Source organism: Salvia splendens, chromosome 10 (genome assembly GCF_004379255.2).
Source record: "Salvia splendens isolate huo1 chromosome 10, SspV2, whole genome shotgun sequence".
In the NCBI taxonomy this organism is placed as follows: Eukaryota; Viridiplantae; Streptophyta; class Magnoliopsida; order Lamiales; family Lamiaceae; genus Salvia; species Salvia splendens.
Window position 1 is genome coordinate 24,223,793 of NC_056041.1, and position 72,089 is coordinate 24,295,881.

Here is a 72,089-nt window from a genome sequence, read left to right on the forward strand (position 1 = left end):
TTTTCATCCATAAATCTATAAAATTAACGGGTTATTCATGAATTTCGAATTGAATTGACGTCCTTAATTAAAACAAACAAATTTCTTTCTCCTAATACCAATTTCGAAATATCTAATTTTAGCATCTTACGTCAAACCCACCTAAAAAATTAACTCCACCCTACCCCTCACTTAAATTTAAGAAACGAAATTAATCTTCTTTCAGTGAAATACATAATTTTGATAAATAAACTACAAATATAACAATCCATATTTTGTCATATTTTTATTCTCAATTTTTCATAATGAAGTAAATAAAAAATTGTAAAAAAAAACTTTATTTTTATTCTCAAATTCTCGTAATAAAATAAACAAAAAAAGTTAACTTTTTGCATAACTAAGAAAAGTGAAATAAAAAATTTGCATAGTTTTAATCTTGGATTTTAACTTAGAAGAAAAATCGATTTATAAAGCACGTATTTTATTTCCTTAAACTAAGTTGAATCAATAAATATAATAAACTATAACAAAAAGTGGTTCACATTTCTAAAGTCTTTTAGAAATTTCTAAAATGCGGTGTCTTCTTCGTTCGATAAGCGCACCACCAGTGGGACCAGTTTCCCGTGTCAGTGTCCAAGACGGACCGCACTCTTCGGCACACGGTGGCCGAGAAACTCGCGACACACGCCAGGTACCCTGGGGGATCCCTTCGCCTCGCTGGTATCTTCCTGACACTTAGTCAATTTTTTGTTACTAACTTTGTTTGCAGAGCCGACCGTGCCACTTGACGTGTTCTTGCACGTAACGGAGTACGTACCGTACGGGCCACCCTACGAGTCATTGCACGTAGAGAAGCACGTTCCATCTAGCCACCCCTTCCAAGTCCGCACAATGGAAGGGCCTATTTTGGAATACATTGGCTCGACAAACCCCGCAACTACGCCGGCCCTTGGAGGCATATCGGGCGAGCAGTTCACGGCACGCAATCTCGAGCAATCCTCGAGCAATGTCAGTAACCATTCTCTCTCTAGTCAATATCCATTTCCCCCTAACTTAGATTCGACAAAAACCAAATGGTAGATGGTGCGGAACAAAAATTACGAAGCTGCTAAGACTAGAGAGATAGATAAGGCCGACACTCGGCAAAGACTCTTGGACTAGCTCCAATCGAATGACGGGAAAGGCCTCGACATCATGGCCTTATGCACGAAATATAGGGTCCCCGTTAGTCGATGGTGATCACGGAGATGTCTACGAGAAATCTGAGGAGGAACTGAGAAAATACCTTGAGGCACGACTTGAGCAGGAACGACAAAGCGCCTGGCTCGCAGCTAATCAAGCGGTCCGCACCCTCGCCGACCCTGTGGCACGAACTTTACTTAGTGCCGAAGGTATCTCCACAGCCTCTAAATCAATTGTACTTACTAACGCGGACCTCATGCCGATTCGAGAAGGCTGGGGCTCGTCCCTGTGTGGTATGTTCGCTGGGCGATTTCCAGGTAAAGAAGCAGTTCTCGACATGATACAACGTTGGAAAGTCCCGGTCAAGGCGGCCTTCCACAGAAAAGGCTGGATTATATTTAGCTTTGCCAATCAAAAAGATCTTGAAAAAGTTTGGGGAAAAGTGCCCCAATCAATTTTGGCATACTGCTCATCCTGGAACCGACCCTGGAGGACTTTGATTTCAAGATGAAACTAAAGGTAGACATTCCCATTTGGATCACGAACCCTGATCTCCCTCTGACCCTTTGGAATAAGTCGGCCATTAAAAAAATTGCCACCACGGTAGGCACACCGGTCATGGTGGACGAAGATACGATCCTCAAATACACGTTGGATGGGCCAAGGGTTCAGGTTATTGTCAATATCCTTGATGAGCCCCGAAATAGCATCAAAATCATTATGCTAGGGGTGAAAAATTTAATCAGGAGATTTCCTATGAGCTCCTCCCTAAATACTGCCACATATGCCATGTGTTTGGCCATCCTAGCGAGGGATATCCCGGACCCGAAGAAACCCGAACCGGCAAAAGACCCGAGATCCTACACGCTCCAAGAGTCGTGGCCCTGGGGGACAGATGGCTTGAGCATTGTTAATGAGATAGATCAATTGGAAGAGCAGCCGCCGGATAGCTCCAACATTACCCGTCGCAAAGACGTGTCGCTTCCGAGATCCAGACCATCCTAATGATAGTGACAACATGGAATTTCAGGGGCTACAACAACCCTGCAGACAACCTGTTGTAGCAGACTTTATAAGGTCCAACAAGGTCGACGTTATGGGTCTCTTGGAGACCAAGTTTAAAGAGATTGATAATATCATCATGTTCATTCCGAGATACTTCCCTGCTTGGAAGTTCGCCTACGTTATAGCTTCAGAACGTGAAAAGACATGTCAGATGTTTCTAATCTGGAACCCGCAGACGGTTGATTTGGACGTGGTCAGGATTGAGGAACAAGTCATCCACTCTAAAATCAGGTGCACGCGTTCTAGAAACGAGTTCAGTTTTTCTCTTGTTTATGACTTACATTCACCTGGAATCCACCAGCTCCTTTGGGACTCGCTGGTTGATTTTGGCTTGCAGGGTGGTCCCTACCTTGTCAGTGGAGACCTCAACGTTGTTATGCATGTGGATGAACCCCGAGACAGGAGGAAACCTGACAATAGAGAGATGGACGGACCCATTAGAGCCTGTACGAGACTAGGCTTACAAGACACCCCTTTAACGGGTTGCCAGTTCACTTGGTCCAATGGCAATGTATCCAGCAAAATTGATCAAACAACGATTAACCAAGATTGGATGGATGCTGGATTTATCGCGGACACGACGCTCATGCCTGCGGACTTCTAGACATATCACTCACCGGCAAAGACAAAAATCTTCGGTGATGTTAAGACTTACGATAAGTCTTTTCAAAATTTTCAATTATTGGATGACCCATGCAGGTTTCAAGCCCCGACTTGAGGAGAAGTGGCGCAAGCCAGTGATTGGATCGAAACAGTTCATTCTTTTCCAACGGTGCAAGGCGTTCAAGCAAGACTTTAGGGAATTCAACTTCAAGAAGTTCAGCATGATCTCAGAACGGGCAAAATAAGCTTCAAATGAGCTAAAGGAAACCCAACTGGAGGACGATCAGGACACGGAAAACATGGCCCTCCGTGAGCAGCTCAAAGTGCTCAAACAGAAGGCGAAGTTGCTAGTGATGTCGGAAAGGAAATTATTTAGCCAGAAAGCGGGGATTAAGCACCTTTTTCTTAGCGATAAGAACACTGTTTTCTTCCACTCTATGGTTAAGACTAACAACTCTCGGAATACTATCTCTTTCCTATGCAGGGAGGACAGCTCCATCATGGATGATCAGGACGAGATTATTGAGAGTTTTGTGAACTTCTACAAATGGCTCTTTTGGACGGCAAAAGACGCACAACCGGCAAGATCGGAGGTGCTTGAGAACGGTCTCAGATTGAATGAGGAGGACAGGGAAGGGCTCGTCCGGGATGTCACAATTCAGGAAATTAAGGATGCATTGTTCAACATCGATGAGGGGAAAGCTCTGGGGCTGGATGGATTCTCAACGGCATTCTTCAAGAAGAATTGGACAATCATCGGGGAGACTCCGTTGAAGCGGTCAAAGAATTTTTCCATACGGGTCAGCTTCTCAAGAGCCCCAATACGACCATCATTGCCCTCATCCCTAAGACGAACAACAATCCCAAAGTGGGGGACTTTCGACTAATTACGTGCTGCAATGTCGTCTATAAGGCCATCACAAAGATCATATCCAAGAGGATGGAGTCGTTGTTGCCTAAGCTTGTAAACCAAGCCCAGTTGGCTTTTGTCGCGGGAAGAAGCATCATGGATAATATCCACTTGCCTACGGAGCTCATGCGTGCCTATGATCGTGCAAGGGGTGTGCCTCGCTGCACGGTAAAAATTTATCTTCGCAAGGCCTATGACACCATTTGTTGGGATTTCCTTGAAGATGTCCTCCTTGGACTTAACTTCCACCCAATCTTTGTTGAGCGAGTCATGGATTGCGTTACGTCGCCATCCTTCTCTATCATTATGAATAAGAGTTCCCATGGGTTCTTCAAAGGTAAAAGGGAACTGCGGCAAGGAGACCCAATGTCCCCGGCTCTCTTTATCTTGTGCATGGAATATCTCTCCCGCTTACTCTCGCTTCGTACACAGGGTCCCCACTTTACATTCCACCCTTAATGTTCCTCGCTTTGTATTACTCACCTTGCTTTTGCAGATGACCTTATGTTGTTTAGTCATGGCGACGCATACTCGTTGTATGTCCTCGGTGAAGCCGTGAAGGAGTTCTCGGCTTGCTCAGGACTTGAAGTTAACCAAGGGAAATCTAATATCTTTCTTGCAGGAACGATGACAGACGAGCAAAGGGAACACCTCATTAACATCTTTGGGTTCACCGTCGCTCATCTGCCGGTCAAATACCTTGGCATCCCGTTGGCTTCACGCATGCTCAAGATGGCCGACTACTCTCAGCTTATTGAGAAATTCTCTACTACCGTGAAAAAATGGAACGGTAAGTCCTTGTTCTTTGCGGGTAGACTTGAACTTATTCGGGCTTGTTTGCAGGGTGTGGATGCGTATTGGCTGCAAGCTTTTCCTATTGTTGCCACGGTCACATCAAGACTAACGGCGATTGCGAGACAATTCCTGTGGGGATCCAAGTTTTCTAAAGTTGCGTGGAAGGATATCTGTCTCCCAACGATTGAAGGTGGCTTAGGACTGCGGGACCTGGACAATTGGAAAACGACCCTCTACGCTAAAATACTATGGAATATTTTTGGTAAGAAGGATACGTTGTGGATCCAATGGGTGCACACAGAAATCATCAGAGGCACCGATTTTTGGGAGTGGAAGCCAAGACCTAAGAACAACTCCCCCCTCATCAAGCATCTCATTTCCATCCGGGACGAAATGGGGGAAAAAGTCCCCAAACAGGAGGTGGAGAGATTGTTGACGCAATGGAGTTGGGGTAGAGGCACACAGGCGGCCTACGACTGGTTCCGAACACATGGTGAACGCCGGTTCTGGGCGAAGTTTGTATGGAAAGACCTCATCCCCCCGAAGCACTCGTTCATCTGCTGGCTTGCACTTCGGGAAAGACTCACGACACGGGACCGAGTTACCTGGACGGCTACCGAGAAGAGCTGTGCCTTTTGCACGACACAGGATGAGACGAATGAGCACCTCTTCTTTAAGTGCCCAGAAACGACCAAAGTGTGGGAAGAGATCTGAAGTTGGACTGGGATGCAACGAAGGTCCACGACCATCAAGAGTGCGATTAAATGGATCGCGAGGTACAAGATGAGCTCAGCCATTGTTCTGAAAGCAAGGACGATTGGCCTTATGGCCTCAGTCTACTTTATTTGGAAGGCCAGAAACGCCCATATCAAGGATGGGAAGAAGTTTGATGCGGTCAGGACAACTTTCCTCGTCATGTCAACCACTTATAGTCTACTCTACTCTCGATTTCCTGATGATCATGTCATTCAACATCTACCGGAGAAGCGAGGTCAGAATTAGAAGGAATGTCTGGGTCCCTTCCCCCAGTGTCCGGACTTTGGAGAGCCTTTTGGTGCTGCTCACGTGGGTATTCTTTTTCCTCTTGGGATTTTTTTTCCAACGGGTTTTTGGTCTCAAGAGGTTTTAATGAGGCTCGACTAGGGGTGAGCAAAAAAACCAAAAACCGAATATCCGAACCAAACCAAACTGAAATTTTGAAATTCGGTTCGGTTTTTGAAATTCAAAAATTTCGATTTTTCGATTCGATTCGGTTCGGACGAGAAACAAAATTGAAAAACCGAATTATATATAATATAAGTATATTAAAATATTATATATATATATAGGGGTGCATTATAATGATAACCCCAATTTCCGTAATAACCCTATAACTAAATCTGGACCACACATTTTTAAAATCACGTGGTCTAGATTCAAACTTAGTTTTCCTTCATAAAAAAGGCGCAGAGGGTATATATGTCATTTCGCTTATTTAATTTCTGAATTTCGCTCATGATAAAATTTAGTATCCAAATTTTGCTCATTTAAACACGTAAAATCTTATTTCCCATGATATACAGATGTATGAGGTTCAGTTACACGTATGTATGAGGTTCAGTTATACGTAAAATCTTATTTCCCATGATATACAAATTTCGCTCATTTAAATACGTAAAATCTTATTTAAGTATCATTTTATCATTTTATCATTCAAAAGTATCATTTTATCAACTCAGAGTATCATTCTATTCGGCAAAACTATCATTCTATGCAATAAACCTAACATATATCATTTTATCAGTCAGTCAAAAGTATCATTTTATCAACTCAGAGTATCATTCTATCCGGCAAAACTATCATTCTATGCAATAAACCTAACATATATAATTTTATCATTTTATCAGTCAGTCAAAAATATCATTTTATCAACTCAGAGTATCATTTTATCCGGCAAAACTATCATTCTATGCAATAAACCTAACATATATCATTTTATTATTTTACGTGATATTTGGCGAAATTCAGAAATTAAATTAGGGAAATGACATATTTACCCCCGCACTTTTTTTTATGAAGTAAATCTAAGTTTGAATCTCAACCACAAGATTAGAAAATATGTGTGGTTCAGATTTGGTTATAGGGTTATTACGTGATTTAGGGGTTATCATATGATCACGACTCTATATATATATATATATATATATATATATATATATATATATATATATATATAGGATTGTGATCAAGATAGAACCATTCTTAAACGTAGAACCATTCTTAAACGTAGAACAAATGCCAAACGGAGGTCGTTAGATCTTTTAATCCAATGGTGTTGATTTGCACAGCAACTTCCCATTACAACCAAAACTATTATTAATGGGTGAATGCAGAGAAATGAAAAAATAAACCATGCATGGACTCTTCTTCGTTTCATTCATTCTTCCATCAACATGTGAGTTTTTTCACATGTTGAGTCCGGAATGTCGTGAAAACATAGTCTAATATGTATGATTTTTAATCTTGACCGTCATTTTTTCCTCATCCAATGAATAAAATATGTAGAGTTCTAGGTTCTACACTTAAGAATGGTTCTATCTTGAACGCAACCCTATATATATATAGTCGTGATCATATGATAACCCCTAAATATCGTAATAACCCTATAACTAAATCTGGACCACACATTTTTAAAATCACGCGGTCTAGATTAAAACTTAGATTTACTTCATAAAAAAAAGGCGGCGGGGTAAATATGTCATTTCTCTCATTTAATTTCTGAATTTCGCCAAATATCACGTAAAATGATATATTTTAGGTTTATTGCATAAAATGATAGTTTTGCCGGATAGAATGATACTCTACTTCATAAAAAAAGGCGGAGGGGTAAATATGTCATTTCGCTCATTTAATTTCTGAGTTTCGCCAAATATCACGTAAAATGATAAAATGATATATGTTAGGTTTATTGCATAGAATGATAGTTTTGCCGGATAGAATGATACTCTGAGTTGATAAAATGATACTCTGAATGATAAAATGGTACTCTGAATTTCGCCAAATATCACGTAAAATGATAAAATGATATGTTTATTGCATAGAATGATAGTTTTGCCGAATAGAATGATACTCTGAGTTGATAAAATGATACTCTTGACTGATAAAATGATACTCTGAATTTCGCCAAATATCACGTAAAATGATAAAATGATAGTTTTGCCGGATAGAATGATACTTTCAGCCGATAGAATGATAGTTTTGCCGGGTAGAATGATACTTTCAGCCGATAGAAAGATAGGTATTTTTTGTGTATAAAATGACATTTTTGTTTAATAAAATGATACTTTTACCTTATAAAATGATAATCTAAGCGGATAAGATGACAATAACCTTATAAAAATGATAGTTTAACTGAAGAAATTGCATATAAGCTGATAAAATGATACTTTAACGTGACAAAATGACATAAAACTGATAAAATGATAGTTTTTCCGGATAGAATGATACTTTCAGCCGATAGAATGACAGTTTTGTCAGGTAGAATGATACTTTCAGCCGATAGAATGATGGGTATTTTTGGTGTATAAAATGACATTTTTGTTTAATAAAATGATACTTTTACCTGATAAAATGATAATCTAAGCGGATAAAATGACAGTAACTGTAACATCCCAAAAAAAAAAAAAAATTACTTTTATTTTAATATGTCGATTGGAAATTTCATTTATGAAATTTAATTGTTCCTACTTGATTGAGTTGACTATGTGGAATAAATTGTCATGAGTGATTTGGAATAAAGTGTTATTTATATTATTCAATGTGGGTGATTAATTAAGTAAATCATGCATTTTGTTCTAGCCAAATAAAGTGGCTATTTTCGGCCCCCTCCAATTATTGGAAACTATATTCTCTTTCTTGGATTTTATTAATTATTTTGGGATATTTATCCAAATTAAATCCAATTAAATCTTGCCACATTTTATTCCCTCACCCCAATTAAATTAAGAGTTGAATAATTTCCTTGTGGAAATTTATTTAATTGTTGCCTATTTTATCGGAGTATTTTCCTATAAAGAAATTACCAAATTTAAACCCTATTATTATTTAATTGAGGATTTAAATAATTTCCTTGTGCACCCTACTAATTTTCGCCCCCTCCTTTTATTTCCTACTTGGAGATTTAATTTATTTTGTTCCCTTGTTTATGGAATATACATCGTTTTATTTCCTAAATTGTGAATCTATTTATCTCCAAGTAAATACTAAATAATTTCCTTATTGAATTTCTATCCATAATTTTCGAAATACTTGTCTTCCTTTTAATTGTGGGATTTTATTTTATTGGCCTCTATTTTATTCCTCCACAATTAATTAATTAATGGGATTAAACCTAGGACTATATAATCACCTAAACTAAACCCTAGCCCCCACCTCCCTCATAAAATTTCGTGCCTCTCCTCCCCCTCTACACATCCTCTCCAAAAACTTCCTCCACCATTGTTCTTGCTTCAATTGGAGTGGATTTTTCAAAAATTTCCGGTGAATCGTGTCAACGTTTGTTTCTACCGTTTGTTTTCTTGATTCAAGAAGGTATAACTAAGTCTTTCTTCTCATCTTCTTCATTGAAACTTCATTCTTAAATCCTACATGCATATAGAGGGTGTAGGATTGATAGATCGAAAATTTAATCGGTGGGAAAGTGTGATTTCATAAGAACTTTGATAGTTATGTGTTTTTTTTATTGAATTCATGTGAAGTTGAATTTGAATTAATTGGTGAATAATATGAGTTGTATGCAAATTGTGTATGAGGAACGTGTAAGCATGATTTGGTGTTTTCGAGCATGGAAAATCGGTGGTTGTGTTGTGGAAGTTTTAAAAACCCTATTTTCGAATTTGAACCAGAAATCTGTGATGCACGACCAGTGACTTATGATCTGTATTCGACCCATCAAACGAACGAATTTTGCTACGAAACTTTTACTGAGTAAACCTTAAGGTGTTTTCTGTGTCTCGTGTGAATTTCAGGCCGTTTTATCGAAAAATGATTTTTTAATAAATTTTTGAAGTTGACTGCGCAAATCTGCCAGAAACGTGAGTTCTCGCCATGAATGTTTCGTTTTCTGTTTGACTGACCAAATGACCTCCGATCGATGTGATTCTTGAACTATATGAAAACTTGAAGTGTCTTCTGTATTGTGTTAAATTTTCAGCCTTTTTGGGCATCGTATGAATTTATGGTGAATTTTTCAAATGAACTGCGCAATACTGTCAGAAATTGTATGTTCCGACCAGAGAGTTCAATATATGATATGACTGACTAAATGACGTTATTTCAGTGTGAAAATTTTCATGGATGAACTTGAATGTGTCCTCTGTATTGTGACCAAAATTTAGCATCTTTTGAGGTCGGGTGAATTTATGGTGATTTTTACAAAACGGTCGCGCAGTTCTGCCAGTTTTCTGCCTTGATAAAATGACACTTATTTTCAAGTTTAAAAGTATTATATGATGTATGTATGTCCAAGGAACGTGCCTAATGATGTGATCACGGGTGATAAGTTGAAATATATTACGGTGTGTTTTTCCGTCTTTGTGACGAACTTTGGGTTGGGTTAATTGAGAAAAACAATGAGAGAGAAACGATAGGACATGCATAGTAGTATGATTTTTGTGGAAGGCTGACTTGTGTTGTCGTTGACAAGGGTGATTGTGTATTCATGAACTCGAGGAACGAGAGTTGCCATAAGTTGGATTGTGAATTGTTAAGCGAACGAGGTGGGCTTTCTTTTCAAATCTCTTTATTTTTCCGAAAATACTATGTGGCGTTATAAGGGTGGTTTAACTTGTTATGTCATACCATGGTTTGTTTTGATTGAGATTGTGTGTCTGATGCCTAGTTCGTCTGAGTTTACTCCGTTAGGCTATATGGCTGTGTTGTGAAACGAATTCGGGTCTGAGTAGGGCCGCAAACCCTATCAGGCTGTGTACACTGGTGGGATCGTGAGCCGTCCTTGCTAGTCGGCCGGTCTCGTGGGCGAATAGTGTGGCCACACTTTCGTCGCACATGGAATGATGATTGTGATTGATGGATTGTTGAGAAAGTGGGGAGATTATTTGACTGGCCAGTCTATGAAATGTTTTTGTGTTCCCGTGGTAATTTCTTAATCTCATATAAAAACTCGAGATCACCGGTATGGATGACATAACTATAAAAAATGTTTTCGGCATGAGCCCATTGAGTACAACAAGTACTCAGCCCTGCAATTTCTTTTAAAATTTTGCAGGTTGAGCAGGATGTTGCGAAGGATGTTGAGCTAGCCTTAGGACGCGTTGTGTCTTCATACATAGGCGTGATCCTTGACTCTCTTTAAACCTTATTTTCCGCTGCTATATTTTAAACTATGTCTCAAGACTTTAATCTTTTCGTACTGTGGTTGAACATGTATGGTTGTGTTTGGTTTTCACCAAGTAATTACGTTATCTTTTGAAAATGGTGTTCTCGTGAATTAAATTAAATGGTCTACTTTAGAAGTTAATTGGTTTTCTTTAAGTTATTTTCTCCGTTTTTTTCTTTTAAAAGTATTTATTATAAGCCTTTTCTAAGTGATAGTAAAATTTTAACCTTAAACTTCTTTAAACTAAAATGTTTTTCTTCCTTTAAGTTAATTAGGATTTTCTTTTAAAAACGTTATCCATGCATGTCGGTCACGATCGCCGCGTTTGTGGTACCCCTAGTATGGGCGGTCGTGACAGAGTGGTATCAGAGCCAGGTTCTTTTGCTCTGGTCCGAGAGTCTTCTTTCACTTTGAGTCTAAGTTAGTGAACCCTTTTTGACTAGATGTGTCACGAAGGCTCAACATCCAAAGCATCAAGCTCAACCAAGGAAAGTATGGTATGTTTTAAGTTGTTGATGAAATGTGTGAACGATGTATAAAATTGACGATATGATGAGGATGTTTTGGGCAAAAGAATGCATGAGCAAGTAATTACGTGATGATGTGATTTTCATGATTGAAATTCGTGAATAAATGATGTGATGACATAAAGAAGTTGAATGTGAGCATGATTGGCATGATGATCTAAACACGTGTATAATGTGAAAACAATATCGTGATAGTATGAATATGTGGAATATGACAATATAATTTAAGCACGTGTTGTATGTACGAACATGATATTGGTATGGTATGAGTATGTGAGATATGAGCAAGATTGGCATGATGACCTATGTATGTGTTATGTGTGTGTAAGTGATATGACAAAAGCATATGAGCATAGGATGATGGAGTGTTTTACATGAAGGATGAAGGTTGATGAGTTGTTTTGAGCATGTTGAAATTTTTGAGAAAAAAAAAACAATTTAAAAAAAAAATGTTGTTTCAAACGTATATGTGAAGTGCATGAGTGTTTTGTTTGGAATACAAATGTGTTATGAGTTTTGAAAGATTTGCATGGTTTGATATGTAAAAGAGAAAAATGGAAAAATGATTTTGTGGTTGATTTGTAATATTAATGACTAGTTGTTCTAGTGGAGTTTGATTGAGGAAAAATGTTTATGTTGTGAAAAGTTCTTTCTTTTGGGAAAAATAATTGATCAATGGAAAATGTTGTGTTTATGAATTGTTTAAAAAAAATTAAAATTACCTTTTCATTTGAAAAATTGAGCCATGGAAGTGTGATGTTATGTATGTTATGAGGTGCGAAGTATGATGCGTCATTCTATGGAGTGTTTTATAAGAGTGATGAAAGTTGATGCGAAAGTACGTTTCAGTTTGAGTCAAAACTTTTACCTTAAAATTGAGATGTGGAAAAAAAAAATTGGAAAGTGTGAAAGTGTAAAGAAATTTTGTTTCAAAAAATTTGAATATAATGTGAAGTTCGAAAGTGTTTTGCTATGGGATGTGAAAATGTGGTGTGTTTATCTTGAGGTATGAATGACGTAAACTGAAGTAGATGATGATCTATGAGATGATGATTTGTGTTGTGAACTTAGAGTACCTAAAATATAAGCCTAGTTGACCGCGCGAATCGTAGTTCTAAGTTGAAAACTTAACAATTGCTTTTCCGAGCAATGAAACGTACGAGAATATGAGAGTTTAGGCAAACGCTTAAGTCAAGGTGCGAGACAAGAAGAACCGATGCTAAGAGATATTTTCATGCAACGACGGGCGATCATACTCGCGATTTAAAATAGTATAGTTTAATCTTGCGTAAGTGGAAGCATGAGGGAGATGATCTTCATACCCTTGTAAGGAGCACGAGGATGATAACAATGTCCAACGAGGATAGTCATTATGACATGCAAATGATTTTATGAAGATATGGATTCCGACTATCATTATTAGCGGCAATGACATGAAGAATCTCAGCATGGAATCCACAGTTCTTAGAGCAACGTTACCAGTTTCGGCTTGCGAAAGATGAACAAGGAGGTGCGACTCTAATAGCTGGAACAAACTATTCTATTCAACAGTTCTTACTTGGATTATAAGAAGTTATCTTTCAGGACCTTTCAAATAGCCGTGAGCCATTGTCTATTTAACAGCTTGTTTCATTCACCCTTGCAAGTGATGCATATTATTTCTTTTCCTCCATTGAGTCATAACTCACTTTCAATTCTTGAAAAGTGCTGTTGCCTTCATAACTTTGGACAATTGGATTGATTGTAGTCTTCTTTGACTTATTATTTATACGAACAATATTTTGACTTTGTGAGCCTTTGCTATTGAACTTCATTCCTAAGACTGCTTGCAGTTATGTCCTTCAATACAATCACGTTTCGCAGACATGTTTTCTGTGGGATAATTCTCTTGGAACTTTTGTTCAACTTTTCATTTGGTCACCATGTCTGTGTCAAGTTCTTTCTTACAGAGTGAAATTCTTTTGGTTCAGTTCCACTATATGTACCCTTTCCATAATAGGACCTTTCTTTCTACAAAACAAAGTTAAGGCCTACATTCTGTTCCTTGCCTTAACAAACTTAATCCACTTGATTTTTGTTTTCAATAGCCCATTTGACTTTGATTGCCTTTCACAAACTTATGAACCCATTGATGTGATTTTGTCAGTCCATATTATGATTTTCCTTGAACCATGATCAGTACCTCATGCAACTGATCATTTCTTTTCCTCAACCCTTTAAGTCATTATCCATTGATGTGTGGACCTTTCAAATTTGGTCGAACAACAAAATTATCTTTTGGTAGCCTACTATGAGAATTGACATTTATTTGATTTCATCCCATATTGATGACCTATCTTATGTTCTTTCAAGCTCCGTGGGGATGATCATAACCAATTGTTATATTTCAAAATCGGTTCATATTCAAGTTAAGACTGTTTGACTAAAGTTTATGTTAGGAGAGTTAAGAGTAGTAGCTCGACTTTTACACGTCATGCCTTGGAGAGCGTTGATATAATTTTGGGAATGTATTGGCTTGCCGAGAACCACACGACTATTCACTGTAAAGGGAGACACATTTCTTTTCAAGCCCCGGGCAAAGAGCCGACCATCTTATATGGGATCTCCATGAACCGACGAACCTCTATAATCTCTGCATTGCAAGCAACCACGATGGTAAGAAAAGGGCGTCCAACGTATCTTGTGTACTTGAATGGAGAGGAAAAGAAGGATTTGAGAGTGGAAGACGTGACAGTAGAACAAGATTTTCCCGTTGTGTTTCCCGAAGCTTTATCTGGACTGCCATCCGACAGACAATTATAGTTCACTATTGTTTTGGAACCAGGGTCTACGCCAGTATCGAAGGCGCTATACCGAATGGCCCTAAGGAATTGGCCGAGTTGAAGATACAGTTGCAAGAAATGTTAGACTTGGGTTTCATTTGACCCAGTGTGTCACCGTGGGGAGCGCCAGTTTTGTTCGTTAAGAAGAAGGATGGGACGATGAGGATGTGCATCGACTATCGTGAGCTCAACAAGATGACCTTGAAGAATAAGTATCCACTGCCAATGATTGATGACTTATTTGACCAACTTCGAGGAGCGGGCGTATTCTCGAAAATGGATTTGAGATCAGGGTATCATCAACTAAAGGTCCGACGAGAGGATGTGCCTAAGACTGCTTTCCGCACTCGTTATGGCCATTATGAATTCGTCGTGATGCCATTTGGGCTGACCAACGCCCCGGCTGTCTTCATGGACTTGATGAACCGAGTTTTCCATGAGTATCTCGACAAGTTCATGTTAGTCTTCATCGACGATGTTTTAGTATACTCGAAGAACAAGGAGGAGCATGGATGGCATCTACAAACAGTGTTGGAAACGTTGCGAAATGAGAAGCTTTATGCCAAGTTTAGTAAGTGTGAGTTTTGGTTGACTCGAGTGAACTTTCTGGGTCATATTATGACGGCAAATAGAATTCAAGTAGACCCAGCAAAGGTCGAGGCCGTACAGAATTGGAAGTCGCCGAAAACGCCAAGTGAAATCCGCAGTTTCTGGGGATTGGCGGGATATTATCGACGCTTCATCGAAGGATTCTCTAAGATTGCGAGACCGATGACGCAACTACTAAAGAAGGGAATCAAGGTGGTTTGGACGCCAGAGTGTGAGGCGAGTTTCCAACTGTTGAAGGAGAAATTGACTACAGCCCCAGTCCTAGCGGTACCAGAACCCGACAAGGACTTCACCGTCTATACGGACGAGTCGAAAGTAGGACTAGGATGCGTGTTGATGCAAGATGGGAAGGTGATAGCATATGCTTCCCGACAGTTGAGACCGAATGAGTTGAATTTTCCGACGCATGATTTGGAGTTAGCAGCAGTGGTGCACGCACTGAAAATTTGGAGACATCATCTCTATGGAGTGAGATGTGAAATCTACACCGATCACAAGAGTCTCAAGTACTTCTTCGAGCAAAAAGAACTAAACGTGCGACAGCGACGTTGGTTAGAGACCGTGAAGGATTATGATTGTGGTATTAATTATCATCCGGGCAAGGCGAATGTGGTCGCCGACGCTTTGAGTAGGAAAAACCAACCACAATTGGCTTACTTCCTAACGCAAGAGGAAGCGTTGATTCACGAGTTTGACAAGATGAGATTGGAAATAGTGAAAGCTCCCGAGACGGTAGAAGCAAGATTAGCGACGCTAGTGATTGAGCCAGACTGAGAACCAAGCTCATAGAAGCCCAACGACGTGATGGAAAGTTGGAGGAGTTACGTGCAAAGGTGAGAGCCGAAAAGCTTAATCATTACCGTGAGGAGGCGGATAATGCTTTGACGTTCGATGGACGTTTGTGTGTGCCGAGCGATGAGGCGCTAAAGGAGGAGATTTTGAGTGAAGCGCACGACACACTTTACACCGCACACCCCGGAAGCACGAAGATGTATCGGGATTTGAAGCAACGGTTTTGGTGGAATGGAATGAAAGGGGACGTAGCGTCATATGTGGAACGATGTCTAGTATACCAACAGGTGAAGGCCTTACACCAACGGCCATATGGGAAGTTACAACCTCTTGAGATTCCCGAATGGAAGTGGGAGCATCTAGCTATGGATTTCGTGACGGGTTTGCCAAAGTCACAGAAGGGCAACACCGCGATTTGGGTAATCATTGATCGACTTACTAAAAGCGCGCACTTCTTACCGATGAAGATTACTTATGGCGCGGACAAGTTAGCTAAGCTCTACGTGAGCGAGATTGTACGTTTGCATGGAGTGCCAAAGACCAATGTGTCCGACCACGATACGAAGTTCACATCAAAGTTTTGGATGAGTTTGCAACGAGAATTGGGCACACAACTAAACTTCAGCACTGCTTATCACCCGCAATCGGACGGGCAGTCAGAGAGGACGATTCAAACGCTTGAGGATATGTTGCCAGCCGTTGTCTTAGATCGAGGGGAAAGTTGGGAAACTGTTCTACCGTTGGTTGATTTCGCCTACAATAATAGCTATCAAGCGACGATCGATATGGCTCCATATGAAGTCTTGTATGGCAGGAAGTGTCAATCCCCACTTTATTGGGATGAAGTTAGCGAGAGGAAGATGTTAGGACCCGACGCTATAAAGGAGATGACCGAAATTGTGCATCATATCCGCGCAAGGATCAAGGAAGCCCAAGATAGGCAGAAGTCGTATAATGACGTGCGTCGAACGGAAATCAAATTCGACGTTGGTGACAAAGTGTTCCTGAAAGTATCCTCGACGAGAGGAGTTGTGAGACTTGGAGTGAAGGGCAAGCTGAAACCGCATTTTGTAGAGCCGTACGAGATTCTCGATGAAGTATGTCCTGTAGCGTACCGTTTGGCGTTACCTCCCAGTTTTGGGAATGTGCACAACGTGTTCCATATGTCGCAGTTGCGCAAGTACGTGTTCAACCCCAACCATGTAATTCATCAAGAGGAGGTGATCCTTACCCCCGACATGAACTACGAGGAAAGGCCAGAGGCAATCTTAGATCGGAAGGTGCAATAGTTGCGAAACAAGTCAATAGCATCCGTGAAAGTATGGTGGAAACACTATGGTTCCGAGGAAGCCACGTGGGAGTTAGAAGAAAGTATGAAAGAAAAATACCCCGAGTTGTTTATGTGAGACGGTCAAAATTTCGGGACGAAATTTCTGTTAAGAGGGGAAGGATGTAACATCCCAAAAAAAAAAAAAAATTACTTTTATTTTAATATGTCGATTGGAAATTTCATTTATGAAATTTAATTGTTCCTACTTGATTGAGTTGACTATGTGGAATAAATTGTCATGAGTGATTTGGAATAAAGTGTTATTTATATTATTCAATGTGGGTGATTAATTAAGTAAATCATGCATTTTGTTCTAGCCAAATAAAGTGGCTATTTTCGGCCCCCTCCAATTATTGGAAACTATATTCTCTTTCTTGGATTTTATTAATTGTTTTGGGATATTTATCCAAATTAAATCCAATTAAATCTTGCCACATTTTATTCCCTCACCCCAATTAAATTAAGAGTTGAATAATTTCCTTGTGGAAATTTATTTAATTGTTGCCTATTTTATCGGAGTATTTTCCTATAAAGAAATTACCAAATTTAAACCCTATTATTATTTAATTGAGGATTTAAATAATTTCCTTGTGCACCCTACTAATTTTCGCCCCCTCCTTTTATTTCCTACTTGGAGATTTAATTTATTTTGTTCCCTTGTTTATGGAATATACATCGTTTTATTTCCTAAATTGTGAATCTATTTATCTCCAAGTAAATACTAAATAATTTCCTTATTGAATTTCTATCCATAATTTTCGAAATACTTGTCTTCCTTTTAATTGTGGGATTTTATTTTATTGGCCTCTATTTTATTCCTCCACAATTAATTAATTAATGGGATTAAACCTAGGACTATATAATCACCTAAACTAAACCCTAGCCCCCACCTCCCTCATAAAATTTCGTGCCTCTCCTCCCCCTCTACACATCCTCTCCAAAAACTTCCTCCACCATTGTTCTTGCTTCAATTGGAGTGGATTTTTCAAAAATTTCCGGTGAATCGTGTCAACGTTTGTTTCTACCGTTTGTTTTCTTGATTCAAGAAGGTATAACTAAGTCTTTCTTCTCATCTTCTTCATTGAAACTTCATTCTTAAATCCTACATGCATATAGAGGGTGTAGGATTGATAGATCGAAAATTTAATCGGTGGGAAAGTGTGATTTCATAAGAACTTTGATAGTTATGTGTTTTTTTTATTGAATTCATGTGAAGTTGAATTTGAATTAATTGGTGAATAATATGAGTTGTATGCAAATTGTGTATGAGGAACGTGTAAGCATGATTTGGTGTTTTCGAGCATGGAAAATCGGTGGTTGTGTTGTGGAAGTTTTAAAAACCCTATTTTCGAATTTGAACCAGAAATCTGTGATGCACGACCAGTGACTTATGATCTGTATTCGACCCATCAAACGAACGAATTTTGCTACGAAACTTTTACTGAGTAAACCTTAAGGTGTTTTCTGTGTCTCGTGTGAATTTCAGGCCGTTTTATCGAAAAATGATTTTTTAATAAATTTTTGAAGTTGACTGCGCAAATCTGCCAGAAACGTGAGTTCTCGCCATGAATGTTTCGTTTTCTGTTTGACTGACCAAATGACCTCCGATCGATGTGATTCTTGAACTATATGAAAACTTGAAGTGTCTTCTGTATTGTGTTAAATTTTCAGCCTTTTTGGGCATCGTATGAATTTATGGTGAATTTTTCAAATGAACTGCGCAATACTGTCAGAAATTGTATGTTCCGACCAGAGAGTTCAATATATGATATGACTGACTAAATGACGTTATTTCAGTGTGAAAATTTTCATGGATGAACTTGAATGTGTCCTCTGTATTGTGACCAAAATTTAGCATCTTTTGAGGTCGGGTGAATTTATGGTGATTTTTACAAAACGGTCGCGCAGTTCTGCCAGTTTTCTGCCTTGATAAAATGACACTTATTTTCAAGTTTAAAAGTATTATATGATGTATGTATGTCCAAGGAACGTGCCTAATGATGTGATCACGGGTGATAAGTTGAAATATATTACGGTGTGTTTTTCCGTCTTTGTGACGAACTTTGGGTTGGGTTAATTGAGAAAAACAATGAGAGAGAAACGATAGGACATGCATAGTAGTATGATTTTTGTGGAAGGCTGACTTGTGTTGTCGTTGACAAGGGTGATTGTGTATTCATGAACTCGAGGAACGAGAGTTGCCATAAGTTGGATTGTGAATTGTTAAGCGAACGAGGTGGGCTTTCTTTTCAAATCTCTTTATTTTTCCGAAAATACTATGTGGCGTTATAAGGGTGGTTTAACTTGTTATGTCATACCATGGTTTGTTTTGATTGAGATTGTGTGTCTGATGCCTAGTTCGTCTGAGTTTACTCCGTTAGGCTATATGGCTGTGTTGTGAAACGAATTCGGGTCTGAGTAGGGCCGCAAACCCTATCAGGCTGTGTACACTGGTGGGATCGTGAGCCGTCCTTGCTAGTCGGCCGGTCTCGTGGGCGAATAGTGTGGCCACACTTTCGTCGCACATGGAATGATGATTGTGATTGATGGATTGTTGAGAAAGTGGGGAGATTATTTGACTGGCCAGTCTATGAAATGTTTTTGTGTTCCCGTGGTAATTTCTTAATCTCATATAAAAACTCGAGATCACCGGTATGGATGACATAACTATAAAAAATGTTTTCGGCATGAGCCCATTGAGTACAACAAGTACTCAGCCCTGCAATTTCTTTTAAAATTTTGCAGGTTGAGCAGGATGTTGCGAAGGATGTTGAGCTAGCCTTAGGACGCGTTGTGTCTTCATACATAGGCGTGATCCTTGACTCTCTTTAAACCTTATTTTCCGCTGCTATATTTTAAACTATGTCTCAAGACTTTAATCTTTTCGTACTGTGGTTGAACATGTATGGTTGTGTTAGGTTTTCACCAAGTAATTACGTTATCTTTTGAAAATGGTGTTCTCGTGAATTAAATTAAATGGTCTACTTTAGAAGTTAATTGGTTTTCTTTAAGTTATTTTCTCCGTTTTTTTCTTTTAAAAGTATTTATTATAAGCCTTTTCTAAGTGATAGTAAAATTTTAACCTTAAACTTCTTTAAACTAAAATGTCTTTCTTCCTTTAAGTTAATTAGGATTTTCTTTTAAAAACGTTATCCATGCATGTCGGTCACGATCGCCGCGTTTGTGGTACCCCTAGTATGGGCGGTCGTGACAGTAACCTTATAAAAATGATAGTTTAGCTGAAGAAATTGCATATAAGCTGATAAAATGATACTTTAACGTGACAAAATGACATAAAACTGATAAAATGATAGTTTTTCCGGATAGAATGATACTCTGAGTTGATAAAATGATACTTTTGACTGACTGATAAAATGATAAAATGATATATGTTAGGTTTATTGCATAGAATGATATTTTTCCCGGATAGAATGATACTCTGGGTTGATAAAATGATACTTTTGACTGACTGATAAAATGATAAAATGAGCGAAATTCAGAAATTAAATGAGCGAAATTTGGATACGTAAATTTTATCATGAGCGAAATGACATATTTACCCCCGCGCTTTTTTTATGAAGTAAATCTAAGTTTTAATCTAGACCGCGTGATTTTAAAAATGTGTGGTCCCGATTTAGTTATAGGGTTATTACAGAAATTGGGGTTATCATTATAACGCACCCCTATATATATATATATATATATATATATATATATATATATATATATATAAATATATATAGGAAAATGATCAATACAAAACTTGATCTCAATACAAAATCCAGACAAAATCCTGACCATGAGATTTGACAATCCAATGGTCAATAATTAAACAAAACACGGAGGGTTATTGTAAAGCAGTTTTAGGTCATATTATAAACTTTGGATTTGATGTCATGTTAAGATCATTTCATGTCATCCTTACTATAATGACGTAAAAATAAGCTTACAATGACCTAAAAATTACTTTTGTATGCTTGGTTCTACATTTTTGTATTAAGAATGCTTTTGCATGGATCAAAACCCTATATATATATATATATATATATATATATATATATATATATAGAGTCTCATTATTCACAAATCCACTCTTAAAGACCGAACTAGAGACCAAATGAGGGCCCTTAGATCTAGATTTTAATGGATGAGATTAGACCATGTTATATTAATTTCGCTCCTTCATTAGGTACACAATTTACTTCAAACCGGGGATATTTAGGTAAAATTGCATTTAGGATAAAAATTTCATGGTTTACTTTCCATACTCATTCCCGCTGCTGCACCTCCAAAAATATTTACCCTTCTTTCTCATTTCCCGATCCTCTTCTTCTGCAAATCAACGCTCCAACGCTGCTTCTTCTGCCAAAATTGACGCTTCCACATCTTCTTCTGCAAATCGACGACATCATCGTCTACCTCTATCGATGACATCGCCAGCTGATTCAACTATAGTTGATTCACCCCTGATTCATCCCCAATCCACTGATTCGAAATGGTTGACACAGGCCAATCGTCGACCGAAGGTAATCGACGGCTGTTGCGTTCTGGCCGAACGTCTAGTGAAGGTAATACACCTTTGAAGTTTTACAAAGTTCTTAATCTTAATTTACTTCATCTAATTCCTAAATTGGATTCTGATTTTCATCAAAATAGTAATAAAATTCCACTCGAAGCTAAGTCTCTGTCATCTCCTTCGCGCTGCATCTACTCACCGTGTTCGTTGCTGCTGTCGAGTCACCACCGTGGACAGAACCGCCTCGCCGCTGTTTCTAAGGTGGTCATCTTAAATGGGACGGAGGGAGTACTAGAATGAAGTAATAAACCTATTGGAATGAAGTACAAGTCTACTGAAATGAAGTAATACCTACTGGACGTTGTTACGGTATTCATATGATGTACTATTGTATAGTTTGTTGCCGTTTAAATTTTTGGATGTAAAACAAAATCTCATTTCAAAAGCACATAATGAAGTAATACCTAGTAGAAACAAATTACTTCATATTGATCTGTTTATTACTACAAGCGTGAAAAAATTGAACAAAACCTACCTAGTAATGCTAATATTACTTCATTCAATTTGGTGATTACTTCATTCAGCTAAACTATTACTTCATACTGATCTGTTTATTACTACAAGCGTGAAAAAATCGAACGAAACCTACTGGGGGAGTTTAACAATTGAGATTGGTGCAGAAAAGGTGATGCAGTTTGTTTGATTACTCAATCCATTTGTTTAACAATTGGGGAGAGTTTTGATTTTTTGAAGCTAAAGCTCTTCCGTGGACACTGCAGAAATGAAATATGCATAAAAGCATTTGAAGTCCTACTGGAATGGAATGAAGTAAAAACCTAGCTCAATATATTACATGCTGGAATGAAGTAATAAACTTAATTGAATGAAGTAAAAATCAACTAAAATGATGTAAAAACTAACTGGAATGAAGTAAAAACCTAGTTCAATGAATTCGAATGAAACATGTGTTAAATCATTTGAAAACCTACTGCATGCAATGAACTAAAAACATGTTTGAATGAAGTAACGACTCATTTAAATGAAGTAGTATTTAATGAAGTAAAAATCTGTTCATTTTCAATATATTACGTACTTGAATGAAGTAAAAATCAACTGAAATGAAGTAAAAACCAACTGAAATGAAGTAAAAACCTAGTTCAATGAATTCGAATGAAACATGTGTTAAATCATTTGAAAACCTACTGCATGCAATGAACTAAAAACCTGTTTGAATGAAGTAACGACTCATTTAAATGAAGTAATATGGAATGAAGTAAATTCTGTTCATTTTCAATATATTACGTACTGGAATGAAGTAATGAACTTACTTGAATGAAGTAAAAACCAACTAGAATGAAGTAAAAACAATTTCATTTTAAATTTATTAGATAATGAACTGAAGTAATAAACTTACTGTAATGAAATAAAAAACTACAAAAATGAAGTAATACCTACTGGAAATAAATTACTTCATATTGATCTGTTTATTACTAAAAGCGTGAAAAAATCAAATGAAACCTACTGGTGAAATAATTTACAAATGCTCTTCTTCTTCTTCTTCTTCTTCTTCTTCTTCTTCTTCTTCTTCTTCTTCTTCTTCTTTTCTTCTTCTTCTTCTTCTTCTTCTTCTTCTTCTTCTTCTTCTTCTTCTTCTTCTTCTTCTTCCTCCTCCTCCTCCTCCTCTCAGTGCTGCTAATATTACTTCATTCAATCTGGTGATTACTTCATTCAGATAATCTATTACTTCATACTGATCTATTTATTACTACAAACGTGAAAAAATAAAAAATATACAAATTGTTAATCTTTTGTTAAACATAATTCATTCATAAACAAGGTTCAACCGTAGATTTTTCATCGGATGTGTTAAAAAACTTTAGCAAAATTAAAAACACATCAGTTATCCAAAAAAATGAATCGAAAAAACCGTGATCTTTCAAATGAGTAGTCGTCTTCTTGTACCTCTAAATCTGAATTTGTATGAAGAAGAGTGCCAATTGGTGTTTGTAGATCATCCACAATTATTCATCTATGTATCTCGCAACTTACTAAATCTATGCCATGACTACTAGCAAATATCGAAAAATATTCCGCAATTGTTAATGGTAAATTGGGCCCCCAAAGTAAAATTCTTGCATCCGCCACTGTTTGGTGTGTATGTGTTTGGCAGCGATTGAGAAGATTAGTTCATAACAAACAAAAAGGATTATTCAACTTGAATTTAAGTTCATTCATACATGTTATTACTTCGTTCTATTAGGTAATTAGTTCATTAAAGTACAATTCATCACGCACTTATGCATACAATACACTTCAGATTAGCATTTCTAATTAACCGGTATTAAATTCATTCCAACATGTTATTACTTCATTCGAACATGTTGCTACTTCATTCAACTAGGTATACAGCTATACGCAAACTTATGCATACAACATAGTTAAGTTTTTGTTACTTCATTCGACCTATTGATTACTTCATTCGAATGAATTGTTACTTCATTATTGATCTGTGTATAGTGCAGACATAAAAAATCAAAAAAATATTCATCAACAAGGTTCAAAAAGAGATTTTCCATCATATTGGTTAAAAAACTTCATCAAAATTAAAAACACATCATATATCCAATACAACTAATCGGAAAAGACGTGAACCTTCAAATAAGTTGTCTTCTTCTTCTTCTTCTAGCTTTGGATCTGAATCTATATCAGAAAAAGTGTCAACTGTTTTTTTAGATCATTCATATCATCCATGCTCTATGCTCTGGGATGTTGAATTCTCCATGGAAATTCAGATCTAAGCTTCAAAAGAAATCGGAATTACCCACGCACAAAATAATCGGAGTTCTTCACGCCAGGCTTCATTGTGCAAATTTCTCAAGCTTTATATTCAGATTTGAATAACGATTCGATAAACATTGCAACACGATTGAGAAATATTGAGAGGCGAAGATAGAGATTTACGATCACGAGAAGCAGATCGTCGAGATCGTCGATATTCTCCATGAGAGTCGGAATATTGCCAAATTGAAGCAGAACGCAGTCATGAATTGAAGGCAGATCGTGATCGTGAAATGAAGGCAGATCGTGAATTGAACGTGAATTGAAGAAGATCGGCGCAGATCGTGGACGGCAGATTGAAGAAGATTAAAGAAGATTATGATCGTGAATTGCGAGAATTGTGTGAAGATTGTGTGAGAATTGAGACAAAGAGAATAACGTTATGTAGGTTAATAATTGATTTCCTAAAATACCCCTTAGCAAGTTTTAATTGAATAAAATATTAATTTATTTATAAATTAATCCTAGCCACAAGATTGAAAAAATGAAGGGCCCTAATTTGGTCTCTAGTTCGGTCTTTAAAAAGGGTTCGACATTGATCACTTCCCTATATATATATATATATATATATATATATACTATTAAAACTCTAACCCTAAATGAATTACGCCTCATTCTCAATCTCTCCGCCTCCATTCTCAATTCTCAATCTCAATCTCAATCTCAATCTCAATCTCAATCTCTTTCGATGTAGTCTCTAATTTTAAAAGTTAAATCTCACAAACTCTAAGCCTCCAATCCACACCAAATCCACCCTCGAGCAGTGCTCCAGCCATCCACGCCGTCTTCAGAAGAAGGTAAAAACTCAAACACATCTATTTTCTTCACAGCTCTTAAATTAGTGTTCAAAATTATTATTCTACAGATAATTAGTATTTGGATCTGTTCGTTTAGAAACCAGAAATAGTTGAAAGTATTAAGTAGTATTGAAGCTGGATTCCTATTCTTCAATTAAGTGTTATGATATTTAAGAATTGGATTCCCCTAATCAATCTAGATCTGCTACTCTATATTCAAAAAGTTTTGTTATTCTAATTTTCTCAACCTATCTACTGTTCATTAGCATTTTCTTGTACATTCTTCATTATTAGTAACTTGTAACTTATGGGATTATTTTGTATTTCAGATTTATAAAGTCCATTCAAAGCTTATGAGAAAAATTGTGGGCAAAAAGATATGGCCAAAGCTCATCCCGTGGAAGTATTGAAGACTTGGAATGGATTTATATTGTTATAATTTGCTGTAGATTAATTAGATATCACGAATCTCTATTTTTATGTTTTGGCCTAAATATTTATTTTTGTTGGTTGATGGATTTGTTAATTATGGTATGGTTTCTTGTGTTATTTTTCAGTTTTAAGTTTTTAGGTTTAAAATCTCATATAATTTCGATTTTCGGTTTAGTTCGGGTTTTTTGGTTCTGTTTTTTTGTTTTCGGTTTCGGTTCGGTTTTGATTTTAACCTAAATTCAGTTTTTCAGTTTCGGTTCGATTTAGGCTAAAAACTGAACCGAAATCCGAATGCACACCCCTAGGCTCGACCCATCCCTGAGTTTGTGAGCAGTGCCACCGTTTGGATCTTGATATGTTAGTTATGTTTTTCTAGTTTGCTCCTCGCTTGGGTTTGTTTCCCTTCGAGTCCTTTATGCTCTCATAGGATGCTCGGACATGTCCGGTATCCTGTTCCTTGAGTATGCCCAAGAATCAGGTTGTAACTTTTGTTCCATCTATTCAATTGATTTAATTATATAAAAAAATGAGCTCTCAGTAGTGGGGTTTGAGAATTTCTCTCTCTAGATTTTTTCTCTCCAGAAAATTTCTAGCGCCTCACTCCAACTCTACGCCTTTCTTCACTCTACATTGCAGCAAAGAACTCCGATTTCTCTCTTCCGCTCTCCATTGATTCTTGCCGTTACTATACAGCTAAGTGGAGGTTCTTGTGTGGAAGAGAAAGTTGTGGTGGAGTAACAGTACGCCTCAGATCTTCTCCTCCGACTTACTATCCTCGAGGGGGGGAGGAGAAGGTAAAGTTTGAGGAAGGAGAAGCACCTCTCCTCAGATCTGCTACCCTTGAGGGGAAGACAGTACCTTAGATCTCTTCGGTTTCCTAGTTCGTCGGAGACCATCGAATCCCTTGACCAGAGAGGGCTGCTTGGTCAGCGCCGTCAAGAATCCAAGAGGAAATCTTCTAGCCGGTAGTTGCAACACCTGAAACTCTGACTTAGTCTGTACCACCGGGGGAAAGAACCATTCCCCAGATCTCTCCGACCAGAGGTCTGTACAAAGGCAAGACGCAACCATCGAATCCTGTATAGCAGGAAGGCTACTCGATCTACGTTTCACCAAAGATAGACCGCGTTTCACTCATAGCTCTCCATTGTGCTGAAAATCTTGTTTCGACCGCTTTTTGCTGATTGCAGTAATTTCCGATGTCTCAGACGCCTTCTCCGGTGCCGATTTCCATTGCCGGCCAAATTGAAACGTTAGTGGCAGGTGCACACTCGCCTAGGTGGTTGGTTGTCAAACTGTGCTGCCAACACATCCTTGGAAGTTTGTGGCAGGCGCTCAGCACAAACAACAACACAGTTTTGTTTGTTACTGGCAGAAGTACAGAGCGGTTGGACTGTAGTGCTAACTGGCGCAGACAGTCTGGATTTTGGTGTTGCACCCCCAGCATCCTAGTACGATCGGAAAAACATCTTGTTGTCCATACCATAAATAGAAGGAATAATTAATATGGGCTGAAAAGGAGCCAGCTCCACCAAGTCCAATACCGAAGTCAACCCGTCTGACTCATCAGCAACATATTTGTGGTACTACCTATACCACACCACCTGGCTCCTATGTGGCGCTGACTTGGCAACCACGTGGAGGTAACTATCCAGAAGTAGCACAAACCAACCATAACTCAAGTTGAACACAACGCACGGTGAACCAGTCAACCCTTATGGCTAAGGATAAGAAAGGCCCTTGATGATCTGAGTGAGACGATTGGAAACTTCGTGGTGCCAGAGACGCCAATTGGATCACCAAATGTGCCTGGACCAAGTGACGAGGATGAGATCACGTCACCTACTGGACCAAACATCCAAGGCATACCAGCACACCTTGCTTGGCTCAAATGAGGGGTCCAATTCGCATTCGACCAGATCTACCAAAAGAGGACATCGAGCTTGTTAAATTTGATAACGTCGATTCTAATGCGCCGCACTTAGTCCTCGATACAGAGGATATCTTTCCTATCTCTCGTGGATGGGGCAAATGCCTATTGGGTAGATTTGTTGGCTGATTCCCTGGGAAAGAAAGTGTCTACGATCTAATGCGCAGGTGGCCATGCAAGGCACGAGTCACATTCCACCGAAGGGGATGGCTTTGCTTCCAGTTTGGGAGCGAGGAAGACATGGAGAGAACAAGGCAGAAAGACCCCTTCGATGTGTTTGGGTCACCACTCGTACTACAAGACATGCCCCAACAGTTTGATCCGGACATGGAGCCAGAAGTTAAAATTCCGGTGTGGCTACGTCTTGTGGACTTGCCACTTGACCTATGGAATCTTTCGACAATCAGCAATATCGCATCATACCTTGGAACGCCACTCACCACACACTTCAAAACACTAAGGAGATAGTCAATGTATGGGCCTAGAATTCAGGTTATCATGAACACGACACAACGACCTCGAGAAACAATCAGTGTCCAACTACCGTCGGGGGACTACCTCGACCAAAAAATCGAGTATGAGTTCATGCCGAAATATTACCCGTCATGTAAGGTGTTCGGCCATATTTTGGAAGATTGTAAGAGTGACGGGAACGAATGGCAGACTGTTAGGAGGAATGAGGCAAAACCGAGATCAAGAACATGTGGGCGATCACAGAGTGCAACCAGAAACCCGAATTTTGCAGCCCAACCATACCTGAAGCGGATGTTCGAGCAACAGCCTAGATTCAAACAATGTCCATGGTTACGTGCTTAGAACACTAGGAGGCTAAACGGGAAAAACAACCAACAGCCACACCCTTCACCATCTGTACTGGTGGGATTACCCCTCTCGGCTAAGCGATTCGTCCCCTTACGAGGGACAATGAGTCAGACCCGCTAATCATCCCACCACCACCAAAGTCAACCAATTTGTCAATGCCCTACTTGAAATTGCCAGAAAATAGGCTCAGGGCCATAGGGGAAGGAAACCGAACAAGGACCCCAGACTGAATGTAAAAGTTGGACCTGCTCCAGTTAAGTATGTAGGTGAGCCATCAAGATCCAAAGACACTCCTCCCCTTAGAAATCCAAATTGATACCAAGGGGGAGGCACAGTAGCAACGGAGCAACCAAGTGGGATCTTATCTGACAAAGAGACCACGGTAGCAACAGAACAACCGACCGAGATCATTTCTGACAAAGAGACCGCGGTAAGCCACATCGAACAAAGCTCATCCAGGATGAAAGGAGCCGAGGCATATGACGAGAGAGGTCAAGATATTGAGGCAACAGAGCGACAAGGCCGGACCCCTAAGAAGAAATGAGACACCAAGAGAAGGAAAAGTTGTTCCAAATCAGGTTCAAAGGAGGAGACCGTCCCTGGAGACTGGGAGGATGGTCTAGATCATGATCCATGACCAGTCTGGTGATTGTAGCAATATGGAATATGAGGGGAATGCAACAACTCTCCCGTAAAGCTGCAATAGCCGATTTTGTGAGGAAAAACAAAATCGACATGATTGGCTACTTGAAACCAAGCTCAAGACGAAGACCTAATCTTATCTGATGAAGAACAAGTTCAAGGAATGGAAGAACATCGATAACTTTGATAAGAGTGACAAGAGCAGAATGCTCCTCATTTGGAACCCAAGGCGTGTGATCAGCCGGGATGCCCAAACAATCCACACTAAAATCAGGTGCTTAACTTCCAATAATTGCTTTCATATTACTTTGGTTTATGGGGAACACACAATACCTGATAGGCGTCTTCTATGGGACTCGTTGACTGAACATGTTCAATAGGGGGAACCAATGCTCGTTAGCGGGGACTTCAACAACGTTATGGCAGTAGATGAACGTGTAGGGGGAAATGTCCCATTGGAATATGAAGTCAAGAACATGGTGGACACTTGTGCCCTACTGGGAGTAGAAGATGTTATGGCATCAGGCTGCAAGTTCTCATATACCACCAACTGAGGGCTTATGAGCAAAATTGATAGGGCAATGGTGAATGATGTGTGGTACACAAATGGATTCCTTGACTCAACGGAGATCATGCCACCTGGGATATACTCAGACCATTCACCAGTGGTCACCACATTGTTCGGTAACGTTATCTTGTACCCTAAGCCTTTCAATTTCTTTAACTTTTGGCTTAAGCATGAAAAGTTTAGCGAGATTATGAACGAGAAGTGGCTCGTCCCCCTCCAAGGTTCGGCCCAATTTGTGCTAGCTGAACGAGGCAAACAATTCAAATCCCACCTCAAAGCCTTCAATTTTCAAGAATTCAGTGAGCTTTCCAAGAGGGCTAAGGAAGCAGCTAAGGCATTGGCAGAGCTACAAAAACAGTCGGACTTGGATACTTCGAACTTGATGTTGAGAGAGAAGATCAAGAACCAACGACAAGCAGCCGCTTACCTAGAGGAGTCCGAAAGGGAGTTCTATGAGTAAAAGGCCAAACTCAAATACTCCCTGCTTAGCAACTCAAGGAACAACTCAAGGAATTACATCTCCTTCCTGTACAGAAGCGACGGGTTGATCAAAAGGAACACTTTACAGCTCTTCTCAGAACAAAGAAACATGCCACACCGATTGATAACGAGGTATTGCAACAAGGGCCACTTGCGAGCGACGACGACTACAGAGAAATGGTGAAACCAGTCAACAACGAAGAGATCAAAGCCACCATGTTTGATATTGGTAACGATGGGTACACTTCGGCCTTCTACAAGAAGCAATGGGACAAGATAGGAAAGGAGGTTATCCAAGCAGTTAAGGAATTTTTTACCACAGGCCAAATGCTTAGAAGTCTCAACACAACTGTGATCCCTGATCCCAAAGACAACAACCAACCCAAAAGTAGGGGACGTTAGGCCAATTTCGTGCTGCAACGTGATCTATAAGGTCATCACCAAAATCCTATCAGCTCGAATGATGCCCTTGTTGAACAAGCTTATCAATGGTGCACAATCAGCCTTCATTCCTAGCAGGAGCATAATGGACAACATACATCTAGCACATGAATTGATGCGGGATATGCAAACAAGAAGAACTACCTCGGTGCACAATCAAAATTGACCTGCGCACAGCATACGACACAGCCAGTTGGGAGTTCATTAGATCAATCCTCCTCGGGCACAACTTCCACACAAAGTTTGTTTATTGGGTAATGAAATGTGTCTTCTCGCCAATGTTCTCAATTGCTATAAATGGCAGCCCCCATGGTTTCTTTGAAGGCAAGAGGGGAATCAGGCTAGGAGATCTCATGTCACCAAAGCTGTTCATCTTTTGCATGGAATACCAATCCAGATTGCTTGTCGACCGGACATCAGATACCAACTTCAACTACCATGCGAGATATGTCAAGCAACGAATCACACACCTTGCGTTTGTAGATGATCTCATGTTATTTGGCAGTGGCGATGTGATGTCCATGGCCATACTTGCAGACACAATGCAAGAGTTCGCTGAGTGTTCTGGCCTAGGGATCAATAAAGACAAGTCTAACTTGTTCACATGTGGGATAGCCCAAAGAAGGGACTTTGAGGAGATTAGAGACATCTTTGGCTTCCCAAAAGACACCCTCCCTGTGCGATACCTAGGGGTTCCCCTCGACTCCAAGAAGCTCAATATTATGCATTACTCACCGATGATTGAGAAAATTGCATCGACGACGAACAGATGGACAGGCACAAACCTATCATATGCGGGCAAGGCCGAGCTCATACGGTCAATTTTGCAAGGAGTCGAATGCTATTTGATGCATGTTTTCCCTCTCTCGGCAAATGTGAGAGACCGCATCAAATCAATTTGCTGAGAATTCCTATGGGGCACAAAACACCCTCCTATTCGATGGAAAGATTTGTGCTTGCCAAAGGAAGAGTACGGATTGGATTTCAGAAATCTTGGAGCATAGAACAAGGCATTATTGGCTCGCAACTTATGGAACATCCATAATAAGAAAGATTCGTCATGGATAAAGTGGATCCATAGTGAATTTTTTCCAACCGGGACGATCTGGGAATGGACACCAAGGAAGCGAGACTCGCCGTTGTTTAAGAGAATACTGGAGATCAGGGACGAAATGCTTAGCGTTGTGCCGCAAAGAGAGGTTATTGCTCTATGGGCCAAGTGGTATGAAGTAAGGGGCACCCTTGCAGCATATGATTGGTTCCGCCCTAAAGCTGAGCGCAAACTCTGGCCGAGATTCGTTTGGAAAGACTTTGTGCCACAAAAATATTCATTCACTACATGGCAAGATGTGAAAGGCCGTTTGGAAACTAAGGCAACTAAGGACATGCTTGGATACATGGACATGGATCAAAATTGCCCTCTTTGCAAGTCCAACATTGAGCCGGCCTACCACCACTTTTTGAAGTGCAACAAGACAAGAGAGGTGTGGACAGCTATCAAAGGATGGCTTGGCTTGCGTGTAACGATTAACACCATCCCCAGTGCCATCAAGTGGATGACTAAAAAAAAAGCCTCAGTCGTGATCCGGAAAACTAGAAGACTAGCTCTCATGACAGTAGTAAGTCTCACTTGGAGAACCCAAAACTCCCTGGTCCACGAAGGTACTTCATTCGAGCCCAAACACATAATTTTCGAAGTGAAAAAGTTAGCGTATGCTACTCTTTACACCATTTATCCGCATGACTATGTCCAAATGTACCTTGGTGTATAAGGCTTCGTGAATTAATAAAATGGCACCAAGGGAATTCCCTTGGCTCGGTGTGGTCGCCACTGCCTACGTGGGGTTACAGATGCACTTTTTATTAGCACTATAAATACCTGCAAGTATACATAGTAGGAATAGTATAGCCAAAGGTTAGTACCGGATATCGATCACGGGGAAAGCAAACATAAATTTTCTATCTTCTACTAAAACTCAATTACTATTTGGAAAATCGGAAAATTAGAAGATTTTTTAAAACAATTAAATCACAAAGATAAACGTATAGAGATAAGGGGAATTCTAGGGATGTGCTTTCACAATTATGGTTATACAAATTCCACTACAATACCCTAGCACAGTTCTTACTTTGATAGAATGAGTCACCTAGCTTATGCTCATGCGATGCAAACGTTGATTACGAACATTAGGGTTGTCAATCCTAAATATGTAACTCCTAAAAGCTCCTAAGACCCTTATAAAGTCCTCACTCTCAATTAACTGTGTCGTTTTAAAGGAAGCTAATTGTAGTGTCTATTAAGTGGATCTAACTCGCCAACCTCCTCTCACGATTATGTAGCAAGTTATATTAAATCACCACCGAATGTGTCACTTAAGCGTGAAACATTACGGAATAACTTAAGGAAGAAACAAAGTAAGAACAAATGAATATTAAATACAAATAGTAATTGTATAAACCAATAAAAGTTACTCCCTCCGTCCCTGAAAATTTGTCACCTATTTCCTTTTTCGTCCGTCCCTAAAAATTTGTCACCTTTCACTTTTACCATTTTTGGTAGTGGACCCTACATTCCACTAACTCATTCACACTCACATTTTATTATAAAACTAATATATAAAAGTAGGACCCACATGCCACCAACTTTTTCAACCCACTTTCTATTATATATCTTAAAACCCATGTCGGGTCAAATGGTGACAAATTTTGGGGGACGGATGGAGTACTAACACATCCCTAGAATCCTATTATTAGTTACACATGATTGAATAAGCTAAAAACATAGATTGAAGGGAAGACAATGAAAACATAAGAACTAAAACAATAAAACCCAAAGGTTAAATCCTTGTAGCCTTGATGATCTTGAATTCTTCTTCAACTCCTTGCACAATGAAGTACTCTAACTTATGAACTCTGGAAGTATTTGCAAAGAGAAGAACTTGTTTTTGATGAAGCTTTGGGGCTATTTATAGAAGAGAAATCGCCCCCCTCTCAAATAAGGAAACGGATTGCAAAATATGGTAAATCTTGGGGAGAAAGTAGGGCCAATTCACTCGCCTCTTTTTCCTGGCGGGCCGCTGCACCTTGGCCAGCGGTCGCCATGAGATGGTCCGAGGCTTCTGACCTTTGGTTAGCGGTCTCTGCACTTGTTTCAGCGGTCGCCATCCATCATTCCGTAACTCTCTGGACTCTCGGTAACGGTCGCTACGCATCCTCCAGCGGTCGCTGGGCATGTCTTGACTTCATGCACAACTTTTCCAGAGCGGGCCGCTACTGGCTTAGCGGCCGTTGGGCGCCAGCGGTCGCCGACAATGCTGCAGCGGTCGCTGGACATATAGAAAAGCTCCAGATTTCCAACTTCGCGATTTGACTCCCTTTTCAGGCTCAAATATGCACATTTCTCACAAAACATGTCAAAATACCAAAATATACAAATAACAGACATGTAATGCAACTTTGACATTAAAAACGGACCAAAAGATGACCTTAAAACCGTGCAAAATCCGAGCGTATCAGTTACGCCATGGTAGGATGGTTGCATGTGTATCTTAACGAGTCACTTCCGGCCTTTCCCTTCATTTCCTTCACCTCCTAACCAGAATGACCTTGGTTTTCCAAGTCTATCATAATGGGGATACATTATATGATAAACAAAAGAACTTCGCCCGAGAAGCAGCTTCGATTTCCGGTCTTTTACACGTACCATACTCCACACAAAGATAATCCTTTCGATCGATTGGTCGTGTAATGTATCTTTCCTGCATCTTTTGTGTTATCGTGTCCGGGGCTGAGAGCTTGGCTCGGCCCTTGTCGCCCCACTTTTTCCTTGTCTCGGTCGGCCCAAGCATTTGTTTCCAAGGTATTCCGAGTCTGTCGATATGAGGATGCTTTATATGATAAACAAAATTCTACACAACCAATTCAGAACCACCTTTCTGAGAATGGCTCGAGTCGTAGGATAATTTTCGACCGAAGGCTTCAGCAACGCACAAGCTGTTTAGAGAATGGCTCGGCCGAAACTCTACCCCGTGTATGACCTGAGTCAATGAACACCCTTTTGCAGTTTTCCGAGCCATCTCTTAACATCTGCCATCCCCACATTTTTTAGTCCCTTCTATCCCATGGCCGTCGGTATGGTAATGTCCTGTATGATGAACAAATGTTCTCAAGTTCTAAGCTCGTGAGCCTCATACTATCTTCAAGCGATCCACCAACCCCTTCCCCCAATTAAGGTACTCTTTTTCCTCTTGGGGATTTTTCCCATTTGTGTTTTGCCTCAAGAGGTTTTAATGAGTCCCACCCTCCACCGTTGGAGGGTCTTTGTTGTGGTTTTGGGATAGACCCGGACTATCCCACATAGGTATGTGACGCACTATAAATACCTGCAAGTATATAGAGTAGATCTAGTATAGCTAAAGGTCAGTACCGAATATCGATCACGGGGAAAACAATCACAAACTGTCTACCTTCTACTAAAACTCAATTACTATTTGGAAAACCAAAAGTTTTGAGAATTTTTGAAAACAAAGAACAATTAAAAGCAATAAACAACTAATTGCAAATAAATCACGGAGGTAAAAGATAAGAGATAAGGGAATTTCAGGGATGTGCGTTCACAGTTATGGTTATACAAATTCCAACTACAACACCCTAGCACAGTTCTTACTTTGATAGAACGAGTCACCTAGCTTATGCTCATGCTATGCAAACGTTGATTACTAACACTAGGGTTGTCAATCCTAGATCCGTAACCCCTAAAAGCTCTTAAGACCCTTGAAAAGTCCTCACTCTCAATTAACAGTGCCGTTTTAGAGAAATCTAATTGTAGTGTCTATTAAGTGGATCTAACTCGCCAACCTCTTCTCACGATTATGTAGCAAGTTATATTAATTAGTCACAGAATGTGTCACTAAAACGTGAAGCATTATCCAATTACTTAAGGAAGAAACAAAGTAAGAACAAAGCGGGTATTAAATAGAAAACGGAATTGTATAACCAAAGTCGTTACTAACACATCCCTAGAATCCTATGAGTTTAGTTACACATAATAGAATAAACTAAAAACATAGATTGTAGGGAAGACAATGAAAACATAAGAACTAAAGCAATAAAACCCAAAGGTAAAATCCTTGTAGCCTTGATGATCTTCTTGAATCTTTCTTCAACCCCTTGCACTATGAAGTACTCTCACTTTTAAACTCTGGAAATATTTTGCAAAGAGAACTCTTTTTTATGAAGCTTTGGGGGGTATTTATAGTGGAGAAATCGACCCTCATTAAATAAGGAAAAGGGTTGCAAAGTATGGTAAGTCTAGGGCAAATCTGCCCACCGCTTTTCCCAGTGGGCCGCTGCACCTTGGCCAGCGGTCGCTGTGAATTGATCCGGAGCTTCTGTCTCTTGGGCAGCGGTCTGTGCACTTGTTTCAGCGGTCGCTGGCAATCATCTGGTAACTGTGTGGACTCTTTGTAGCGGTCGATGGGCGTGGTCTTCCTTTCATGCACAACTTTCCCGGAGCGGGCCACTACTGGCTTAGCGGTCTCTGGGCGCCAGCGGTCGCTATCTGTGTTGCAGTTGACTGCTGGGCGTCTTGAACAGCTCCAAATTTCCAACTTTGCGTTTTGACTCTCTTTTTGGGCTCAAATATGCACTTTTTTCTCACAAAACACGTCAAAATACCAAAATGGATCAAACATACGAAATATAGACATGAATTGTGATTTTGACATTAAAAACGGACCAAATAAAGGCCTTAAAACCGTGCAAAATCTGAGCGTATCAGTATGCCTATGTTTTTGTTAATCTTTCCATGGCAAGGACATTTGTCTAAGCCATTAGGCTGGCTCCTCTACTTATCCTCAGGATCTTCATGTTTACTGTTGTAATCTGGCTTAGTACAAGCCCTTGGGAATGCCCAAGTTCGTGTGTATTTAAGGGCCATTTTAATAGTTCACTCTATTGATATTTGTGTTCTATTCTAACTATGACATTCTAGTCTCTACTCTTGAGATCAGGCAAGCGACGGTCAAATTAATATTTTAAAAAATAATATTGCCTGAATATGTGTTTTCTAATTTAGGTCAGTGGACTGAACTTTTTGGGCATTGAATTTTATTGCTAATTTGATGAAAGGCAGCTACTAAACTTATTGTGTCAATGTTTGCGGCGACCTAGGCAATAGTAGCACTACCTACCAATCATGACACTCAGTCCTATAAAAATAAATGTACTTTTCATTTTTTTTAGTCTCACATAAATATAAATATTTTTATTTATAGAAAATTATTTCAATTTATTATTTACATACATTCAGTTATTTACAACTTATACCACTATTAAAATATTAATAATAATATAGATGTTACTATTCACTAACACTACTTTAACTATTATTCCCTCCCTCTCTTTTACTTTTTCAATTTTATTCTCGTATTATATCATATACTCATATTTTTATGGAACAGGTGAGGAAGTAGTATTTAAATTTTAGAATAGTTTTACTATACATACCACCACTTTCTATTTCTCTGTACTTTTTGTAATTTAATCGTATTACTTAAAAAAAAGAATATGGTGGAAATGTTTGAATCAAAAGGACACGTCCATCTAGTCATTACTTAAAACAAAGAATATGGTTGAAATATCTTGAATCAATGAACACGTTCATCTAAGTCACTCTATTCACAACTCATCCCTTAAAGTCATATATTTATTATTCAGGACCTTATATCATTTTTGACTTCGTTCCGCACTCATATCCAATTTTCTCAGTCAGTCTTATTTTATAGTACTACCAAATGATGTCAATACCATTCAAGAAAAAATAGTATCCATATTTAATTAACTTATTGAACTTATATTTCTTTGCAAAATCAAATTATTTACTCCCTCCGCATTCAAAAAATAAAAATATTTAAAACGACACGGATTTTAATGCACAATTGGTAAAGTAAGTGAGAAAAATTGGTAAAGTAAGAGAGAGGAAAAGAAAAATGAGTAAAGTAAGAGAGAATAAGAGAAAAAGTAGTGAAAGTAGAGTTAGTGGATTGTGGGGTCCAAGTCCTAAAATAGAAAGATTCTAAAGTTTTTATTTTTAAGGAACAATCCAAAATGGAATAGTTGTTATTTTTAAAAAACGGAATGACTATTAAGGCCATCCGCAATGGGGCGGACGATGGCACGCCCGATGGCGCGCATCGTCCGCGCCCGCCATCGTCCGCCCCATTGCGGGTGCGTGACATAGGCCGCGGACGATCGTCGCGCCCTATACTAAGGGTGTGGAGTATAGCGCGGACGATGCCCATCGTCCACCCCATTGCGGCCTACGCGGACGATGGCCGCGGACGATAAGCCATCGTCCGCGCCATCGTTCGGCCCACTGTGGGCTACGCTGACGATCGACGCGGATGATGGCACGCGGTTTCATTTTTTTATAAATAGAGTTCATTTGCAATTTCATTTCACGATTCCACTTTCGAAACTTATTACATTTACATAATTACTACGAAATGGATTCAAGTCCCAATAGTCCTATGTTTAGCGGAGAGGCGCGTTGGCCAGGTACAGAACCCGGCGAATATCGTTCGTTCGACGCCGACACCCAGTACGATCCCGATTTCAGTACGGAATCGTACGGGTTGTCTGACATGGAGTCGTCTCCAAACCGACCAAGTGCTCCCTGCCGCCGTGACGCCGCAGCGGCCGATCCCGAACCCGCAGCGACCGCTTCCGCCCCAGCCAAAAAGAAGCGGAACCGGCAGCTGGCGCAGAAGTTGCCGCCTCCCTGAAATTGCGATGAGTACGCCCCCGGCCGTACGAACTACACTGACGACGAAACCCTCATTTTGGCCCGGTGTTGGGTAGATATATCGGAAGACCCGATTTTTGCGAACAACCAGAGGCAGGTCGCGTACTGGGAGTGCATCGCCGGCCTCTACAATGAGGCCAAGCCGCCGACCGCGTACAAGCGCAAACGTGAGCAACTCCGCAAGCACTGGGATCAAGTGAAGAAGCAAGTGAACTTGTACGCGGCGGAGTTCGAGAAGTTCACGCGGGCACAGGGGAGCGGCGAGAGCTTGAGCGACGTGCGCGCTAAAGCGCTGTTGTCGTACCGGTCGATGTACGACGACTTCAAGCACGAGGCCATCTGGGCGCTCTTGAGGGACAAGCAGAAGTTCCAAGGTGGAATTCTGCACACTAGTGCGCCGAAGAGGACGAAGACCACCGAAGCTGGTGATTACACGAGCAGCGGCAGCGGCAATCACCCGGTTGACCGCAACAGGACGTACGTGGATGAAGGGAGTTCCGACACACCGATGTCTAGGGATGTCAATCGGGCCAGCCCAGCGGGTTTCGGGCCAGCCCTATTCGGGTTAGGGTTTATCGGATGCGGGCTTATCGGGCTGAGATTTTATCGGGCTCTAAATTTTCAGCCCTAACCCTAAACCTTCGGGTTTCGGGCTAGCCCAACGGGCTAATTAAATTTATAGAAAATAATTAACTATAACACTAATTTAAATTTTAAGAATTCTATATCTATATTTTATAATTAATTATTATATTATATATATATATATAGAAATAAGATACAAGTCAGTTTATATGAAAAAAGTAACATTTAAAATCCAAAATATTTATGACAACTCCAAGATTACATAACATAAATTAAAGATAAATTGTTCAACTACAAACTCTTAAAGAGTCCATGTTTCACAAATAACTCTAAAACGTAAGTATCCGAATTTCATTCTTCCACACCGATAATTTTTTACGCTTTGCCTTGATCATGTGCTTCCTCCTCCTCATCTTCAAAATCTTCATCTTCTACTAAAAGAATTACAATATTAAAATAAAATATATTTGATATTTTTAAAATTTTATAACAAAAGTAAAATCTTACCATTAGAATATCCATGCAACCAATTATGTGTGCAAATAAGAGCTTGGACTTTTTCAGAAAGAAGTCTATTTCTATATTTGTTTAGGATATGTGCTCCAACGCTAAAGGAAGATTCAGATGCTACCATTGTTATAGGAATACTAAGCACATCACACGCCATCCTAGCAAGTTGTGGGCAATTGGATGAATGATCTTTCCAATACTTAAGCAAATCAAGTTTAGCATTTTCATCCATCGTCATGTCTTCCAAATATACATCCAATGCTGACTTTGCTTCCGAAGTTGCACCTCTGTAACTCCGATATGCCTATAACAATATTATCAAAATGTAAGTAAAGTGATACTAAATGAAATTAATATAAATATAAATTAAACAAATATTTATAAAAAATACTTATAGCAAACACATTAGGATTCATTTTCAATTTTCCTACTTCTTGTCTTCTTACTCCTTCCATGAATTCAGATTCTCCAACTTCAGAATTACAACTTTGGAAAGAGGATGTCTTGAGAAGCCTCTCAGTTAGTGTGAGGTGAGGAAGGAGATAAAATGGGAAGGAAAAAGGAGATTTGTAATGAATCAATAAATCTCTCCCGTATTATATACACATACACATAAATCAATAAAATCATAATGTATATAGTATATACTATATACTATATAAGCCATCTCATGTTTCTCATTTGCAGTCACTAAAAAACAAATGCATATATATTACATACACAAATTACAGATATACCTACTGACCTACACTCCTAACAAATAGAGAAAGAGACGGGAAGAGAGAGAAAGCACCTGCTAAAGAGTAACAAATTGAGCCAGTGAATTCAACGGTGAAGAGTGGAACTGTGGAAGGGAATAGTGAATATTGAATAATGTGTGAAAGTGAAACAATAGAGACAATGATTTAAATACTAATCAATTGGAAGAAGAAGAGTCATCTACCGGATGTGGAAGGGTCAAGACTCAGAAGATCATTAAACTCACACATTTAATTTTTAGGGTTTTTATGCATAGCCTGATGGGCTGACCCGGCAGCCCGGCAGCCCAGCCCGCCTAGCCCGTCAGACCGATCGGGCTAGCCCGATTAGCCAGATTTCCTATCGGTTTATAGATTTTCGGCCCTAACCCTATAAATTTACCGGTCTATTCGGGCTAGCCCATCGGGTTCGGGCTAAATTGACATCCCTATCGGTGTCCTCCCGGCGTCAAGGCTGCGAAGGCCAAGGGGAAGGCGGCCGCGACCTCATCCTCGACCGCTGCAAACTCATCTCCGTACCCGGAAACGCTCAAGACCCAGACGGCCACCGCGTTTGAGTCGTTGGAAACATCGTCGATGGCGATGACGTTATTGCAGACGCACAAGGCCCTCAAGAAGTGTACCGACCCCGACGAAGCCGAATATCTCCGGGCGTTAATCGATGAGCTGCGTCGGAAGTTGGGAATTGCACCGACTTAGTTGTTTTTTTTTGTAAGTTGAATGGTGTAACTTTTTTTTATTAATGCGTCGCCATTTGTTATTTGGACGTTTTTTATTTACTCGTTACTTGTTATTTGAAAACATTTAAATTAATTAAACAAAACAATAAAATGATGATGTGGCGCGCCATAGGGCGCCCCACTGCAGGTGGGGGGGAAGGAGGATAAAACTGATGACGTGGCGCGCCATAGGGTGCGCCTTAGGGCGCCCCACTGCTGATGCCCTAAAACCAATAGAAAATCAAATAGTGAGATGTCTATTGGGGACTTTGAGGGTCCAGTTCAACTTGGAGCCCAAGCTGTACGTCTGTACGGCATTCGGACCACCTTGACTCTATAAATTCCGATTTATTTCCAATTTTTGACTATTAATGTAATAAGGTAAAAGATTTTTACTTCCAACGACTATCTATTCCGTTGACTCCTGCTTTTATTGATCGTGTCAACTTTGCATTTACATTTACTGTTCATATTTGCACAGGTTTGAAAGTGGTGCCAAATTACATAATGAATATAATTCGTTTTATAATTTTCAGTTACTAGTTAGATTTAGATATAGTATATAGCTCTGACAACAATCCATAATAAGTACGATCAATTCCTTATAAAATTCCATGCCAATATATTTCATTTGTATATTAACATTTAGTGGTTTTTATGTATAGAATATAGACCGCTCATTTTATACATAACTTGATAAATATCCACTTTTTATACTAATAATGAAATTCATTACATTATTAAAGTTGACTGCTTTTTTCTTGTTGAGATTTCGCTGTTCCATAGTACTTTAAAATCTTAAGACCGACTAAAAAAGCAGTTACAATTGATTAGTTTCTCAATAATGGATTAGTAAATTGGAGGTGTGGACATAAAGACGAACAAGCACCTGGATTGGAGACACATATGCATGGTTATACTATCAAATGATGAATTAATGAACATAATTGTAGGAGTATATGTCTCTTGTCAGGGGCGAAGGCAAAAATTAAAATCAAGAGGGGCAAAATTATGTATAAGCAAATAATTAAATAATTGAGCAGGGGCATTTAAGAAGGAATTCAAACAAATATACAAATTTAAAGAAATATTAGTATATACACAAATTTTTGAGGAGGGGCAAATGCCCCACCAAAGGCCTATGTGGCTACACCCCTGTCTCTAGTTATGATGGAGTATAAAAAGAAAACACTCATTTTGTCTCATTCAAGATATCCATCATTCATTTATCTCTTCTTTATTCTCATTAAAATATTCAACTAATTTTTTCTCTTTACTTATTCCACCTAATAACTCTTCCTAGAATCTCATGACACTCAAGAATATAGACATCTTGAATGGAACGTAGTATGACCAAGTATTAGCAATATTATTTTACTACCAAAATAACATCACATATAATCTATAAAGTATTAACTTAATACTTGTATATTATGTGAGACCGTTTTAGACTGGCCAGTTTTATGTAAATGTTACTAGAATTCTAAATAAATAGTCACTTATAATATAATTAATCTTGACAAAGACAATTATTGGTTGCAAAGTTGGAATTAGAATTCCTTGTTGCTGGCTTTGAATTAATGCATTCATCATTTCAAGAATAAAATTAGATATACATATACTAGTAGTGGATAGGCAAGTCGGCACATATAAAATAGTCCCGGTCAATTATCGTGTGTCCAGTATCCCTTCTTATTTTATTTAACGTACCCCAAAACACACACAACACTCCTTATTTTATGTGGTTTTTAGGTGTATATACAGTTCGCATATAAATAGGATTCTACTATTAGGGCATCCGCAGTGGTGCGGATGTCCCGGCGGACATCCATGCGAACACCCCAAAAACAACTTCTGCCACGTAATAAGGACTTCTCACTGCACTGCCACGTCATAAGGACATCACACTGCACAATGGCGGACATCCCCAAGGACATCCCGACGGACTTTCCACAATATTAAAAATTCACAAATTCACCAAATTAAACAATTTACTGAATTAAAATTTTGACACGAATATGGAGAAAATGCAACCATTTTATTTTAAAAAAAGTTACATAATTATTAAAAAAAACCTACATAAAAAAGCTCTCTAACATATATAGAGTTTTTTAAAAAAATAAAAATAAAATATAAAATCGGGACGTCCGTCGTGTCAACGCAATGGCGGACGTCCGCACGGACGTCCCGGGAACGCTGCGGAACTCCGGTGTCTGCAGCGGACGTCCGTACCCGCGTCACCTTTGTACAATGACGGACGTCCCGCGCGGACGTCTGGCACGCCGGTCGGACGTCCGCCGGGACGGGCGCCATTGCGTTGACAGTTAAATTTTACCATTTCGATCCATCCATAATAAGAGTGGCATTTCAATTTTACCATAAATGGTAAGTATATTTCATGTTCCACTAATTCACTTCACTCATATTTTATTATAAAATCAATATAAGAAAATGAGTCATATATTCAACTAACTTTTCCAACCTACCTCGACTCGACTTGAAGAAGGTAATAATTTGCATTCTTGTTACTTTCTTTATATTTATTTTGTTATATTTACCTTCTAGTTTTGGTTTTTTTGTAATAGCAGGAGTTTGCCCGTGTAAAGGCTAGTATATTTCCAACAATCGCAAGACGAGACACGCCCGACTAGTGCTCACTGGTTGGCGCAACGTCCCCAAAGATGAAACGACTTTTCTCCTACCGAGTTGAATCACCTCAAACTCGTAGGCACCGGTGAACTTGAATTGGAGGTGAGAACCGAGCAATGCAATGCTCCTAATTGCGAACTAAAATGCTTGAGAGCTAGAGAGAAGAGAGAATGATTTGTTGGTGTGTCTCCATCTCTCAACACCACACCTATTTTGAAGATAGGAGTGACCATACGAGAGATCTCGGCATTATAACACCTCATAAACATTTTGGAGGTTACCTTAAAATGAAAAGCCAAAAACTTAGCTAAGTGAAAAGTTCCCCATATTTTACACGTTTTCCCTACAACAATGACACAAATCATACCTGATATTAGGCATGCACAAACCGGCCCGGCCAGCCGGTTAACCGGCGGTTCGGAACCTCCGGTTCATGAACCGGAACCGGGCCCGGAACCGGCGGGTTGAACCGACAGAAGGGTCGGCGGGTCGTAAGGGCCGGTTCAGGTTCGGCAATATCTTGAACCGTGAACCGGCAGAAGGGTCGGCGGGTCGTAAGGGCCGGTTCAGGTTCGGCAATATCTTGAACCGTGAACCGGCGGTTCAAAACTGGCGGTTCGGCGGTTCGAACCGCCGGTTCAAAGGGTCGCACAGTGTAAAGTAGGCTAGGGGTTCGTAGGGGTTCAGGTAGGGTTTAGGTAAACCGGCGGTTTTCGTTAGAAACCGCCGGTTTTCGGTCAGAAACCGCCGGTTTGGCAGCCGATTTCCACCGGTTCCGGTGACTTTTCAGAGGCTAGGTCGTAGGTGCAGTGTTTAGGCCTGCAAAACCGGTCATAAACCGCCGGTTTTCTGACTCAAACCGTGGACGAACCGCCGGTTTATGCTTGAACCGCCGGTTCCGGAGGTAAACCGGCGGTTCGGCCGATTTCAAATTTCAATTTTTTTTAATCCAATTTTACTCCTATAAATACCTCACTTCTCCTTCATATGGAAGCCGTGATGTAAGCTCTCGACGAAAAATATGGAAGCCGAGATGTTACTTGATGATTGGGCCAAAGCTGACGTCCGAGAACAAGAAAATGATTGGGATGATCGTCAAGAGGGATCACAAGATGAATTCACCGGGGATGAAGCTTAGGCCAACCGTCAACCGCCGCCGGCCAAGCCAAATAGGTAAGTAAGGTAAGAGAACTACGTGGACTTTGATTCCCTAATGCAAATGAGCAATTGGGATACGTATGCACCTCAACTTAAATTTTAAATTTAAGTTGAGCTCAAGTCCTTTTTCTTTTATTTCTTTTTTTTCCCATTAATTCCTACTTTAAAAATATGCAAATACAATTACATAATTGTATTTGTATATACTCTAGTCGATGAAGTATATTTCTCTATACGGCTAAATGAGGGAAACTTTTGACAATTCTACTATAATTGTTGATTGTTAGACGAAACTTAACATTTAAAGTTGAATTGCTAAAGGTGTCCTTAATTTAGTTATGTAGAAAGATCTTCTTCGCCGGTTAAGAGTATATATATAATACACTTATACGTTTAAGAACTTCAACGTCGTTCTTGTCATTTGTAATTAGTTGTTGACTAGTAGTCTCATTTGTATTTAAATTTTGTTTAAGACTTCAAGACCGGCATATGTTTTCGATTTGTAATTGTTGTAACTTGTAAACATGCAATTTCAATAAAATTGCAACTTTAGTCGTATTTTTTTTCAATTTTATTTACTCACATTTCATACATAAACAATTGTAACTTGTAAACATGCAATTTCAATAAAATTGCAACTTTAGTCGTATTTTTTTTCAATTTTATTTACTCACATTTCATACATAAAAAACTTTGAAAGTGTAATGTAATTTGATTAAAAATTGAATAGTTGAAAAATGCCAAAAAAAAAAGTCGACGAACCGTCGAACCGGCGGTTCAAGCCGAAAACCGGCGGTTTTGAACCGCCGCGTAAACCGCCGGTTTGTTGAACCTGAACCGGAACCGTCGGGAGCTAGGCGGGCCTGTTCAGGTTCAAGCATTTCCTGAACCCTGAACCGGCGGTTCGTGACCCTGAACCGGCGGTTCGTGACCCTTGTGCACACCTACCTGATATGCTGGCTAAAACAAAAAAAATGCAATACTTAAATCAAAACAACATTGATCAAATAAACCAACCCTAATAGCAATTTGAATAGGTTTCATCTCATCTGCGTGCTAAGTAAGAAATGCAGGGTGATGAGTATTTAAGATCAAGAGATACAGAGATCCAAAAAAGTGCCATTCATTTTTTTAGTATCACGAATTGTTTCGGCAGAGGCATTAGCAGATATCGTGCAATAGCTCAACTGCAACTTCTTAAGATTCATTATACCAGCGAGCTCAAGCGGGAGCGCCATAAGTTTGGAGTCGGACAGCTCAAGACGAGACAGCTCAAGCTTTCCGAGCTCAGCGAAGTGACTACTTGAAGCTCGCCATTGAACGAAATTCATGCGTTCAATGTGCAAGGCTTGAAGATGGGGTAAGCCAGTGTCGCCCTTACTGAACTCCCACTTGTCCCCCACAAATGCGTTATCTTTCAACTTGAGCTCCTTGAGATTGTGCAGCGATCCGAGGATTTTGATTTGGTCCCAACCAAGATGAGTGGCGGACAACGTTAGTCTTATCATATTGGGAGGGAACTCAGAGAGCTTAGGAAGGCAAAACAGTTTCCCTTTATTGGGAGGGAACTCAGAGAGCTGAGGAAGGCAAAACAGTTTCCCTTTATTGGGAGGGAAATCAGAGAGCTGAGGAAGGCGAAACAATTTGAACCTGTTACATCATTCTGTAGCTTCAGTTTCTCGACATTAACCAGTTTCCTCAACAACTCATTCCGGCCATCTAGAAGTAACGCTAGCTGGCCGCGAATGCCCAACTTCTTCAAATTGAGAGCCTTATCAAAAAAGATTTCCGTGCAAATTTTAGGTGAAATTCCACACAGTGTGATACGAGTATCCCTAACAGCAGCGAGACGGAGCTCGCCGAGGAGGTGGAACGGGTGGCTGCGCCCGAGAAGCAGAGCGCACCAGCGGCTGCGGCCGAGAAACAGAGCGCACCAGCGACGACAAGGACTTTGAGGCCACGGAACCGAATCAAGCAGCCTCAGCGGCTACGGGAGTAGAATAGCAGCATTCTTGTTTTTGACGTCTCTTTTCCTTTTTGGTTTATTTTAGAATATTATTATTTTTGGTTTACAATTGAGTCGGGCCTTTTTAACGGGCCCCGTTTGGGTTTTCTTAGTTGGTTCTTTCCCGAACGTATTAGGATAGGTCGAACCAACCCTAGGGTTTAGTTATAAATAGAGCCAATGTATTATCACACGAATGATGAATAAAATTATCAATACTTGGCTCAATTGCTTTTGCCTCAAGAAACAACTCCCAAGCTGTCGACGGAATCTCCCGCGATCAGCTGCAACCTTTTTGACGTCCAAGTCACGACCCGCGTTGGGCGCTCGACATTAGACGTCATCCCGTTTCTTGATTTTTCTTGGAATTCGACGTTGAGGAAGCGAATCCATAACAACTGGTGTCTTTCATTGCGTACTCTCCATGGACGGCTCGGATCACCTAACTCCGCCCGCGGGCCTGCTCACCGGAGGCAACGCACAGTTGCTGGTCGGCGACCCGTCGCGCCGGGCATCAACATTCAATCGTCACAACGACGGTCAGCCGTGACAACCCCGGCGTGAGGCTCACTCCGACGGCGAACCACCGCAAGACGTCGCCGGGACGAGCGCTCTTTCTCCCAACGGCCTGGAGATACTCCTGGCCCGATTTGACCAATTAGAAAGCAGTTTGAAGGCGACAAACAAACGCGTAGACAATATAGAGGCACCGCGCACCACCGAGCCGGATATTATCTATTTCTCAGATGATTTTGATGTGGAGGGGACTCGTTCCCCGCGCGATGAGTGGATGGCGGAAGAGGGTGTCCCCCGGACTTTCACCCATGGCAGGCAAGGCCGTGGTGGGGATATCCGTAACCGCCGGGGCGGGCTACGCGCGAGATTTATGCGCGATGACCATGGGGGGCAGAACGACTATAATCATGCCGCCTACCGCGATCGGACTGATCCTAGGCAGCGCACGAGTTGGGACAGACCGCGAGATCGCTTCGGGGGGGAGGTCGATCTTGGTTGGAGAGGGTATCGCCAGTCTACTGCCTGGGATGCACCCATTAATTGCATGGCCCACCCGACGCCAAGGACCGATAGACCCAAGGACCTCACCATGAAGGCGCCCCGTTTTGATGGGTCTGATGCGGCGAATTGGATTTCACGAGTGGAGTATTATTTCGACCACTTGCAGATGCCAGATTCTGAACGCCTTCACTACGTGGTAATGCTATTTCAACCGCCGGCAGCCGAGTGGGTCTTTAATTACTGAGATAACAACCCGGTGGTGACGTGGCGGGAATTTTTGGAGGACGTACGCCACCGGTTTGATCCGCAGAGCTTTCGAAACAGTACTAGGCCGTTATCCAAATTGGTTCAAACGGGCTCGGTGGCCGAATACCATGATGCTTTTGAGCGGTACCTTAACCGGGTTAAAGGCCTTTCCGAGGAGGCGCTGATCCCGATTTTCATTACCGGGCTAAAGGAACCGTTTCAAGAGAAAGTGGAGTTACACCAACCAGGGTCGTTGGCTGAAGCTATGGCCTTGGCACTGCGGCTAGGAGCATCACACGAGGCGCGCAATCAGTCATCGAGCCGTAGTAAATGGCCAAGCCGGGACTCCCGGTTTTCCCCGGCCACTCAGGGTCCATCCGGCAGCCATGCGGACCCGTCCCCGAGGGAGCCCGCGAAGCCGGGTTTTAAACCGATTCGAGTGTCGAACGCAGAGAAGGCGGAGCGTTCTCGAAAGGGCCTATGCTATCATTGCCCAGAAAAGTGGTTACCAGGCCACGTGTGCAAGCAGAAGATGCTCTCTTATGTGGGCGAGGATTAGGACTACAATCGGGCGAGGATGAAAGCGACACGGTGATAGCCGCGGATTTGTCGCATCTCCAGTCCTTAGCAGGGAGCACTAAGTCTCGGCCTTTCAATGTGGTGGGTACAATCGGGACAACGACGGTGAGCATACTTATTGATACCGGCAGTACACATGATTTCCTTCATCCCCGAGTGGCGAAGCAGTTAAAATTAGCACTCACTCCTATTAGACCGTTCCGTGTGTATGTGGGCAACGGCGCGTCGATACTCTGCTCTCATATTGCACGCCGTATGAAGCTTTCAGTTCAAGGGGTGGACTTCCTCATTGACCTACACATTATGGAGATCCACGGCCCGGATGTGGTGTTGGGGATGGATTGGCTTGAGTCGTTGGGCAAGATTTCTGCGGATTTTGTGGGGAAAACCTTAGAGTTCAGTCAGGATGGGGTACGAGTGACACTCCAGGGCGTGCAGCCTTCTCCCCGGCTGATATCATTGCAGTCTTTGGCAATGCTCACGGCCCATTCACCGAGCCACGAGTTTTATGAAATTATCGAGGTGGATTCGGGAAGTGCTACAGCGACATTGACTGAGGAGGAATTCCCACCCGATATCCCGTCGGAAGTGCAACATATCTTGGAGCAGTTCCGCCAGGTTTTCGCGTTGCCATCAGGCATGCCGCCGCGAAGGGAGTTTGACCATCGTATTCATCTGCTCCCGAATTCGAAGCCAGTAAACGTGCGCCCTTATCGATATCCGTACTTTCAGAAGAACGAGATCGAGCGACAGGTGCGGGACATGCTAGAACAGGGTATAATTCAAAGGAGCCACAGTCCTTTCTCCTCCCCAGTACTGTTAATCAGGAAGAAGGACGGGACATTCAGATTTTGCATTGATTACCGGGCATTGAATTTGGCCACGGTCCCGGACCATTTCCCTATTCCGACAGCAGATGAACTTTTTGATGAACTCGGAAGAGCGAAATTTTTCACTAAATTGGACTTACGCTCGGGCTACCATCAGATACGCATGCATGACTCCGATGTGTTTAAAACAACCTTCAGGACACACGATGGCCACTTTGAGTTCCTGGTTATGCCCTTTGGCCTCACCAACGCCCCATCTACTTTTCAAGCGGCCACGAACAGGATTTTTCAGCCATTGCTCCGACGATGTGTGATCGTTTTCTTCGACGATATTCTTGTTTACAACCCAACACTAGAGGAACACTGCTCACACTTGGCAGATGTACTACAATTGTTGCAACAACATCAGTTCTTTGTCAAGCTCTCGAAATGCTCTTTCTGCGGCACGACGGTGGAATATTTGGGTCACTTGGTGTCAGACGGGGTGTTGAAAGCAGACGCGGCTAAGATAGTGGCAATGACTTCTTGGCCATCGCCAAAAACAGTGAAGCAGCTCCGGAGATTTTTGGGTCTGACAGGTTATTATCTGCGATTCGTCGCGAATTATGCTATGATCGCCGCCCCACTCAATGACCTCCTTAAAAAAGAGGCTTTCGTGTGGTCCCCGGCGGCGGACGCTGCGTTCTCAGCACTCAAGCACGCAATGACAACGGCGCCGGTCTTGAGCCTGCCGGATTTTGACAAACAGTTCTGCATTGAGACTGACGCCTCGGACCTGGGCGTCGGGGCGGTTCTCATCCAGGATAGGCACCCGATTGCCTATTTCAGTAAGAAGTTGGGCCCTCGACGACGTGCCGCGTTGACTTATCATAGGGAATTGTACGCCATCGTGGAGGCAGTCCAGAAATGGCGACAATACCTCTTGGGGAGAGACTTCATCATTCGAAGCGATCAAAAGAGCCTAAAGGATCTCTTGCAACAAATTGTCCAGACCCCGGATCAGCATCTCTATTTGCGAAAGCTAATGGGGTATAGGTTCAGCATCGAATATAAGAAGGGGATCACGAACAAAACCACAGATGCCTTATCCCGGCGGGACGACAGCGACTTCTCGCCCAGTGGCGACGCACCCGTGGGGACGGCGGTGGCAGCGGATGGGGTCGGGGAGAACTTATCACAGACAGAGGCGGCCTTGTTTGCCGCCGTGGCTCACCTGATACCCAAGATAGTGGACTCGTTGCGTGAGGAGACGTCACGGTTGCCTGACTTACGCGAGCTCGTCGCCCAGATTGCGACGGGTACAGCTCCAGTTCATTTATCCTGCAGCGATGGCCTTGTTTATTTCAAGCGCCGAATCTTGATCAGTCCCAACTCCAAGTTCAAACGGATTCTCTTGACAGAACACCACTGCACGCCACTGGCGGGTCACCCGGGCCACGAGCGTACGTTTCGCCTACTGTCGGCAGGGTTTTATTGGCCAAATATGCGCAAAGATGTGAAGAAATTTGTGGACTCTTGTGCCGTGTGCCAATCGACGAAATACTCGACTCAGAAACCTGCGGGATTGTTACAACCTTTACCGATTCCATCACAGGTATGGGAGGACGTGTCCATGGACTTCATCACGGGCCTCCCTCCCTCGCGAGGGTACACGGTGATCATGGTGGTGGTGGACCGCCTCTCGAAGTACGCCCATTTTGCCCCATTACCCGCCAAATTTGATGCATTACGCGTGGCACATTTATTCATTAACACGGTGGTCCGGCACCATGGGTTTCCAAAGACGCTGGTTTCGGATCGCGATTCGGTGTTCTTGAACGCAACATGGGGAGAAATGCTCCGTCTGAGTGGTACAAAATTACACTTTTCCACAGCTTACCATCCCCAATCCGATGGACAGACGGAGGTCCGAAACAGAGGCTTGGAACAATATCTGCGGGCTTTCGTAGCGGATCGACCTTCTAAGTGGTGTAATCTGCTACCGTGGGCGGAATTGTCCCTTAACTGTTTCCATCACGCGGCCCTCGGCACGTCGCCATTTCGAGCCCTTTATGGCCGCGACCCTCCGCTTTTGGTCGCAGCACCACCGTCGGCGGCCACGCCGCCTAAGGTTGCAGAGTTGATCCGTCAGCGAGGGGAGCTACTTCGCGAATTGCGCAATAATCTCGAACGGCGCAGCAGAGGATGCGAGACTCTGCCAACAAACACAGACGTCATGTGGAGTTTGAGGAGGGAGATATGGTGTGGCTAAAACTTCAGCCTTATCGACAATATTCAGTGGCCAAACCGCTTTCGGCCAAGCTCGCAAGGCGCTATTATGGGCCGTTTGAAGTGGTGCAACGGGTAGGGCCGGTAGCTTACCGGTTGCGGCTGCCGGAGGGAAGCCGGAACCACGATGTCTTCCATGTCAGCCTCCTGCGCGAGTTTGTGGCAGGGGAGGAGTCAGTGACGCACGTCCCTCTACCGACGGACTTCGTGGAGGGTCGGCCGGTGGTGTATCCGGTGGCTTTTATCGATAGCCAGATTATGTGGCATGATGGCAAGGCACGGGAACATGTCTTGGTGCGTTGGTCGGATGGCACGGACTCCCCGTCGTGGGAACCGTTGGACATAGTTCGCGAGAAATTTCCAAACCTCCACCTTCAGGCCAAGGATGTTGTTAAGGGAGGGGGAGTTGATACGAGTATCCCTAGCAGCAGCGAGACGGAGCTCGCCGAGGAGGTGGAACGGGTGGCTGCGCCCGAGAAGCAGAGCGCACCAGCGGCTGTGGCCGAGAAACAGAGCGCACCAGCGACGACAAGGACTTTGAGGCCACGGAACCGAATCAAGCAGCCTCAGCGGCTACGGGAGTAGAATAGCAGCATTCTTGTTTTTTACGTCCCTTTTCCTTTTTGGTTTATTTTAGAATATTATTATTTTTGGTTTACAATTGAGTCGGGCCTTTTTAACGGGCCCCGTTTGGGTTTTCTTAGTTGGTTCTTTCCCGAACGTATTAGGATAGGTCGAACCAACCCTAGGGTTTAGTTATAAATAGAGCCAATGTATTATCACACGAATGATGAATAAAATTATCAATACTTGGCTCAATTGCTTTTGCCTCAAGAAACAACTCCCAAGCTGTCGACGGAATCTCCCGCGATCAGCTGCAACCTTTTTGACGTCCAAGTCACGACCCGCGTTGGGCGCTCGACATTAGACGTCATCCCGTTTCTTGATTTCGCTTGGAATTCGACGTTGAGGAAGCGAATCCATAACACAGTGTCTGAAGCTGTTCACCATCGTTGCACTTCTTATCCGTCTTGGGCAAAGTCGCGGACACGTTTGTCTTAAGATGTCTTAGCTCAGTCATCTTCAAGATATCAGCTTCGATTTTGAGGGAAGGAGATGTTGTATGGACCACAAGAGTTTGTATGCTCCGAAGTTTGGAGACATCTTTAGTAAGAACAGGTGCTTTGAGGGAGAGGGTGACGTACCGCAAAAGAACCAGCCGGTACAAGTCGCCGGGAAATTTGGTGAATCCCATTGGCTTGGCATCCAACACCCTAAGAAGTTTGAAAGCTGCACCGATGACTGAAACGTCCTTCTTCTTTAGGGGGCACGTTTCTTCTGAGTGGGAAATTAACGACCGGAGGCGGACATGGAGGCTTCTGTGACCTCTTAAGGAGACAAATTTAGAGATGAATCTAGAGAAATCATCGTGGATACAAACGCGACGATATTTCTCTACTTGGTCAACAGAAGGATGAAAAACTCCATCTGTTGTGGATTTCTTCACTTCTTCAAGAAAGTTCTCTCTCTCATTTCCAGCTTCAGTTTTGCAAAATTCGTACATGAGATAATTCATGCTGCATGTTTTAGCTGAACCGTCTGGTTTTCGGTCATCGACTATAACCAAATTTCTGTCGATAAGAGATTTCAAATAGTCATGTGCAGTCTCCTCCAAGCTCAAACTTACATTTCCCCCTACAATAAATCCTTCTGCAATCCACATCCGAATCAATTTTGAGACCGAAAACTTTGACCGCTCAGGGAATATTCCCATGTACAGAAAGCAAGGTCTCAAGTGAGAGTCCAAATTATTGTAACTTGCCAATATATTTGACCTCCTTGGTCGTTGAAATAAGTTGTCATGCTTCCGCATACATTTTTCCAAATTCTTAACCTTTCATTCATTTCATATTTCCTTGAATCCTTCTTGCCAAGAATACCCGCCACGATCTCTATTGTCTTTGGCAGGCCATCGCACTGCTCTGCGATCAGCCTCCCATTTATTTCCAACTCAGGAGGGCATCCGACGTTGCCAAATACCTGATATTGAAAGAGATCCCAGCTTTCTTCAAACTTCAGTGGTTCCAACTCAACAGATGGATTATCTCGACCCATTGATCTTGCCGTTTCGTTGTTATTGCTGGTGATCAAGACTTTACTATTTCCATCGCTCCGTTCAAAGGCGGTCATGAGGGTGTTCATGCACATCATCCATGACTATCAAGAATTTCCTTCCCTCCAAGCAGGAAGCCACCAGTATGGATAGATCTTCAGCACATCTCTGAGATGCATCTTGAGGGAGTTCATCAAGTTGCCTCAGAATGTCAACCAAAATATGCTTCGTTGTAGAATTTGAAGCATGAACCCATATAGGTGCTATGGTGAAATTCTTTCGAATATCTGGATCATGGAAGACCTTAGCCACAAGTGTCGTCTTACCTACGCCATGCATTCCAGTAACGAAGATGGCATCAAGATGTTGGGTACATTTGGTGAGACCATCCTTTATTTCTTTTTCTTTATCCACAAAACCCACCACATACTTCGGTTTTCCTGGGGGACTCTGTCAAAAACAAACAGGAAATTTACCAAAAGCATGAGTAGAACAACATTAATTTGTATTTCTTGCACAAAGTTTGTCCCATTTTCATCTAACACAAGTTTTAAGAAAATTAATAGAAAATACCTTGAAAAAGCATGTGACAAGATGAAGTATAAATTATGTTATTTAATTTAAGTATGATTTCAATGGTAATTGAAATACAGTACTTCCTCCCGTCCCCATTAAATGTCCCATATTTGCTCGGTGAAGGTTTTAAAAAAAGAGTGAACTACATAAATGGTACTTGATCTTTCACTTTCGCACAAAAATGGTACCTGATCTTTATTTTATATCGTTTTTGGTACCTATAAATCACATTTTTGGTACCGAATGCAATTTTCATCCCAAAATACCCTCCAAACAAATACATTTTCTCATTTGTGTTATAGAGAATATTTTAGGCATACACAAAACTAGTACCAAAAGTGATATTATTATAATATCTTCTCTCATTCTCCTCACTCTTTATAATGTTATTATTTTGATGTTATAAATTAATAATTAATTTATATTTTAATATCATTCAAATATACATAACTAAAATTATAGTTATAATTATATTTAATTCTTATTATAATATTATTATTGTTATAATACTAAAAACTAGTATTAATTTTAGTATAATTATTTAAATTATGAATTATAAAATATTACTCCTTCTGTCCCACAAAGATTGTCTCACTTTGACCGGTCACGGGTTTTAAGAAATTTAATGAAAAGTGAGTTGAAAAAGTTAGTGGAATGTGGGTCTTACTTTTATATATTAGTTTTATAATAAAATGTTAGTAGGAATGAGTTAGTGGAATATGAGGTCCACTACAAAAAATGATAAAAATGAAATGAGACAGAATTTATGGGACCGACGGAAATGGAAAAATGGGACAATCTTTGTGGGACGGAGGGAGTACATAATAGTAACTATTATTATTATTATTATTATTATTATTATTATTATTATTATTATTATTATTATTATTATTATTATTATTATTTTATATTAAATTAATAACTAATAAATATACTCTTAATAAAAATTTAAAATTGTGAATTGTATTCGTAATGACAATTAAATATTTTTAGTTAGGTGTTTCAACCCTAAAGAGTATAAAGTAATTTAATTAAAAGTTCAAATAATTTAATTAGTTTAAGTAATTAATTTAATTAGGTGTTTTGTTCTTGATTTATATTATTAATACAATTAGATGTATGTATAAAACGCTAAAAAAAAGAAGAACAAGAAGAGAAAAGAAAAAACAGAAAAATATAAAACTAAGGAAAAAAAGAAAGAAGAAAGGAAGATAAAAATGCTAAAAAGAAAGAAGAAAATGAAGAAAAATAGAAAGAAGAAAGGAAGAAAAAGAAATCACATATTTGGTAATATTTGAATAAAATTTCCAAAAATATCCTCCATAACAATATTAAGTGCAAAAAGTATCCAAGCCCCTTGGCCTAGCGGTAAAGGGTGCTGGATACCGCGTCCATCCTGGAGGTCTCGAGTTCGAACCCTAGGTGGCGTAATTTGTCGGAGGTCTCGAGTTCGAACCCTAGGTGGCGTAATTTGTCTTTCCTCCTTGTTATAGGAGTTGATTTGTAATTTCCTCCTTCATATATATGATATAAATATATGAAGTTAATTTTAAAAAAAATAAAAATAATATTAAGTGCAAAAAGTTAGGGTTAAAATAATTGGTAAAAAACTAGTGTGAATTCGATGACCATCGTCAAAATCTCCCAGTCCAACAACTGAAGAAGGAAGGAAGAATAAAACAAATTTGACCTTGTATTCAGCAGATTCAGGATGGGTGCGGCTTTTAATTTGCTCTTCAACGCTAGCTGTCGCGGAGAGGCGTGACCTTGTTTCTGATGGACTCCACAAGCTTGGCGATTTCGGCGAGCTTGGCTTTCGGCTTCCCGAAGCCATCGACCAGGAAGGAGTCGATGGCGTCCTCTGCGTCGTAAATACAGCTACGCACTTTCCTTAGAAGGTCTCTCGTGATTAAATTCTCCTTCGTCTCGAATCTCTTGATGGACTCTTCTACAAATTCTTTCAAAAACCTGATATCATTCTCCAGCTGCTCCACGTGATCACGAGCGTCGCTGATCACCCGCGATTGCTCCTGCTGCTGCTGAATATACGACTGCACCACGGATTTTAGTGTATCGAATAGCAAACCCGCAGCTGCACCTTCCATTTCCAAAAAATATTCTCTCTCAAGTCAACAAAGTTTTGCCAAATTAAAATAAGATCTTGGGCCCCAACTTAACTGAACTTCTAAATGAATTACTACTATTTTCCTTCTTGTCCCTATTAAAATGACATTATTTCGTAGTCCATGTCAAATTTTACGAGTTGTTGGTTAATATGTTTAATTTAAGAGAGAAAATATCGGTTAGGCCAACCTTACTCCATTTGTAGATCAATTGTGTACGGACTAATCAGGTTTTGATTTTTATCAGGTTATAGTTATTCAATGCTCCCTAGTGATTAAGGTTTTGGTTGGGCTAATCGGACTGTTACGGATAAAATCAGCATATAACCAATCCAATATATAATAAATTCGTCATATTTATAAGATGCAAAATATTTAATTATGATGATTTTAAGTTATATGCTTAACTCATGCATAATTTAATATTTGTATAAATAAAATGAAACATAAACATATTTTAAAAATTTTGAATCATATTTTAGAAATTAAAATATTTTTACAATGAATTTAAATTTTTTAAATAATTAATTAATTTACTATTATATTAATAAAAATATAATATATGTATATTTTGATATAAAATTGAAAATTATTTTCTTATTTAGCTATTTACATTATAAAATCATTAATGATGTGTCAAATTGATAAAACAATAGATAATACTTAATAGATACACCTAAGTTCAATCCACCAACCCAATCAATCGGGTTGTGGGTTAATTTCAGATAATAATTTTATCAGGCTATAAATTTTCAACCCTAGCCCTCTAAATTTAGAGAGATATTTGGGTCAACTCACGGATTGCGAGATGTACTAACATCACTAGGTTTAAGTATTTAATGGACAAATAAAAAGAATTGAATATTTAAATTGGAGAGAGAAAGAATACAAAGAAATTTTTTTTATTATTATTTACAAATATAGAAATATGTCATTTCATTTGAAATAAATTAATAAAAGTGTGTCATCCTAGTTGGGACAGATGAAGTACTCCCTCCGTCCCACCATAGATGAGCCACTTTTCTTTTTAATTTGTCTCGTCCAAGATAACTCATTAGTTAAAATGGAAATATCTTTATCTCTACTTTATTTCATCTCTGTTAGTACTTTATTCGCTCCACCTAACACACAAAATAAATTGCATAAAATTTTGTACCGCCCAAGGAATGAGTCATCTTCCTTGGAACGAAGGGATTCCTTTTTTTTACCTCTATTACTTTATTTTATCATCTATTTTTTTCTTTATCATTTATTTACTTTATTTTTTATTCTTTATTTAAATAAACAACAATTTTCATATTTTTTATTTTAAAATGAACCGTTCCTTAATGAACTATGAAAAAAATGTTAAAATGAATTATGTCAATTAACTTGAAGTAATATGAAATAAAATACTAACCTCCGTCTTTCGTTATGTATCCCAATTTTACATTTTTATACATCTATTATTAATTATTCAATTTCATTTTTATTATTTTTAATAACCTGCCACATATGTTATTAATTCATTTTATTTAATTATTTATAATATTAGTAATATATAATTGTAAGACCTAGATGAAGTATCAAATTATTTAATTAAAACTTTTATTTATATTTTCAAAATTCGTGTCTGAATAAAATAGAACAAGATACGAAGGAAATAGGGAAGATTGAAACGTCCAACGTGATCAACGCAAGAACGGTCCTTCCAAATGAATAGGTCAAATGTCATGACAAGTGTCTAACAAATAAAAAGTTGTTACATTAGCAAAAAGTTGAGTTTCTAATACTTCCTCCATCAGTAAATATGAATCTTATTTTCTTTCTGCACGAATTATAAGAAATATTAAGAAAAATGGGTGGAAGAAAGTTAGTGGAATAAGTGTTCCACTTGTATTTATTAGTTTTAAAAAATATGTGAGCGAAATGAGTTAGTAGAATGTGATACCTCTTTACTATTTAAGATAATTATGAACCAGGACTCTTATATGCAGACGGACCAAAATGAAAAACAGGACTCCTATTCGCGAATTGGGAGGATATTTTAAAAATTCCATCAATAAATGAACCACTTAACAACTAAATAAATAAACCACCTAATCAATAAAAATTCCATCAATAATTGGTTAGACTATTGAAATTATTTGTCAATAAGTGGCCAGAAAATAATTACTCAAACGTCATGACATGTTTCCAACAAATAAACAGTGGTTACATTAGCAAAAAAGTCGACTTTCTGATACTCCCTCCGTCTCAATTACTTGAGTCGTATTCCATTTTGGGTTGTGAGTCATTTCTTTTTTTGCCTGAAAACAAACGTCTAATTTCACCTACTTTATTCTCTTATCTACTTTATTTAACTCACTAAACACAACTTTCTTAAATTCTGTGCCGAAGATAAACGCCTCAAGTAACGTGTGACAAAGGAAGTATTTTTTAAACGGGCTGGAATCTTTGTATCCCCAATTTATAGAGAGCGGGAGCTCTTTTCAGCAATACAGGATGCCCCTGCATAACTTCCTGCAGTATTTCCCATATAATCTGTTCTTTTCCATGAATTTTACTCTTACAAACTCCTATGTTTGAAGCAAGATGGTGTCTAATTACACCACGAATTAGAAATGTCTGGAAAAGCTCTATTGCTATTTCGCGCGGTGATGGAGTACGTACTAAACAAGCCCAACAGCAGTAAAGCCCATCAGCCTAAAGCCCAAGAAAGAGTATCAGTTCGGCATGACTAAAGAGTATCAGTCCGGCATGACTAAAGAGTTCGGCCCCAGCCTACAGCTCGGTAAAAGCCAACCAATCAAACTCTGCTCTCAGGTCGGCATCAAGCTCTACTCTCAGATCGGCAAAAGCTGCTCGGCAATAATTCAGCAGTTCGGTCTCAGTATTCGACCGAACTAGGAGATAGTGGACTCATGCAGGATTTCCACCTCCACTACACCCACGATCTATTTAGTGGTGTCAAGCAGTCATTAACTCATGCAGGATAGTGGACCCATGCAAGATCGCCACGATCTCCACGACATCCACTGCCTAGTAAATGGTGCTGCATGCCACGATCTTGGTTCAATGTATAAATAGAACTTAGATCAGATAGAAAAGGGTTAGGTTCAAAAGAAGCTCTCTAGAGATAAAATATCATATAGCAAGTCTGTGTTGTAAGCTGTAATCCCAGATCAAGCAATACAACTCTGCCCTCTTTTCTTCCCGTGGACGTAGATTTACCTCAGTAAATCGAACCACGTAAATTCTCTGTGTCGTGATCTGTATTTTCCTGCATTCATCACCATCAAAAATTCGCCGATTCATCACTGGCGCCGTCTGTGGGAAACAGAGAACCAAATTTGTGATAAAGCGAATTTTTGACCCTTTTTCCACCCCAAAAAAAAAATGCATACCAGATCACATAACACCCATAATACCGTTCGTGATAACCGTGAGGAAGCTAGTCCAGCTCGCAGGTCTGAAAAACGGCCTCGGGAGACATCTACCTCCGGTTCTCACGAAGAAGGAACAAGCCACTCCAGGAGAGATCGCACCGAGTCTTCCCAGCAGCCCGATTTAAATGAAGCTGTCAAGCTGTTCTTGGCCGAGAAGCAGGAGGAGTTCTTAACCTTCCTGCAGAAGAGCCAACAGCCGGAGAAGACAACGGCGGATTCTCCCTCCTCATCCAGACATGAAAGTCACTACCGCAGTAGTGACGTGTCTTCCAGGAGAAAGAATCCTCAACCCCGACATGTTCCTGTTCCTCCTCGGTACCGGAACCACAGGAGAACTCCATCTCCTCCGTACCGAAGAGATGTCGGGTTCGCCATGTACGGAGCATTAAAGACTCCGTTCTCGGACGATATCACCCGAACTCCTTTGCCACGGAACTACCGGACACCGTCAATGACTTATGACGGGCTAGTGGATCCTCATGACTTCTTGGGACGCTATCAGTATAATATGGCGAACCAGGGTCTCAATGAGGTCCATATGTGCAAGCTGTTCCCCGAGCTGCTTATCGGGAACGCGAGAAGGTGGTTCGATAGCCTCCCCCAAGGCAGCATTAGATCTTACCGAGATCTAATGGATGCTTTCCACAGGAGGTTCTTTCAGAAAGCGGAAGCCCGGATCACTTCGGCTCAGCTGCTTTCTATACGTCAAGGTCGCGACGAAAAGATCAGCGACTTCATGACGAGATTCCACAAGGAATGCCTACAAGTAGATGATCTCAACGATCTACTTGTCATTTCGGCATTCCAAAATGGAATCCTGCCCGGAGCTCTCTACAGAAAGCTCGTGGAGTGCGGTCCGCAAACAGCTCAAGAAATGTGGGACATTGCGGACCAGTTTTCCCGTGCGGATGAGGCAGACCGTCGAAAACGGTCTTTAGACAGCTCATCCCGAGAAGAGAAAAAGAAGCCCGATCAAAGCGGCCAGGTGCTTCCTCGCCGAACTCCTTTTGAAAGAATTCAAAGGGCACCGGTACAAGGCAGATTGGGGCCACGTCTCAATCCTGAGAAGCCGCCCGCTCAGTTCGTACCATTAAACAAGTCAAGAGCGGAAATTTTCGAACTACATTCCGATATGTTCGAAAAACCAAAGCGGATGACGAAATCAGCCGCTCGGCGACCTCAGGATCAATATTGCTCCTTCCATCAAGCCCACGGTCACGATACCGAGGAGTGCCGAAATTTGGCTGCAGGTATTGATGTTCTTGTGAAAACAGGAACGTTAAAAAAATACCAAAGCAAGCAGCCGAAAAAGAACAAAAGGCAGAGAGGTGCGAACTGCAATCCTCAGGATCCGAAAAGGCATGAGGATCCCGAAGACGACGACGAGCCGCAATATGATGGAGTAATCCAGACTATTGATGCTCTCCCTGCCGGGAAGACTAAGTCGTCCCTAAAAGCAGAACGCAGAGGTTCCAATCAAGAGGAGCCAACACATAAAAGGCTAAAGAAAGACGAAGTGATTACATTTTCAGATACCGATCCCGTCCCAGCCATCTCTCCTCACCAAGACGCTATTGTCATTCAAGCCGGAGTGGCAAACAAACTGATCCACAGAGTATTTGTGGATACAGGAGCGTCAGTCAGCATTCTTTTTAAAGAATGTTTCGATAAAATGGAAGTGGATCCAGCTCGGCTCAGTCCGGCTCCACTTCCTCTGAAAAGTTTCGCCCAGGAGGACACCCGCCCTGAAGGTATTATCAGCCTTCCGATCACGGTGGGAAAAGCGCCTACAAGCTCCAATACGATGATCGAGTTCTTTGTGGTGAAAGCTCGGTCCCCGTACAACATCATCCTGGGGAGAGACTGGCTCAACACAGTTCGGGCCGTTTGCTCTACTTATCACCTCACCATCAAGATCCCCACTAAAGGTGGGATAGCGGTCATCCGAGGTGATCAAAAGAGAGCAAAAGAATGTCTGCAGATTGCGCTTAAAAGTGCCGAGCAATCAGTTCGGCACCATCAAGCATAGCAATCACAGCAACCGGAGTCAGAGGCAAGCGAGATGACCGAAGTCACTTCAGAGCCGAACTCAATGACCGTTCAGTTATACGAAGATGATCCATCCAGAACGGTCAAGATCGGCTTCGCAGGAACGCCTCTACTCCGGGAAAAGACCATTCAGCTCCTCAAGGAGTACAAAGATGTCTTTGCATGGTCTCCGTTGGACATGACCGGAGTGCCCCCCGAGGTAATCACTCATCGGTTAAATACTGATCCTTCAATCCGGCCAGTAAAACAGAAGCAAAGACTCTTTGCGGCAGAAAGAAGCCAAGTCATCCATGACGAAGTCCGCCAATTACTAAAAGCGGATGTACTATTCGAGGTGAAATATCCTTCTTGGGTAGCCAATCCTGTGATGATCAAGAAAAAAGAAGGAGGATGGCGGATGTGCATAGATTTTACCGATCTAAACAAGCACTGTCCTAAAGATTGCTATCCCCTTCCGAATATAGATAAAAAAGTAGAAGCTTTGATCGGCTTCGAAATTTTCTGTTTTCTTGATTTATACAAAGGATATCACCAAGTGTTGATGGATGAGAGCGACGCTCCGAAAACAGCTTTCATTACCGATTTCGGCATTTTCGCTTATAAAAAGATGCCATTCGGTTTAAAGAATGCCGGAGCCACTTATCAAAGGATGGTAGACAAGCTTTTTCGGCACCTAATCGGAAAACAGGTTGAAGTGTATGTCGACGACATAGTTGTCAAAAGCAAAAGCACTTCGGAGTACGAAGACAACCTCAAATCCACTCTCGACGTACTCCGAAAAGCCAACCTCAAACTCAACCCCCAAAAATGTACCTTTTTGGTAGATTCGGGAAAATTTCTGGGTTGTTGGGTTTCAAAGGACGGACTCAAGGCAAATCCCTCAAAAGTTCAAGTTATTCAGAACATGGCGATGCCGAAGTCCATACACGATGTGCAAAGACTAACTGGATGTCTAGCCGCATTAAATAGATTCCTTTCCCAAGCAGCCGAAAAGCAACTGCCGTTCTTCAAAGTGTTAAAAAAGGCACCAAAGTTTGAGTGGGGAGCCGAGCAGAAAAAGGCTTTTGACGAGCTCAAAAGATATTTAGCCGAGCTTCCAATTCTCTCTGCTCCAACAGATGCCGAAGTGATTTTCTTATACTTAGCGGCATCCGATCAAACCATTAGCGCGGTGCTTGGTGAAAGGGTTAAAAGCTCGGTTAGAACAAGCCAAAGGACAATGGGTAGAAAATCTCCCTCAAGTCCTATGGTCCTACCGAACTACACCCACAACCTCCAACGGTGAAACTCCGTACAGTCTTGTGTACGGCACTGAAGCCGTGATTCCGGTGGAGATCGGCATACCCAGTCCCCGAACTCTAAATTTCTCAGCAGAAATAAATGACGACGGACTGAGAGCCGAGCTAGATCTTGCCGAAGAAAGAAGAGAATTGGCATGCATAAAAGCAGCCAAGTACAAGGAGCAAGTAGCCCGGTATTACAACCAAAGGGTGAAGAAGCTGCAATTTCAAGTGGGAGATCTCGTCTTGAGAAACAACGAAGTAAGCCGAGCAGAAAAGCTGGGCAAGCTCGAACCCACATGGGAAGGTCCGTATCGGGTGTCAGAAGTCCTCGGCAAAGGGTCTTACAAATTGGCTCACATGTCAGGAGAACAGGTACCCCGAACATGGCACATTTTCAACCTCAAGAAGTTCCATTTGTAAGAGACAGTCCGGTCAGTCAGTCTTGAGTCCTGTTCGGTCAATGTGCTTTATTTGGTTTGCTTGGTCTTTGTGCTTTCTTTGGTTTGCTTGGTCTTTGTTTGTCTCTGTGCGTTTTGTCTGTATGTTTTGTCTGTCTCTGTGCGTGTCGTCTCTTACAAATGTTACTGAGGTATCTTGTTCTTCGAAGGCTGATCCCCTTCTTAGAACATATACAAGCCAACGATTGTGAGTCAAAGCTTCTAAAGAGGATACAAGACCACAATTCAGCTTAAACAAGCAGTTCGTCTAAAACGAGCTGCAATAAGCCAACGATTGTGAGTCAAAGCTTCTAAAGAGGATACAAGACCACAATTCAGCTTAAACAAGCAGTTCGTCTAAAACGAGCTGCAATAAGCCAACGATTGTGAGTCAAAGCTTCTAAAGAGGATACAAGACCACAATTCAGCTTAAACAAGCAGTTCGTCTAAAACGAGCTGCAATAAGCCAACGATTGTGAGTCAAAGCTTCTAAAAAGGATACAAGACCACAATTCCGCTTAAGAAACAAGCACTTCGTCTGAAACGAGCTGCAATAAGCCAACGATTGTGAGTCAAAGCTTCTAAAGAGGATACAAGACCACAATTCCGCTTAAGAAACAAGCACTTCGTCTGAAACGAACTGCAATAAGCCAACGATTGTGAAGTCCAAGCTTCTAAAGAGGATACAAGACCACAATTCGGCTTAAAAATCAAGCACTTCGTCTGAAACGAACTGCAACAAAAGTCCGATTCACGCGATAAAACTTGCCTGAATTAGGACAAGGGAAAGTCCGATCCACGCGATAAAACTCGCCGAATTAGGACAAGGGAAAGTCCGATCCCCAAATTAGGACAACGGAAAGTCCGATCCGAGCGATAAAACTCGCCAAATTAGGACACAAACCAAGTCCGGTCAAAGAAGAGTTCACTTCATCAGACCGAGGACAAACATCAACTTACCCCGTACCTTTATCCAGAATGCCGAAGTGATTCACTTCGCTTTTCGGGGGGGGTAGTGATGGAGTACGTACTAAACAAGCCCAACAGCAGTAAAGCCCATCAGCCTAAAGCCCAAGAAAGAGTATCAGTTCGGCATGACTAAAGAGTATCAGTCCGGCATGACTAAAGAGTTCGGCCCCAGCCTACAGCTCGGTAAAAGCCAACCAATCAAACTCTGCTCTCAGGTCGGCATCAAGCTCTACTCTCAGATCGGCAAAAGCTGCTCGGCAATAATTCAGCAGTTCGGTCTCAGTATTCGACCGAACTAGGAGATAGTGGACTCATGCAGGATTTCCACCTCCACTACACCCACGATCTATTTAGTGGTGTCAAGCAGTCATTAACTCATGCAGGATAGTGGACCCATGCAAGATCGCCACGATCTCCACGACATCCACTGCCTAGTAAATGGTGCTGCATGCCACGATCTTGGTTCAATGTATAAATAGAACTTAGATCAGATAGAAAAGGGTTAGGTTCAAAAGAAGCTCTCTAGAGATAAAATATCATATAGCAAGTCTGTGTTGTAAGCTGTAATCCCAGATCAAGCAATACAACTCTGCCCTCTTTTCTTCCCGTGGACGTAGATTTACCTCAGTAAATCGAACCACGTAAATTCTCTGTGTCGTGATCTGTATTTTCCTGCATTCATCACCATCAAAAATTCGCCGATTCATCACGCGGCAAGCCACACCGGCATAATGAAAGTGAAGGGCCTACAACAATGACAATACGCCATGAATAATTAACCTGTTTGCCAAGTAGAGTCTCGTGAAATCTTTCCATCAATAAATAAATCGACCTAACTACTGATTGATAGTACAATAACTGGTTAGACTATTGATATTATTTGATCAATTTTAATTGATCAAAGTGAATGCATGTATCCTAATTTATTGATGGGTGACAATCAATAAATGAACCACCTAACAAAATTTTGGACAATAGTGTTCGTATTTGTACATCTTAAAATAAATATCTCTCAATTTATTGGACAATACCTAGTTTTTTTAAGTTAGCCTGTTTAATTAAAAAGGTTAGGTTAAGTTAGCCCAACTCTCAGGCAGGGACGATAGCAAAATTAGGGCACGAATTTCATCAGCAAATTTTATATCAACCGAGTTCAATTGCGAAGTAATCATGTTGAACTTCGTTGAGATGTTGTTGCACCAGCTTTCCCTCTTGCATTCTAAAACTAAACAATCGTCTAATTAGATGTACCTTGTTTGCTGTTGATGGTTTCTGATACATGTCCTCCAAGATCTTCATCATCTCCTTCGTCGACTTTGTTGCAGTTGTGTGATAAGCTACATCCTTGGACAACGATAGCCTAATCGCGTTCATCGCTTTTCTGTCCAGCAGATCCCACTCCTCATGTTCCATCTTTTCGGGTTTGGTTTTTAAAGGTTTCCACAGATCTTTACCGTACAGGTAATCCTCAATCTGCATCTTTCAAAATCCGAAATCAGATCCGTCAAACTTCTCTACAGCAATCTTCCTGTCGATCCCCATCGTGATTTCTGCCTCTTAAACCTTAGGCTCTGATACCAGTTGTTGGGAAATAAACACAGGCAATCACGTATATGAAAGAGAATGAACACAACGAATTATTTACCCAGTTCGATACAATGTGTATCTACGTCTGGGGGCGATGCCAAGTCAGGGATTTCACTATATAATTTCAGGATAATTTGAGCACCTCTGTTTATAAGCAACTAGAGAGCCCTAATTCTAGTAAAACTAGGAAACATATTTCACACGTAAATATACTTCAAGGAAAAACAAATCCTAAATATAGTAGGAGATATTTTAGGCTCCATAATTAACATTATCCATTAACAATATTTCAATCATTTTTAAGAGGAGGGAGTACCTTCTTGGGAACTTAGTTTTTTTCACCCATTTAGGTGGGGAAATTGACTAAATGGCTCGACGGTCTAATGTGAACATAATCATGACATGAAATTGGGTCACAGTAACTCGACTATCAAGTGTGCTCTGACCTGATCTTAATCCGTAACCATTTATCGAGTCACTCTAACTTTGTTATTGAGTCACCATGATTTATATCAAGTGATCTTGAACTTGAGCTCCTTACATGATGTAGCCATGGTGACTAGATGGAAAAGTCATGTAAGGGGAAGAGAAGTCCAAAATCGGTGTGGTGAGCATCCTTCAATCCATCAACTGTTTTAAAATTGCTTGAGAATGAGCATCTTTTGAGAATAACTTGCTCCCCTTCTGCTTTTTCTTGTGGTTCTTACCACTTAAAAATATGCATATAGATTTTGGTACACACAAAGGACATTCCCTAACTCGGCCCTTGATCCAACTGTCAAATGTCAATATATTTTTAATGTGAATCTATATTTAACTTAATACCTTTTTTTAATCAAAAACACCCATTGTGGGCGAGGGTTAGGCAGACCCCCAACCCGTGAATAAGATCAAAATATAACGTTCTAAGACATGATCCTAGCCCAAAAGTGACTAGGATCCAAAACAAGAACATGAAAAGGTAAACCGGAGGTCCCACAAGCGGGGATCCTCCATGCTATCAAAGGTAAACTAGGAACTAAATAAACAAAAGGAAGAAACAAATATGAAGTAATGCAAACTACCATGTTAACAAGATCAATCCACATCTCTGCGTCGGAAACAGAAGTTAGGATATCCCAGCTGGTCCATCCTAACAAGCGCCTTCAGATACTGAGGCACAGAGACTGAATCATAATATCTCAGGGCAGGGGTCTGAACCCCCTACCGAAAGTCGGCAACACGGTTTCCTTCTCTATAGATGTGTGAAAATCGAACCTGCCGCTGAGAAGTCATACTACGGATCAAAGCCATATGGTGTATGAGATCCGCAGAGGCAAGCTGTCCAGATGACACTAAGGTAACCAGAGCTGCTGAGTCCAGTTCTATTCAAATGTGTGTAGAAAGCTCCATAGCCATCTCCAAACCCCGAATCAGAGCCAAAAGCTCCGCCTCAAAGCTCGAAGAAGCAGCTACCGGAGAGCAGAAGGCCCGCAGAAGGCCTCCATCAGAACCACGAACCAATTCTCCCTCCCCCGCCTCCAATGTCGATGTAGAAAATGCTCCATCAGTGTTCAGCTTCACCCAAGGGGCATCAGGGGGATGCCATAGGACCATAAGAGACCGCAGAACATGCTGTCTGGGAGAAGAATGCATGAAATCAACCGACGGCAAACATCCCCTCCAATGAATCGGGTTGATCCTACCGGCCAGCACAAACACGTGCAGGTGATGAGTGACCTGCCAAATAACTTGAGAGTGACAAAAAGAAGATCGCCATGCTTGCAGTCGTTCTTCTCCGTCCAAAGAAACCAAACAATCAAACAGGGATCAAGAAAACTAATATGCATAGCGGGAGCCCTCTTGAAAGAGGACCTCCGCCAGTGACCTAGTCTAAGTGCAATATCAGTGCTCGTGTGAATCGGTGTGTGCGAGGAAGAAAACCAGGAATCGAAATACTCCCATGCAGAAATCGCCAACTGACTCGAAAGAAAGACATGACTGAAGGACTCATCAGAAGGAGACCGACAACACTGACACCTAGACGCTAACTCAATCCCCCTCCTCTGCAACTTCTCATCCACCGGCAACCTACCAAACAACAACCTCCAAATGAACACCGAGATGGTAGGGGTCCACCCTCCATTCCAAATCAACCCAAAAATCTCACGCTTCGGCAATTTCGTCCGGATGCTCTTCCCATGGCTAGTCAGACTCCACCGCCTCACATCCTTCGCCCCCAACTCGATCGGCGTGGCAAGACAAACTATGCAGCATATTGAACTTAAGACTTTGGAGACAAATTAGTTTCCGCTTTGTATTTAGATCATCTCTAGGAAAATAATATGATTGCTGTAGATAAAATGTAAACCTTGAGTGCCACTTGGAAGGCACAAACCTAGATGTTCTAAGAAAGACATTACGCCTTTCTGTGTAAGATTGTAAGTACATATTGCAGGTATTGGATTTATTTGCTGAAAGGACCTATGCATCAATATCACCATATATCTCGAGAGTAATCATTGTCATCTTTCTAGATCGTTCTTGGCTCGGTTAGTATCATTGTTTCGATGAGTATGCCTGGTGATTAAACATGAACTTTGTTTTCTTTGTATTTGATGTTGCCATATTATGCTCTATAACATATTTACAGTGTATACATATACATATATCTGTTCTACTCGATGAAGCTACAGTAACATTTTCTTGGTGCAGGTGCTCTTGTATGCTGCGGTCTTGATGACCCTCATATTTCCCTTTGATATCTTCTATCTCTCATCTCGTTTTTTTCTCTTGCGGACAGTTTGGCGAATTGTTTTCCTTGCTGTTATAACTGAAGGGCTCATATTCATACTAAATGCCCACAAAAAAGAACTCTGGTATTTTTTTCCTGAAGATATGACATCAACAAGTACAAGTTATTTGTTACACACATAGATTGAAGGAGCCAGTGTGTGAACGCCATGACATTTAAATTTTGTATGTGAGAAATTCTGATCTGTCTTGCTATCATCTTTCAATGCTGCTACCCTTTGCTTGCAGGCTTGGTATTATATTATCTTGCAATTCACGTTTGCATTATTATCTCTCTTCTTTCTAAGTCGATTAATCAAAATCTAAGCTTCCTTAGCAGATGCCATCCCTTCCTTAGCAGATGTGAAGTTTCTAACCATGAACGCTTGCCACTCGGCTCTGAGGTTGCATGTATGCGCAGGTTGAGGCAGACTCTGTTTGCGGGAGTCACTCTATCGCAATACCAATACTTCTTGTTTTGCCTTATATTTTCCGTTTCTTCCAATGTCTTCGCCTGTCACTCTAAAGGGTATGCTTTATCATCGCATTTCCTTGAAGAAGTTGCAATCAATAAAACCATTTCATGTCTCGGTTTATATAATGGTATGTATAGAAAACAAAATTCATGTAGGAGAGTATTTGATTTCCGAATATCCATGAGACAATACTCTGTTTTCCATTCGTTATATCACACTTGTTACATGGGAGGAAGCCAACACTTTGATGCATAAAGAAAATGATATTTTTGTTTAGAACACTACTCTGTCATGTAGTTGTAGGTTTGGATTTGGAATGTATGTTTGGGTGATCGGGAGCAATCTCATCCTGCGTTGTCTTCGCCATAACTACCTCACTGTGTTTGCAATTGCAATATCCGCGCTGGAGATGCTGCGTCGTTTCCAGTGGGTGTTCTTTCGTGTGGAATAAAACGAGTACTCGAAATCCAATATTCACCTATCCATGGTGGATATGCCAAATGAGGAACACATTTTGCTTTATTCCAGCGGTCATACACTATAGAATATAGATCGACTACGAAATATTTGTACCAACTCCAATTTTGTAACAGTTGATCACTTAAAACTAATCTTCAAAACTCAATCCAATTAGTGTTTGTTGGACCGATCATAGGAGCTCGAAAATTCAATAAGTTTGGACTCAAGAATTGTCTGAGAGGTTCATTGAGGATGACTATTTGAATAGCCCAAGTTACATTAGTGAACTAAAGAGTGAAGTTTGAGCTCACTAATTGCCCAAATGTATGAGACAATTTTTTTGTTATGAAATTTAAGAAAATAGTGTGAAATGAGTTAAAATAAAGTAGGAAAGGAAAAAGTAAGGAGACGAAAATAGAATAAAGTAACAGAAAAGGTAAGTTACCATAAGAAATAGGGATGTTAGTGTAAACCGCAATCCGTGGGCTTAGGGGTGAGAAAAAAACCGGAAACCGAATATCCGAACCGAACCAAACCGAAATTTTGAAATTCGGTTCGGTTCGGGCGAAGAAAAAAACCGAAAAACTGAAAAACCGAATTATATATATTCTATTAATTTAATATATTATATTATATAATATATATATATATATATATATATATATATATATATATATTCTTTTAATACTCCCTCCGTCCCGGACTACTCGAACGTTTACTTTTCGGCACGGAGATTAAGGAATGAGTAATTAGTGTTTTAAGTAGAATGGCTAATAAAGTTGGTGAATTTTAAGGTCATTTTTTTATCGAACATTTGCTTCCAATCCAAAATTAAAATTGAAACCCTATGAATCATCGTTCTTGTTCATCCAATATTTTGCTTCCAATCCAAAATTAAAATTGAAACCCTATGAATCATCGTTCTTGTTCATCCAATATTTTGCTTCCAACCCAAAATAAAAACTGAAACTCTAAATTTGGGTCTTGAATCATCGTTCTTCTCTTGTTCATATTGTCTCCATAACTCTTCTCTCAATGGTGTCCGAGACAGAGACCATCGTTCCTGACACTCCCCCCTCCCGTTACCACAGTCGTAGCCCTCCACTTAGATACCGTCATAACGTGAATCGATCTCTTTTCAGAAGAGCTATTGTAGCCCCAATTTCTGATTCTGAAAGTTTGAGGTCCGATCCAGGTGTTTCAGTGAATGAATCTGAAACGGGGTGCAAGAGACGGTGTTTGACGACTCCGAGACGCCGGTGCCGGAGGCCGTTCTTCCGTTCGACGACTCGAACGCGGTAGTGCCGGAGATGATTCGTCCGTGTGACGAGTCTGACATGGTGGTGCCAGAGATACTTTTACTGTCTGAAGACTTTGACTCACCAGCACAATGAACAATTCATCAAATCACAAAAGCAGAAAAAATAATTTATGATAAATTAGAAACACCTTACCAAAGATTGTGTATTTTATTGATAATTAGAGAGATTGAAGTCCTCATCACTTGAGTAAACAGGGGAGAGACCAGATATGGAAAAATTGTGCTCGTTGTCTGGTTTGCTTTCACACTTCGCGTACGCCTCTTTCACCCAATTCGTCATATCTCTACCACCTGCAAACCACACGGTTTCAAACCTTTCGCAGACAGGACTGGTCTGGGAGAGACGTGGGTTAACCCACCCACTATTTGGCAGATCGTCAGCGAGGAGTGAGGTTGGGGTTCGAGACCGCCGTGGATTAATCGCGGATGGAAGATCGCGTAGACGGGGAGTGAGGTTGATCTAGGGTTTCAAGAGAGAGAGTTTTTTTTAGGATTTACAGATAGAGAGTTGCAAAGAGAGAGAACAGATACATTACAAATGAATTGGGGATGGTGGGGTTGGTGGTTAATTAATACTCCCTCCGTCCCGCTTTAGCAGTCCTGGTTGATCAATTTTGGGTGTCCCGCTTTAGGAGTCCCGGTTGAACTCGGTAACATAAAAATTGATGTCATTACAATTTTAAAATCAGGAAGCAAATTCTCTTACCTCATTTCTCTCTCTCATTTCTTTCTTTCACGTTTCAACTATTCGACCCCTCATTTCTCTCTCTCTGAAAGTACTCGCCCCCTTCCCTGAGAACCCTAGATCTGGAGAACGAGATCCGCCCCACTCCCGAACCCTGTGTTGAATCCTCCCTCTCTCGTGCTTAAATGGGAACCCTAAACCCACAATCTCCACATACACCACCATCT

The 72,089-nt window shown here is 40.8% G+C and overlaps 5 protein-coding genes and 3 long non-coding RNA genes across 9 annotated transcripts; 7 read left to right on the forward strand and 1 right to left on the reverse strand.

Moving 5' to 3' along the window:
• The first annotated feature begins 545 nt into the window (after window positions 1-545).
• LOC121750627 lies at window positions 546-5,707 on the forward strand. Its single transcript, XM_042145202.1, has 2 exons — window positions 546-670; window positions 749-5,707. Exon 2 carries the CDS (start codon window positions 4,244-4,246, stop codon window positions 5,246-5,248), a length of 1,005 nt encoding a protein of 334 aa, XP_042001136.1. The 5' UTR covers window positions 546-670; window positions 749-4,243; the 3' UTR covers window positions 5,249-5,707.
• LOC121752809 lies at window positions 3,129-3,716 on the forward strand. The gene has a single exon (XM_042147897.1). It carries the CDS (start codon window positions 3,129-3,131, stop codon window positions 3,714-3,716), a length of 588 nt encoding a protein of 195 aa, XP_042003831.1.
• Window positions 5,708-21,108: 15,401 nt separating the features above from the next.
• On the forward strand, window positions 21,109-22,069 carry LOC121751537. The gene is made up of 2 exons (XR_006040106.1): window positions 21,109-21,558; window positions 21,647-22,069. It is a non-coding gene; the product is annotated as an uncharacterized LOC121751537 (long non-coding RNA).
• Window positions 22,070-24,957: 2,888 nt separating this feature from the next.
• Window positions 24,958-25,747, forward strand: LOC121751597. Its single transcript, XR_006040127.1, has 2 exons — window positions 24,958-25,141; window positions 25,471-25,747. It is a non-coding gene; the product is annotated as an uncharacterized LOC121751597 (long non-coding RNA).
• Window positions 25,748-30,713: 4,966 nt separating this feature from the next.
• Window positions 30,714-31,361, forward strand: LOC121752810. Its single transcript, XM_042147898.1, has one exon. It carries the CDS (start codon window positions 30,714-30,716, stop codon window positions 31,359-31,361), a length of 648 nt encoding a protein of 215 aa, XP_042003832.1.
• Window positions 31,362-31,628: 267 nt separating this feature from the next.
• On the forward strand, window positions 31,629-32,228 carry LOC121752811. The gene has a single exon (XM_042147900.1). The coding sequence runs from the start codon at window positions 31,629-31,631 to the stop codon at window positions 32,226-32,228; it is 600 nt and encodes a 199-aa protein (XP_042003834.1).
• A 19,758-nt stretch (window positions 32,229-51,986) lies between these two features.
• On the reverse strand, window positions 51,987-56,450 carry LOC121752209 (late blight resistance protein R1-A-like). Of its 2 annotated transcripts, none has more exons than XM_042147153.1 (2): window positions 55,964-56,450; window positions 51,987-54,147 (listed from the first exon to the last, which is right to left on the reverse strand). In XM_042147153.1, exons 1-2 carry the CDS (start codon window positions 56,105-56,107, stop codon window positions 53,761-53,763), a joined length of 531 nt encoding a protein of 176 aa, XP_042003087.1. In that variant the 5' UTR covers window positions 56,108-56,450; the 3' UTR covers window positions 51,987-53,760. The 2 variants fall into 2 exon arrangements, with proteins under 2 accessions (XP_042003087.1, XP_042003086.1); XM_042147152.1 differs by having other exon boundaries at window positions 52,002-54,147.
• An 11,750-nt stretch (window positions 56,451-68,200) lies between these two features.
• LOC121750683 lies at window positions 68,201-69,607 on the forward strand. Its single transcript, XR_006039918.1, has 2 exons — window positions 68,201-69,107; window positions 69,262-69,607. It is a non-coding gene; the product is annotated as an uncharacterized LOC121750683 (long non-coding RNA).
• Window positions 69,608-72,089: the final 2,482 nt, after the last annotated feature.

Coding starts and splice junctions, on each gene's coding strand:
- LOC121750627 (XM_042145202.1), top strand. CDS start 4,244: ATGTTGTTTAGTCATGGCGACGCATACTCGTTGTATGTCCTCGGTGAA.
- LOC121752809 (XM_042147897.1), top strand. CDS start 3,129: ATGGCCCTCCGTGAGCAGCTCAAAGTGCTCAAACAGAAGGCGAAGTTG.
- LOC121752810 (XM_042147898.1), top strand. CDS start 30,714: ATGAAATGTGTCTTCTCGCCAATGTTCTCAATTGCTATAAATGGCAGC.
- LOC121752811 (XM_042147900.1), top strand. CDS start 31,629: ATGCTTAGCGTTGTGCCGCAAAGAGAGGTTATTGCTCTATGGGCCAAG.
- LOC121752209 (XM_042147152.1), bottom strand. CDS start 53,457: ATGCGGAAGCATGACAACTTATTTCAACGACCAAGGAGGTCAAATATA.